At 45.2% G+C, this 71,824-nt stretch overlaps 3 protein-coding genes and 3 long non-coding RNA genes across 6 annotated transcripts; 3 read left to right on the top strand and 3 right to left on the bottom strand.

Moving 5' to 3' along the window:
• Positions 1–30,051: 30,051 nt before the first annotated feature.
• Positions 30,052–30,678, top strand: LOC103630422 (uncharacterized). Its single transcript, XR_002263279.2, has 2 exons — positions 30,052–30,257; positions 30,354–30,678. It is a non-coding gene; the product is annotated as an uncharacterized lncRNA (long non-coding RNA).
• An 888-nt stretch (positions 30,679–31,566) lies between these two features.
• Positions 31,567–31,942, bottom strand: LOC103630421 (uncharacterized). The gene is made up of 3 exons (XR_555048.2): positions 31,894–31,942; positions 31,744–31,824; positions 31,567–31,635 (listed from the first exon to the last, which is right to left on the bottom strand). It is a non-coding gene; the product is annotated as an uncharacterized lncRNA (long non-coding RNA).
• Positions 31,943–39,111: 7,169 nt separating this feature from the next.
• Positions 39,112–40,438, top strand: LOC103630420 (uncharacterized). The gene is made up of 6 exons (XR_555047.2): positions 39,112–39,149; positions 39,234–39,314; positions 39,704–39,828; positions 39,913–40,093; positions 40,182–40,307; positions 40,419–40,438. It is a non-coding gene; the product is annotated as an uncharacterized lncRNA (long non-coding RNA).
• Positions 40,439–41,633: 1,195 nt separating this feature from the next.
• Positions 41,634–42,334, bottom strand: LOC109940576 (uncharacterized). The gene is made up of 3 exons (XM_020540144.1): positions 42,276–42,334; positions 42,059–42,193; positions 41,634–41,987 (listed from the first exon to the last, which is right to left on the bottom strand). Exons 1-3 carry the CDS (start codon positions 42,315–42,317, stop codon positions 41,634–41,636), a joined length of 531 nt encoding a protein of 176 aa, XP_020395733.1. The 5' UTR covers positions 42,318–42,334.
• Positions 42,335–51,510: 9,176 nt separating this feature from the next.
• LOC103631548 (protein FAR1-RELATED SEQUENCE 9-like) lies at positions 51,511–52,267 on the bottom strand. The gene is made up of 3 exons (XM_008652432.3): positions 52,046–52,267; positions 51,697–51,964; positions 51,511–51,590 (listed from the first exon to the last, which is right to left on the bottom strand). The coding sequence occupies exons 1-3, from the start codon at positions 52,196–52,198 to the stop codon at positions 51,511–51,513; spliced, it is 501 nt and encodes a 166-aa protein (XP_008650654.2). The 5' UTR covers positions 52,199–52,267.
• A 16,242-nt stretch (positions 52,268–68,509) lies between these two features.
• LOC100384836 (uncharacterized) lies at positions 68,510–70,242 on the top strand. Its single transcript, NM_001177273.1, has 3 exons — positions 68,510–68,641; positions 68,797–68,999; positions 69,111–70,242. Exons 1-3 carry the CDS (start codon positions 68,534–68,536, stop codon positions 69,949–69,951), a joined length of 1,152 nt encoding a protein of 383 aa, NP_001170744.1. The 5' UTR covers positions 68,510–68,533; the 3' UTR covers positions 69,952–70,242.
• Positions 70,243–71,824: the final 1,582 nt, after the last annotated feature.

Below are 71,824 nucleotides of genomic sequence, written 5' to 3'. Positions count from 1 at the left end.
CATGCGAAACCCCAGAGGGTTTGGACTCGCCTCTACGAGAGCGCCCGCCAAGGCGAGGTCGCTAGGCGGGTTGAGGCTGAACCTAGATGACGTGGGATGGGAATCGGTCGGTACCTCTTGGTCGGCGAGCGGCGATAAAGTCACGTCGAGGACTAACTGCACCGTCGTCTCACGTACGAGGGTGACGTCCAGCAAGCTTTACGCGAGCGCGCTGGCGTCGTCCGCTTGCTCGAGATTGGCGCGTCGTGGGGAGACGGCGCTCGTCTTCGTCTCAAGCGCGAAGTCGATACCCGGTGCGCCCCTCGTTGGGGTGCCGGCGCTGTCGACTCGCTCGACAGCCGACGAGGTGCAGCCTCCTACTTGGCCTTGGTCGCCCTGCCTTCCCCTCCGTCGGCGGGGGAAAGGGCAGGGTGAGCTCGAAGGGTGTTCTTCCACCACGCGGGGAAGACGTCGTCGATTCCGCCGCCGGCGGGCGGGCTGTCGGCCGCCATTGTCGTTGTCGCGCGGCGGTGGAAGGAGTATCATGTCGTAGCTGCCGTCGAGGGACATGAACTCAAGACTCCCGAAACGGAGCACCGTCCCGGGTTGGAGAGGTTGCTGGAGACTGCCCATCTGGAGCTTGACGGGAAGCTGTTCGTCAGCATGCAGCAGGCCCCTACCTGGCGCGCCAACTGTCTTCGTTTCGAGACCGGGGGGTCCCTGGGCCGACGAGTGAATGTCGCCGCGTGCCCCAGCCTAGATGGGTCGAGCGCGAGGGCGAGCGCGAAGTGGGGAGAGCGAGGCGGCCGGAGACCGGCGTGAGAGAGGTGGGAATCCCGCGGCCTTCGTGTTCGTCCCGCGCCCAGGTCGGGTGCGCTTGCAGTAGGGGGTTACAAGCGTCCACGCGGGAGAGGGAGCGAGCGGCTTCAAGCGAGCGCCTGTCCCGTCCTCATCCCCGCGCGGCCAACCTTCTCTAAGAGGGCCCTGGTCCTTCCTTTTATAGGCGTAAGGAGAGGATCCAGGCGTACAATGGGGGGTGTAGCAGAGTGCTACGTGTCTAGCGGAGGAGAGCTAGCGCCCTAAGTACATGCCGTTGTGGCAGCCGGAGAGAATTTGGCACCCAGCTGGTGTGATGTCGTGGCCGTCGGAGGAGCGATGGAGCCTGGCGGAGGGACAGCTGTCGGAGCGGTTGAGTCCTTGCTGACGTCCTCTTGCTTCCGTAAGGGGGCTGAGAGCCACCGTCATCACAGAGTACGCGGGGCACCATCATTGCCTATCTGGCGGAGCTAGCCAGATGGGACGCCGGTCTTGTTCCCTGCGGCCCGAGTCAGCTCGGGGTAGGGTGATGATGGCGCCTCCTGTTGACGTGGCTGGTCTGCGCCCTAGGTTGGGCGATGTGGAAGCTCCTCCGAAGCCGAGGTCGAGTCTGTCTTCCGTGGTCGAGGTCGAGTCTGAGCCCCTGGGTCGGGCGAGGCGGAGTTCGTCGTCTCCTAGGGCTGAGCCCAAGTCCGAGCCCTGGGTCGGGCGGAGCGGAGTTCGCCGTCTTCCGGGACTTAGCCCGAGTCCGAGCCCTAGGTCGAGCGGAGCGGAGTTCGCCGTCTTCTGGGGCTGAGCCCGAGTCCGAGCCCTGGGTCGGGCGGAGCGGAGTTCGCCGTCTTCCGGGACTTAGCCCGAGTCCGAGCCCTGGGTCGGGCGAAGCGGAGCTTCCTATGGTGCCTTCGGTAGGGCCTGACTGTCTGTCAGTCTCACTCTGTCAAGCGGCACCGCAGTCGGAGTGGCGCAGGCGGCGCTGTCCTTCTGTCAGGCCGGTCAGTGGGGCAGCGAAGTGACGGCGGTCACTTCGGCTCTGCCAGCCGGGGGGCACGCGTCAGGATAAAGGTGTCAGGCCACCTTTGCATTAAATGCTTCTGCGATTTGGTCGGTCGGTGCGGCGATTTAGTCAGGGTTGCTTCTTAGCGAAGGCAGGGCCTCGGGCGAGCCGGAAATATGTTCGCCGCTAGAGGGGGGCCTCGGGCGAGACGGAAATCCTCCGGGGTCGGCTGCCCTTGTCCGAGGCTAGGCTCGGGCGAGGCGTGATCGAGTCGCTCGAATGGACTGATCCCTGGCTTAATCGCACCCATCAGGCCTTTGCAGCTTTATGCTGATGGGGGTTACCAGCTGAGAATTAGGAGCCTTGAGGGTACCCCTAATTATGGTCCCCGACAGATGCCAACACAAACCAAAGCAAATATATAAGTGCAAATTAAACTAGTTTACGTAAGGTAAGTGCAAAGGTTGCTTGGAATTAAACCAATTTGTACTTTCATTAGATATGCATGGATTGCTTTCTTTCTTTTAATATTTTGGACCATATTTGTACCACTTGTTTTGTTTTTGCAAATTCTTTTGGAAAATCTTTTCAAAGTCCTTTTGCAAATAGTCAAAGATATATGAATAAGATTGCAAGAAGCATTTTCAAGATTTGAAATTTTCTCCCCCTGTTTCAAATGTTTTTCCTTTGACTTAAACAAAACTCCCCCTCAATGAAATTCTCCTCTTATTGTTCAAGAGGGTTTTAGATACCAATTTTTGAAAGTGGTCATACCAATTTGAAATATGTCAAAAATAAGATACCAATTGAAAACTTCTTAAAAAAACTTTAAATTGGTGGTGGTGCGGTCCTTTTGCTTTCGGCTCATACTCTCTCCCCCTTTGGCATTAATCGCCAAAAACGGAGTCTTTAGAGCCTTTTTTACTTTCTCCCCAATGGTATGAGTAATAAAAGTGAAGATTATACCAACGTGGAGAGCGGTGCGGAGTGACAGCGAAGAGTGAATAATACCGATAGAGTTGAGTGGAAGCCTTTGTCTTCGCCGAAGACTCCATTTCCCTTTCAATCTATGACAGTAGAAATTCACTTGAAAACTCATTAGTCATAGGCATAAAAGAGATATGACCAAAGGTATATAAATGAGCTATGTGTGCTAAGTATCAATCAAAATCCCGAGAATCAAGAATGTTTAGCTCATTCCTAAGTTTGGTAAAGGTTTTCTCATCTAATGGTTTGGTAAAGATATCGGCTAATTGTTCTTTGGTGCTAACATAAGCAATCTCGATATCCCCCTTTGTTGGTGATCTCTCAAAAAGTGATACCAAATGACTATGTGCTTAGTGCGGCTGTGTTCAACGGGATTATCCACCATGCGGATTGCACTCTCATTGTCACATAGGAGAGGGACTTTGCTCAATTTGTAGCCATAGTCCTAAGGGTTTGCCGCATCCAAAACAATTGCACGCAACAATGACCTGTGGCAATATACTCAGCTTCGGTGGTAGAAAGAGCTACTGAGTTTTGTTTCTTTGAAGCCCAAGACACCAGGGATCTCCCCAGAAACTGACAAGTCCCTGATGTGCTCTTCCTATCAATTTTACACCCTGCCCAATCAGCATCTGAATAACCTATTAAATCAAAAGTGGATCCCTTGGGGTACCAAAGACCAAACTTAGGTGTATGAACTAAATATCTCAAGATTCTTTTCACGACCCTAAGGTGAACTTCCTTAGGATCGGCTTGGAATCTTGCACACATGCATACAGAAAGCATAATATCCGGTCGAGATGCACATAAATACAGTAAAGATCCTATCATCGATCGATATACCTTTTGATTTACGGATTTACCTCCCGTGTCGAGGTCGAGATGCCCATTTGTTCCCATGGGTGTCTTGATGGGCTTGGCATCCTTCATACCAAACTTGGTAAGTATGTCTTGTATGTACTTTGTTTGGCTGATGAAGGTGCCTTCCTGGAGTTGCTTGACTTGAAATCCTAGGAAATATTTCAACTCCCCCATCATAGACATCTCGAATTTTTGAATCATTATCCTACTAAACTCTTCACAAGTAGATTTGTTAGTAGACCCAAATATGATATCATCAACGTAAATTTGGCATACAAACAAATCATTTGCAATGGTTTTAGTAAAGAGTGTAGGATCGGCTTTACCGACTTTGAAGCCATTAGTGATAAGGAAATCTCTTAGGCATTCATACCATGCTCTTGGGGCTTGCTTGAGCCCATAAAGCAACTTAGAGAGTTTATATACATGGTTAGGGTACTCACTATCTTCAAAGCCGGGAGGTTGCTCAACATAGACCTCTTCCTTGATTGGTCCATTGAGGAAGGCACTTTTCACGTCCATTTGATAGAGCTTAAAGCCATGGTAAGTAGCATAGGCAAGTAATATGCGAATAGACTCAAGCCTAGCTACGGGTGCATAGGTTTCACCGAAATCCAAACCTTCGACTTGTGAATAGCCCTTGGCCACAAGTCGGGCTTTGTTCCTTGTCACCACACCATGCTCATCTTGCTTGTTGCGGAATACCCACTTGGTTCCTACAACATTTTGATTAGGACGTGGAACTAAATGCCATACATCATTCCTCGTGAAGTTCTTGAGCTCCTCTTGCATTGCCAACACCCAATCCGAATCTATTAATGCATCTTCCACCCTGTATGGCTCAATAGAAGACACAAAAGAGTAATGTTCACAAAAATGAGCGACACGAGATCGAGTTGTTACCCCCTTATGAATATCGCCGAGGATGGAGTTCACAGGGTGATCTCTTTGTATCGCTTGGTGGACTCTTGGGTGAGGCGGTCTTTGACCCTGTTCTTCTTGATCATCTTCCTTGTCTTGATCATTATCATCTCCCCCTTGACCATTGTCCTCTCTTGAGGTGGCTCATCTTCTTGATCTTCTTCTTCATTATCTTGAGCCTGATCCTCATCTTGGGTTGGTGGAGATGCTTGCATGGAAGATGACGGTTGATCTTGAGAATGAGTGGGCTCTTCGTATTCCTTAGGACACACATCCCCAATGGACATGTTCCTTAGCACGACACATGGAGCCTCTTCATCATCTAGCTCATCAAGATCAACTTGCTCTACTTAAGAGCCATTAGTTTCATCAAACACAATGTCACAAGAAATCTCAACTAATCCAGTGGATTTGTTGAAGACTCTATATGCCCTTGTGTTTGAGTCATAACTAAGTAAAAAACTTTCTACAACCTTAGGAGCAAATTTAGATTTTCTACCTCTTTTAACAAGAATAAAGCATTTGCTACCAAAGACTCTAAAATATGAAACATTGGGCATTTTACCGGTGAGGAGTTCATATGATGTCTTCTTGAGGATTCGGTGAAGGTAGAGCCGGTTGATGGAGTAGCAGGCGGTGTTAATCGCATCAGCCCAAAACCGGTTCGGAGTCTTGTACTCATCAAGCATGGTCCTCGCCATGTCCAATAGAGTTCTATTCTTCCTCTCCACTACACCATTTTGTTGAGGTGTGTAGGGAGAAGAGAACTCATGCTTGATGCCCTCTTCCTTAAGAAAGCCTTCAATTTGAGAGTTCTTGAACTACGTCCCATTGTTGCTTCTTATCTTCTTGATCCTTAGTCCAAACTCATTTTGAGCTCGTCTCAAGAATCCCTTTAAGGTCTTTTGGGTTTGTGATTTTTCTTGCAAAAAGAATACCCAAGTGAAGCGAGAATAATCATCCACAATTACAAGACAATACTTACTCACGCTGATGCTTATGTAAGCAATCGGGTCGAATAAATCCATGTGGAGTAGTTCAAGCGGCCTGTCGGTCGTCATGATGTTCTTGTGTGGATGATGAGTACTAACTTGCTTCCCTGCTTGACATGCGCTACAGACCCTGTCTTTCTCAAAATGAACATTTGTTAGTCCCAAAATGTGTTCTCCCTTTAGAAGCTTGTGAAGATTCTCCATCCCAACATGGGCTAGTCGGCGATGCCAGAGCCAACCCATGTTAGTATTAGCAATTAAGCAAGTATCGAGTTTAGCTCTATTAAAATCAACTAAGTATAGCTGACCCTCGAGTACTCCCTTAAATTCTATTGAATCATCACTTCTTCTAAAGATAGTAACACCTAAATCTATAAAAAGACATTTGTAGCCCATTTTGCATAATTGAGAAACTGAAAGCAAGTTATAATCTAAAGAATCTACAAGAAAAACATTGGAAATAGAATGGTCAGGAGATATAGCAATTTTACCAAGTCCTTTGACCAAACCTTGATTTCCATCCCCGAATGTGATAGCTCTTTGGGGATCTTCGTTTTTCTCGTAGGAGGAGAACCTCCTTTTCTCCCCTGTCATGTGGTTTGTGCACCCGCTATCAATGATCCAACTTGAGCCCCCGGATGCATAAACCTACGAAACAAGTTTAGGCCTTATTCTTAGGTACCCAAACGGTCTTGGGTCCTTTCACATTAGAAACAAGCACTTTGGGTACCCAAACACAAGTCTTAGAGCCCTTGTGTTTGCCCCCAACATATTTGGCAACTACTTTGCCTGATTTGTTAGTAAGCACATAAGATGCATCAAAAGTTTTAAATGAAACATTATGTTCATTTGATGCAATATGAGATCTCTTTTTAGGCAATTTAACATGGGTAGAATGCCTAGAACTAGATGTCTCATTCTTATACATAAAAGCATGATGAGAACCAGAATGAGACTTCCTAGAATGAATTCTCCTGATTTTGTGCTCAGGATAACCAGCAGGATATAAAATGTAACCCTCGTTATCTTGTGTCATGGGAGCCTTACCCTTAACAAAATTAGACAATCTTTTGGGGGCATTAAGTTTGACATTGTCTCCCTGTTGGAAACCAATGTCGTCCTTAATGCCAGGGCGTGTCCCATTATTGAGCATGCTTCTAGCAAATTTAAATTTTTCATTTTCTATCTCATGCTCATTAATTTTGGTAGTTAGTTGATCTATGTGATCATTTTGTTCTTTAATTAAAGCTAGGTGATCATGAATAGCATCAACATTAACATCTCTACATCTAGTACAAATAGAGACATGATCAACAGTAGATGTAGAGGGTTTGCATGCATTTAATTCATCAATCTTAGCATGTAGCATGGCATTCTCATTTCTAAGATTGGAAATAGAATCATTGCAAATATTTAAATCTTTAGCCTTAGAAATTAGTTTATCATTCTCAATCTTAAGGCTAGAAATTGATTCATTCAACTTGTCAATCTTAGCAATCAAACTAGCATTATCATTTTTAAGGTTGACAAGAGAATCATCACTAACATTTAATTTCTCAACCTTAGCAATTAATTTGGCATGTTCAATTCTAATGTTAGAGATGGTGTCATGGCAAATGCTAAGCTCACTAGTTAATTTTTCACATTTCTCTACTTTCTAAGCATAGACATTTTTACTTTAACATGCTTTTTATTTTCCTTAATAAGAAATTCCTCTTGGCTATCCAAGAGTTCATCCTTCTCATGAATGACACCTATCAATTCATTCAATTTTTCTTTTTGTTGCATGTTTAAGTTGGCAAAAAGAGCAAGCAAATCATCCTCATCTTCACTAGAGCTACCTTCATCACTGGATGTTGTATATTTAGTGGAGGCTCTAGATTTTACCTTCTTCTTTTTGCCGTCCTTTGCCATGAAGCACTTGTGGCCGACGTTGGGGAAGAGGAGGCCTTTGGTGACGACGATGTTGTCGGCGTCCTCATCGGAGGAGGAGTTGGTGGAGCTCTCATCGGAGTCCCATTCCCGACACACGTGGGCATCGCCGCCCTTATTCTTATAGTATCTCTTTTTTTCCTTCCTCTTTCCCTTCTTGTCGTCGCCCCTGTAACTGTCACTAGAAATAGGACATTTTGCAATAAAATGACCGGGCTTACCACATTTGTAGCACACTTTCTTGGAGCGGGGTTTGTAATCTTTCCCCTTCTTTGCTTGAGGATTTGGCAAAAGCTTTTGATTATTAGCATCATTTCCTCGTTGTCGAGCTTGGAGGCGTCGATGGGGAGCCTACTTGACGTAGACTCTTCCTTCTTCTCCTCCGTCGCTTTGAATGCGACGGGTTGCACCTCGGGTGTGGAGGTGCTGCCTTGCTCGACGATTTGTTTGGAGCCTTTGATCATCAATTAAAAGCTCACAAACTTTCCTATAACTTCCTCGGGAGACATTAGCTTATATCTAGGATCACCACGAATTATTTGAACTTGCGTAGGATTACGAAAAAACGAGTGATCTTAGAATAACCTTGATCATTTCATGGTCATCCCATTTTATGCTCCCGAGGTTGCGCACTTGATTCACCAAGGTCTTGAGCCGGTTGTATATAGCTTGTGGCTCCTCTCCTTGGTTGAGGATGAATCGACCGAGCTCCCCCTCGATCGTCTCCCGCTTGGTGATCTTGGTCACCTCATCTCCTTCGTGTGCGGTCTTGAGCACGTCCCAAATCTCCTTGGCGCTCTTCAACCCTTGCACCTTATTATACTCCTCTCGACATAGAGAGGCGAGGATTATAGTAGTGGCTTGGGAGTTGAAGTGCCGGATTTGGGCGACCTCGTCCGAGTCATAGCCCTCATCCCCCACGAATGGTACCTGCGCTCCAAAGCCAACAATGTCCCAAATGCTAGCGTGGAGTGAGGTTAGATGATGCCTCATTTTATCACTCCACATACAATAATCTTCACCGTAAAAAACCGGTGGTTTGCCTAATGGGATGGAAAGTAAAGGAGTGTGTTTAGAAATGTGAGGATAGCGTAGGGGGATCTTACTAAACTTCTTGCGCTCATGGCGCTTAGAAGTGACGGACGGAGTGTCGGAGCCGGAGGTGGATGGCGACGAGGAATCGGTCTCGTAGTAGACCACCTTCTTCATCTTTTTTTTCTTGTCGCCGCTCCGATGCGACTTGGCATGTGAAGGGGATCCCTTCATCTTGTTGCTAGACTCCCCCGATGGAGCCTTCCCGTGGCTTGTAGACTTGTCACTGTCGGTCTCGATCTCCTTCTTGGTGTGTTCTCCCGACATCACTTCGAGTGGTTAAACTCTAATGAAATACCGGGCTCTGATACCAATTGAAAGTCGCCTAGAGGGGGGTGGATAGGCGGAAACTGAAATTTATAACTTTAAACACAACTACAAGCCGGGGTTAGCGTTAGAAATAAATTTGAGTCCGAAAGAGAGGGTGAAAACAAATCACAAGCAAATGAAGAGAGTGATACGGTGATTTGTTTTACCGAGGTTCGGTTCTTGCAAACCTAATCCCCGTTGAGGTGGTCACAAAGACCGGGTCTCTTTCAATCCTTTCCCTCTCTCAAACGGACACCTAGACCGAGTGAGCTTCCTTCCTTGATTTCCCGGGTCACTTAGACCCCGCAAGGACCACCACACAATTGGTGTCTCTTGCTTCGCTTACAAGGCTTTGAGAGTAAGAATGAGAGAAAGAAGAAAAGTGATCCAAGCGACAAGAACTCAAATGAACACGAAAATCTCTCTCTCACAAGTCACTAAGTGTTTGGAGTGGTTTTGGACTTTGGAGAGGATTTGATCTCTTGTTTGTATTTTGGAGTGAAGTCTAGAGCTCTTGTATTGAATGCAATATGCTGGAAACTTGGATGACTTGAATGGTGGTGGTTGGGGTATTTATAGCCCCAACCACCGAAACAGTCGTTGGGGAGGGCTGCTGTCGATGGGCGCACCGGACAGTCCGGTGCACCACCAGACACTGTCTGGTGCGCCAGCCACGTCACCCAACCGTTAGGGTTCTGACAGTTTCGACCGTTGGAGCTCTGACAGCTTGGGGCACCGGACAGTCACTGTTCACTATCCGGTGCGCCTTCTGGCGCTACTCTGACTCTACGTGAACTGTCCGCGCACTGTAGCTTTTTGCAGGTGTCCGTTGGAGTGGACCGTTGCGCTGGAGCCGTTGCTCCGCTGGCACACCGGACAGTCCGGTGACCCACCGGACAGTCCGGTGAATTATAGCGGAGCGCGGCCTCAGAAACCCGAAGGTGAAGAGTTTGAAGTCGATCCACTCTGGTGTACCGGACAGTCCGGTGCGCCAGACGAGGGTTCTCTTCGGTTTCTTTTGCTCCTTTCTTTTGAACCCTAACTTTGATCTTTTTATTGGTTTGTGTTGAACCTTTGGCACATGTAGAATATATAATCTAGAGCAAACTAGTTAGTCCAATTATTTGTGTTGGGCAATTCAACCACCAAAATCATTTAGGAAAAGGTTTGACCCTATTTCCCTTTCACAAACTAAATAAGTTACTTTAATGAGTGAATTCCAATTTCTCTAAAATGAAGGGATCCAAATGCCCCATAAGGGAATTTATATCCGATCTGTATCTTAGTCCATCATTCAACCGATTCGTATCTAATCTATATCTGTATTCGCATACTAAAGTTTAGACATTAAAGATATCAATATTAATTCAGATCTTATCCAGCACAACTATAATATGCATATCCAATCTAAATCCGAAGATAAAATATGAAAACAAATATGAAACGAGTAATATCTGATCCAATTACATCCATACCCGTAAGGCACAACACAAAAGTTAACCCGGCCTAAAAGGCACGCGCGGGTGTAGATCTACCAATATAATAATAGATTTCTCTTCCAATCCGACAGATGTGAATCACTACTAGAAAATAGAGGTTTCTGTCGGAGCACATTAGTATCAGTTACTTTAGAGCCGATACTAACTCAAATATAAGTATCGGTTTTAACCACCATATCCTTATATAGAACAACGGTTGGTATCTCCAACTGGTGGGGACATATTTGGACCCTATGTCCTCTAGGCCATGGTCAGGTGGAACCTTAATCACTTGTGACTAATAGGGTGTTTGGTTTGAAGAATAAACTAGTACATCATCTTCTCATTCATCGTCTTTTTTTTGGTTTGTGGAATCGAATAAGTTGTTTCATCACCACTTCATTCCTCATAGTTAGTTAGTACTAACATGAGGATTGATGTCATCCCATCAAATTTGAGTAATAGACTCATGATGCACCATCTTATCTTGGATGTAGTAATTCTTCAAGCCAAACACCCCCTAAATTTGAAACTGTTGTTCTTCTATGCTTGAGTGTTGTAATGACTCAATGGATTCTTTCTAGATATGGTCATAGCGATCATGCTTAGCCCGTTTGCATCTTTAATTAGTTTAATGAGTTCATTTGTTTCATATATGTATTGAGTTTGTCTATTGTGGTCCTTAGTCCTGAGCATGCGCCATCCAACTCAACAAACCCGTCCAAAAAAACCCAACCCAGCAAATGTGACAAGCAGGCACGGACCATAGTTTTTCACCGACAACAATTCACGGACCATATTTTTTGATCCAAAATCCTACCCAACCCAAAAAACTTGACCCAAAGACAAAACATCTGACCCACCCAAAAAAACTAACCTGACGTGTCCAACATAGAGGCACGAGCCAACCTGTCCCAACTAATACTATATATGAGTCGATTATGGGCCATGTCAAACAATCTATGACTCGACCTTGACCTGATCGAACGTTTGAGCAGGTCTAGTGGTCGTTCTCTTATTTTGTTGATGCTCAGTGCTCCAGTGATACCTCCTAAATTTAGACTTGGAATGACATGTCTTTTTTGAGCAAGTATATAGAAAAGCCAGGGTGGAAATTGAGATTTCACAAAACTCGAAGGTTGTCGGTTTGTACTTTAGCTGGTATGTTTTTGTTTGCTACAATAATTCGAATTGATACTCCTTTAGCAAATTATGTTTTTGGCTAGCTGCACTGACTATGAGAATGTATCTTCCATATGTATGTGACTTTAATTATTTCTATTTTTTGATGAAATAGCTGCTAGACTCTGAATAGATGCATAATATATTATTTTTTTAGTTCTACCTTGTTTTATTTTATTTGATGCACTAAGTTTTGTAATTGTACTTTTATCATATTAAAATCGAACCAGTGCTTTATTAAATACTAGATCCACCACTACCAACTAGTACTAATGTTAAGTCATCGGTACCGATTTAAGACACCAACCAATACTCGTCTATCTCGAGCTAGCGTAAAAAAATAGAGAGGTATTTAGTACCTGTGAGCTAAGAACCGATACTAAAGGCTCCTTTAGTGCCCGTTAAGGGGTCTTTAGTGTCAGTTCTTTGTAGCAACTAGTACTAAAGGTCCCTTTTAGTTGAAGTGTCTAGTGATCTTTAGTATCGGTTCTTTATATTGATCGCTACTAAAGTACCCCTATAACTTTGGCCTTTTATATGTCTTTCTCATTCTATTCTTCCCGCGTCCTCCTCGGTGAGCCTATCGAGCCCTCTCCTCGCACCACCATTGACACTGTCGAGCCCACACACCCACACCCTCCCCACGTTTGGTTTGGCTTTTGGTTTTTATTTTTGCCCTCTAAAAGTAAAAGGCCAAACTAAAGGACTGAATCCAGAAAACAGTTTTTCTAAAAACCGACTTTCTCATAATGTAAAACTTAAAGTATTGTTGGGGCGAAGGCATAGCCGCCACCCTCCGCTCGAAGCCCTCGCTGATGCCGCTGGTCCGACGAAGACAAAACGGGCAGGGACACCCTTCGCCCGGTACGACGCCAGACGAAGGCCTGCGACGAGGTCCTCCCACCGTGCGGCCTCGTCCTGTTCAGAGGCCCACGATCCGGCCCATTGTAACGGGCCCTGCGCGGTCGCCGTGTGCTACGGGCCTCACCTGTAAAGGCATTCCTGTAATTACGGTCTGTAACCCTGCTTTATGGGAATATTCTGGGGATAACCTGGGTAGCTGAGGGCACATGCGTCCTTAACACAAGGCGCTGGGCGCTCAGGTACCTATAAATACCCCCTCACAGTGCCCGTGAGAGGCTAGATTAACAGAGTTGTTGCCTCCTAGCACGTAACCCTATTGTCACCACTGTTCACCCTTGTTGGCCTCCTTGCGTTAGGGAGCAAGTTCCAACATTTGGCGCCCACCGTTCGTGCTACGACAACACCACCCGCGATGGCACCCAAGAGAGCTAACCCGAAGGCTGACGAGGCTGCGAAGGCAGCACTGCTTGCCGCAAGAAAGGGCAAGGCCCTCGCCCTCACCCAATCCACCCACCAAGAGCCCACTGAAGACAATGTTCCCCGCACCTGCGAAGATGACACCTTCCGCACCTGTGAGCCCGAGGGACAATCGCAGCCGCCCCCAGGCTTCGCCCCACTGGAAGGCGCGGACCTCACCGAGGACGGTGAGGTCCTCGGCGTCTCAACAGAAGAACAGCTACAGCTGCGCGCCCTGCGTCTCAAGAACCGCAATCTCCAGAGGCAGAAAGAGATACTGGAGGCCAAGCGCCAGCGTGTGTCCGCACTAGCCAAGGTACGGCAAATGATACGCGACGAGGAGCAGAAGGCCCAAGACCTCGAGCGCGAGATCGCGCTAATGCAGCGCGAAGGCCACCTCGGCCTCCACCAAGAGCCACCCCTCCAGCAGCGCGCACAACCGGAAGACACGCGCGAAGGCCACCTCGGCCTACAGCATGGGCCACCCATGCAACACCGAGCACAGCCGGAGAACCCGCGTTTCCCCCAGTGCGACTACACCTTCCAGCACGCCGCGCCTTTCCAAGGGGTCAACTACCTCGACGAGCGAAGTCCCCTGGCGCCTCACCTGCAAGTGACGCCTTGGCCAGCTAACTTCCGAGCAGGGACCTATCCCAAGTACAAAGGCAGCACCGACCCGGCGCAATACATAATGAGTTATCAGGTCGCCGTTGCATCCGCCGGAGGGGACGATGCCACAATGGCGAAGTCTTTCATCATCGCCCTAGAGGGCCCAGCACTCACCTGGTTCACCAGGTTGCCTCCGTTGTCCATTGATTCATGGAGAAGTCTCAGGGACAAGTTCCTGCTCAACTTCCAAGGGTACCGCCCAGACACTGACGCCTTGGCCGAGCTCCCGCTTTGCAAACAGCTGGAAAAGGAGACCTTGCGGGAGTATTACCGCAAATTCTTAACACTCAAGTCACAGCTGCCCTCCATCGACGATCAGATCGCTATCCACTACGCCATCAGTGGACTTCGTGCCGGCGTCCTCTACAGTCATTGTATCAGAGATCCACCCAAGAACCTCCAGGAGCTATATCAGCTCTTTGAAAAATATGCCAAATCCGAAGAGCTCCACCAGCGCAAGGTTGAGTCACAGCGGAAACCCAAAGACGCCCCGCAGTCCAGCCGCACATGGACGAGGACTCCGCAGCCAGACTCCGGTCGAGACGGCCGCAGTCAGCAGCAAGTGCACAACATCGCCAACCAGCATCCCGTTGCTGACCCCCCTCGCCGCCAGGAATATCCCCCCCAGGGCCGCGGAAATGGAACTCGCGGCACGGGCCGAGGGCGCGCGCAGCCGCCGCGCCGATTCTACTGCCTTTTTCATGGCGAAGACTGCGCCCACCAAACCAAAGACTGCCCCGAAACGAAGGCCACCAGAGACAGAATGGCACGGGCGCAGCCAGCCGACAACCCCAGAATTGTCGCGCACAACTACCAGCAACCCCCTCCACCATATATCCACGCCCCCGCTCCGCATCCACCGCACCACGCTTACCAACACCATCAGGAAGTACAAATCGTACCTCCTCCACCCCCACCACCGCATCAGCAACACCAAAACATCCCCCATGCCCCAAAGCAGGAAGACTTCCCCGAGCAACCATATCGCGGAGTCATTCACATGATAACAGGGGGGTCCAGCACTGACTTCGACACCAAGCGGCAGAAGCGGGACCACTACCGCAGCATCAACCACGTCGCCGTCACTGGCCCAGTCGTGCAGACAAAGTGGTCCCACATACCGCTAACCTTCGACGCACGAGACGTCGACCTGCGCAGCGCCCCCCACATCGACGCTATGGTCATCAATTGCAGCGTGGCAGGCTGGGACTTACACAAAGTCCTAGTCGACAACGACAGTCAGGCGGACATCATCTTCCTTCACGCCTTCGACCGCATGGGTATAAGCCACAGCCTGCTAAAGCCTTCGGACAACCCGTTGTATGGCTTCGGCGGCAAGGGCACCTTTCCCGTTGGCAAAATAGAGTTGCCCCTCTCCTTCGGTGTAGCACCCAATGCCCGAAGTGAGCAAGTAACCTTCGACATTGTCGACATGGTATATCCATACAACGCCATCATGGGCCGGGGCTCCATCAATAAGTTCGAAGCTGCCATCCACGGACTGTACCTATGCATGAAGATACCAGGTCCATTAGGCGTCATCACAGTCTTCGGCAATCAACAAACTGTGCGCAACATAGAGCGGGACTTCGTGCCCAGTCAAAGAAATGTGCACTGTCTCACGGCCCAGCGCGAGGTCCCTGCGCCCGCCAGCCCAACCGATAAGCAGTACGACAAGGCACAGTTGCAGAGCCAAGACGGGACAAAGACTGTCCCCCTCGATCAGGCCACGCCCAAGCAGACAGTCACTATCAGCGAAGACCTTACCTCACAGGAAGAAGAGAAGCTTCTCTGCTGCCTCGCCAAGAATAAAGATGTCTTCGCCTGGTCCGCCCTCGACCTGGTCAGAGTCAGCCGATCCATAATTGAGCACGGCTTGGGAATTGACCCTTCGGTGCGACCAAAAAAGCAACGGCTTCGCAAAATGTCCGACGAAAAGACAGAGGCCGCCAAGGCGGAGGTGCACCGCCTCCTAGAGGCCAAATTCATCGAACCAGTGGCTTACCCCACGTGGCTCTCCAATGTTGTAATGGTGCAGAAAAAAAGTGGGAAATGGCGAATGTGCATAGACTTCACCAGTCTCAATAAGGCCTGCCCAAAGGACAATTTCCCGCTGCCACGGATCGACAAAATAGTCGATAGCGCGGCCGGATGCGAGGTCATGTCACTCCTCGACTGCTTCTCCGGCTATCACCAGATATACATGAAGGAGGAAGACAAGGCCAGCACCAGCTTCATAACACCCTTCGGCACTTATTGCTTCATCAGAATGCCGGAGGGACTCAAGAATGCCGGGTCCACCTTCTCCAGACTCACCAAAACAGTACTCGAAGGGCAGGTTGGCAGAAATATATTTACATATGTGGACGACATCGTCGTCGCCAGCAAGAATAAGGAGGACCATCTCGCCGACCTCGCCGAGACATTCGCGAGCATGCGAGACGCACGACTCCGCCTAAACCCGGAAAAGTGCGTCTTCGGCGTTCGCCGGGGCAAGATATTGGGCTACCTGGTATCACATCGCGGCATTGAGGCCAACCCAACCAAGATCCAGGCCATCATAAACATGACGCCTCCGCAGTCCGCCAGAGACGTCCAGCATCTGACAGGCAGATTGGCCGCTCTCAATAGGTTCATCTCTAGGTCCGTCGAGCGAAGTCTCCCCTTTCTCAAAACACTCTGCGGTGCAAAAGACTTCGCCTGGGGACCGGAGCAAGCAGCGACCTTCGCCTCGCTGAAACAGTACCTGTCGGAGCTAGCAATCCTCACGAGCCCCGACTCCTCGCTCCCCCTATTGCTCTATGTCGCGGCTTCGCCGCACGCGGTCAGCGCGGCACTAGTGCAAGAGCAGACGGTTGAGGGTGCGGTCAGACAGTGCCCTGTTTACTATGTCTCCGAAGTACTGACACCGTCCAAGTGCAACATGACAGAGCTGGAGAAGATCGCCTACGCAGTTGTTATGTCTTCGCGCAAGCTGCGCCATTACTTTGAAGCATTCAAGGTCCGAGTCACCTCAGACAGGGGACTTGGCGAACTATTCAGAAACCCGGAGGCATCGGTGAGGATTGCCAAGTGGGCAGCCGAATTATCCGGCTACCACATCAACTTCGAGCCCAGGACAGCCATCAAGTCACAGGTCCTGGCAGACTTCGTCGTCGACTGGACTGGGCCAATAACACAGCCAGACCCGTCCACAGAGAAGGTTTGGACTATCCACTGCGACGGCGCATGGTGCCATGCGGGGGCAGGCGTCGCTGCAGTCGTCACCTCACCAGCCGGAGTCAAACACAGATATGCAGCACGCCTCAGCTTCGCTCTGGAATCCGACAGATGCACAAACAATATAGCAGAGTATGAAGCGGTTATCCTCGGCCTCCGCAAGCTAAGGGCCCTCGGAGTCACCACATGTATCATTAAAACAGACTCCAAGATAGTTGCCGGCCAGGTCGAGAAAGACTATGCAGCAAAAGACCCCGCGCTCATGCAATACCTCGCAGCCATCCGAAGTCTCGAGAGACAGTTCAAGGGATTCACCTTGCAGCATGTGGATAGGGCCAAGAACGAGGAGGCCGATGCATTGGCCAAGGCTGCCACCAGGGGCGAGCCCTTGCCCTCCGACGTGTTCTTTCACACCATCGGCACGCCAGCCGTCCGAAGCCCCGAAGGGCTCCAAATAACTAATGATAGCGACGGTCACCGCATAGTCAACCTAATCATGACCGAAGACTGGCGGGCACCAATAACCCTGTTCCTACAGGGGTACTATCATCCAGCCGACGTCAGCGAGGCCAAGCGCCTCAGACATCGCAGCCGGGACTTCGCACTGATTGAGGGCCAACTCTACAAGAAAGGGGTCAGTCAGCCAATGCTTAAGTGCGTCACCGAAGCCGAAGGCATGCAGATTCTACGTGAAGTCCACAGTGGCACGTGCGGCTCGCACGCAGGGCCAAGGGCCCTGCCTGCCAAGGTGATCCGCCAAGGGTTTTACTGGCCCGCAATGATCTGCGCCGCAAACCGGGTCACAAGGTCCTGCGAAGCCTGCCAGAAGTTTTCTCCTCGGTCAGGCAGCCCCTCGCAATATACAAAGCTGATTGCCCATACATGGCCTCTCCAGCGCTGGGGCCTGGACATTGTCGGGCCCCTGCCCACCGCTCAGGGGAACCTCAAGTTCGCCTTCGTAGCCCTCGAATACTTCACCAAATGGATTGAAGCGAGGGCTGTTTCTACAATAACATCAAAGACTGCCCAAAAATTCTTCTGGCAAAACATTGTTTGCCGCTTCGGAGTACCGTCCGAGCTAACAGTTGACAACGGTAAGCAGTTTGACAGCCAAGATTTCAAGGATTTTTGCTTCTCCATCGGCACCAAGCTTGCCTTCGCTTCAGTCTATCACCCGCAGTCCAATGGGGTCGTGGAGCGCGCCAATGGGAAAATCTTCACAACTGTCAAGAAGATGCTCCTCGATGAAAAAAAAGGCAGATGGACCGACTTGTTACCGGAGGCAGTCTGGGCACTAAACACAACTGAGTGCAGGGCGACTGGGTTCACCCCTTTCCGCCTTCTATACGGGTCGGAGGCCATGACCCCGCAAGAAATAAAGCATGGGTCCCCGCGTACAGTTCCGTCAGCCGTCCCCGACGTGGACGAGCCAACTTCAAAGGATCTCATTGACGGAGAGCGGGTCTTCGCCCTGCAGGCCCTAAACAAATACCAAGCCCAGACCAAAGCATGGCGCGACCACGCAGTCATCCCGAGGGAGTTCCGCGAAGGGGACCTCGTACTCGTCCGAACAGCTCGGACGGAGTCCAGGGGCAAGCTGGAGCCCAAGTGGGAGGGCCCCTTTATAGTCAAGACAAAAGCTTCCCCCAGCGCCTACAGGCTCACAACGCCAAACGGCGAGGACCTGCAGCACTCCTGGAACATCGACAACCTTCGCAAATTTTTTGTTTGACTCATCGGGGCTGTTTCTGCCCTTGTAATTCGTCAAAAACAATCTTGTACCGGCCCGCACTCTTTTCCTCCCGGGGGGTGAGGTTTTTAACGAGGCGGAGCCATGTAATATATGTGTGAAAAATCCCCCGCAAAAACAGGCGTCGAAAAAAGACCGCGACGACGGTCTTCGACATTCGACCAATTCGAGGTCACCGCGAGGCTAAGCGCTAGCCACCCTCGCGTGCGACAAATCCACGCAGAAGTCGCCCAAGGGTGCAGCCGGACTAGCACAACAAGTGCGAAAAAACCAAAGTCTATCATGAAGACTATCCGCGCAGAAGTCGCCTAAGGGTGCAGCCGGACTAGCACAACAAGTGCGAAAAAACCGAAGACTATCGCGAAGACTATCCGCGCAAAAGTCGCCCAAGGGTGCAGCCGGACTAGCACAACAAGTGCGAAAAAACCGAAGTCTATCGCGAAGACTATCCGCGCAGAAGTCGCCCAAGGGTGCAGCCGGACTAGCACAACAAGTGCGAAAAAACCAAAGTCTATCGCGAAGACTATCCGCGCAGAAGTCGCCCAAGGGTGCAGCCGGACTAGCACAACAAGTGCGGAAAAACCGAAGTCTATCGCGAAGACTATCCGCGCAGAAGTCGCCTAAGGGTGCAGCCGGACTAGCACAACAAGTGCGCAAAAGACCGAAGCCACCGCGCAGAAGCCGCCTAAGGGCGCAGCCGAACTATAATCACACCAGCACAGCATAACAAAACATACTAGACAAAGTATACAACGCCTTCGCACACCTATACAAGCGAGGGCACACAACTTCATCATACAGGCCTCTACATACACAAGCGAGGGCACCACACTCTACATCGGCTCAACCTTAGGAATAATTCCCATCTCCCTATAATTAAATAACATTATCCTAAGCTCCTCACCTGCAAAAAGACTTCGCAGTTCCCCTTCACCCGTATTCACGGTGGCCGGCAAAGACAACAGTTCCTGCCGGCCAGTCCCACTCACACGAAGCCGAGCCCCCTCCGTCCCACTAACTCTACGCTTCGCAACCGCCCTTCGTCGTCGTCGCCCGGTGCTAGGACCTGGCATATCTCCTGCGCCCGCGACGTGCGGCGAAGCCTCCGCCGCAGCCACATCCAAGGCCGCAAAGTAGTCCAAGTCCTCCTCCGACGACTCCTCAGTCCACTCAACCGAGCTCCCAGAGTCAGCACAATCCAAAAACTCAGATGCAGACCCACCACATTCATTACCATCTTCCGCGGTCGAAGCCGCCAAAATTTTAGTAGTAGCGGTTGTGTGCGCAGGCCCAAAATCTTGAACCTGCGCAGCAACCAAAATTCATTAACATGTACAAATTTCCACAACCCTCTACACCTACTACGCCACCTGCGACGGCCCTGACGCTGCAGGAGCCTCCGCCAGTTGGCTCCGCCGTTGCTTCCGCTGTTATCTCCGCCGCCACCGCTGCGGGCTCTACGGCGCTCGGCGCAGCCGCCGCGGAGGCACCAGGTGCGACTTCGGCGACCTCTGGGGGCAGGCCTTCGCCGGCCGCAGCGGCTACGGAGGCACCCGACGCGTCTCTCGCAGTCTCCAGGGTCGGCCACAGGACGGGCCCAGGCACGGCCTCCGCCGGGGCTGGCTCCGGGTCAGATAGCATGTCATTCAACGCCCCGAAGTTGTCCACCCTCTCGCCACGCGCCGCCTAAGACAAAGCACACAAAAATTCACCACACACACAGTCAACCAACAAACGCCAAACAAACGAGCACATTACCTGAGCCCTCGCCGTCTCGGCCCGCTCCCTGACCACCTCGCGACCGTACGCACCCCACAGCCGGTCGTAGATGGCTCCGGCGGATTCCTTCACTACGGAGTCCTCAACCTTAAAGATATCTCGCTCGAAATCTTCATCGGCTTGGTCGAAGACCTCGAAGTGCCGACACCCTTCGCGGGAGAGCGCGTTCATTGGCCCCTCGCAGGTGACCAAGGAGGCATACGACATAAACCCCTCCACAACAGTGGGGAGCGCTTGCAATTCCTCCTGCACCCACTCCAGGCAGCGAAGTCCGGCCTCTCGGTCCGGCACTTCGAATTCACCGGTCCCCGCGCCCAGCCCACGGTATGTATCCATGAGCTGTTTGCGCGTCCGCTCTGCCTCTGCTCGCGCCACGGCCTCGGCCCTCTCCATGCGGCTCTCCAGGGCAGTGAGCCGCTCCTGCAGCTGCTCGGCGCGCTCCCTGGCAATATTGCCCTCCGCCCGCGCCAATTTGGCCTCCGCCTGCGCAGCCTTCTCCTTGGCGAGGGCATCGTTGGTCTCCCTCCTCTCCCCCGCCAGTTGGCGCCGGAGGTCAGCCTTCTCCTTCTCCAGTACGGCCACCTTGTCCGTCAGCTTACGGCACTTGCTGTCGGCGGCCGATTTTTCGCGGACGGCGTCGGCGTGTTGTGTCCGAAGTCTCTCGACTTCGGCAGACACAGCCGCCGTAAGGGCCCCCGACGCTGTACGGTCGGCGAAGTCAGCCACCTGCAGAAGCACAAGTAAGGCCGCGGCCCAAGATTAAAAAAAACAAAAAAACAAAAACACACCTCCTTCAGCCGGCGGGACGCCTGGCTCAGCGCCTCCGTCACCTCCGCCAACCGGCGGGACGCAGCGCCCGCCTCGTCCCTGACAGCCGCAAAGGCCGACGCCTCGCCCCCGGCGCTAAGAGCCCCGCCCTTCGCCTTCGGCACCTCGGCGGCCGTCGTGGTCGCCGCGACAGGCGCAACTATAGCAAGTTGGCCTTCGTCCGACCCTGCGGCATACCGACGAATAAATTATATCTACATATTAAAAAAACAAAGCAAAGCCAGCGAGTTACCAACAAGATAGTCGTCCACGCTAATGTTGGTGGCGAAGTCGGCGACGCGTTTGCCGGACAACGGCAACGCTTGGGCCGCCTTCGCGACCTCCGCCACTCCGCCGGAAGGCGGCACCACCTTCGCCGATTTGGCGCCCCCGGCACCTGCCGTTGCCTCCGGCACCCTGCTGGATGCAGGGGCGCCCGACTTCGCCGGCAGCGGCGGCTTGCCTCCGCTGGGGGCCGCAGCCTTCGCACCCAACCGCTGCCTCTTCGGCCTGGCTTCAACAAGCCGGATGGCCGCCTGCCGCTTTTGTGCAGCTCCCTGGCGATCCTTGTCCATCACTGCCGACACAACAGCAGCAATATTCCGCCCGTAAGGAAAAACTCTCCATTTACGAACCATGCGAGATGTAAAAGAGTCTTCGTCGGCCGCGGGGGGGATAGGAACATTCCTAGGCCAGCAGCCCCCGGTAACCTTCAGCATCCGAGCCGAAGACTCCCGGAGCTCGGGCGAAGACATCCTTTCCCCCGGGGCCGCGCATGTCCTCATCAACTCTCTAGCGAACCCATCGGAAACCCCAAGTCCTCCCATGGCAGTACCTAGTTTTCTCTTCTTAGAGGATGGGGCGGCCGCCGGCGCAGGGTCGTCTTTAGTCTCCACCACCGTTTTCTTCCCCCGACGGTCCGCGTCGTCTTGACCAGGATAGCCGTCATATGGCAGTTGGTTCAATTCGAAGACCCTATTCAGACGGTCATTCGACCCGCGGATCTCCCAGCTGCGCTGGCCCTCGGTCCTCGGCACATAACGCCCAACAATCCGCGCCGCCTCATCCTCAGCTTCACGCACGAAGGCGGCCGGATCACGGTTTCGCAGATTTAGCGCGAAGGCGGGACTCCGCACCATCTCTCCACCACGGAAAGGCATCTGGCGAGGGCATACTTCGCCCAGCGCCCAACCACGCGCCAAGGGCCATACCCCGTAAGCCACAAACTCTTCAACCAAGTCGCGCCCACTGCTCTGGCCGGCGGCACACCGAAGGGCCCCTTCGTCCACATCATCCTCCGCCACTTCAAAGGGCGGGTACGCCGAGTAAAAATAAGAGCACATCTCGGACACGGGAAGTCCCTCGTGGCCTTCGACGGTACCCTCAGCAACGTAAAACCAAAATTCATTCCAGTTGCCCCACTTGTTGCGGGCGCAAGGGACCAGCTCGATTACTGGCATCGTGGTCTTGCCGGTCTTCGGCGTGAATGTGCAGGACCCAAACTGAGCAACTTCGTCCCCGATCATCCTCTTCTGCCAGTGTAAACAATAATGCTTCGCAAAAACTTCGACCGATGGCTGTCCGCCGTACGAAGTCGTCGCCCAGACATACTTCGACAGGGCCACCACGGCATTCGGCGTCAGCTGATGTATTTGCACGTTGAACCTACGCAGGACTTCGCCAACAAACCGATGTGCAGGCAAGCGGAGACCGGCGGCGAAAAACGCCTCGAAAACAACCAACTCGCCCTCCGGCTCGGGGACTTTCTCCGTCCCCGGGGCACGGGCAACTCCGCCGCCGAAGTAGCCCAACCGCTGCATATCCTCCACGCGGGCCGACGACATTCGCGACACGCCGAAATCAACAGAGTCGCCGGCGCGCAACTCCTCCGGCATCAAACTGCTCAACGTCTCCTCCGACGAGGCGGCGGCCGGCGGCGAGGAACCGGCCGGCGGCGTAGCGGCAGCGGAAGAAGAGGAAGACGGCATCGCTACGTACCGTCGGCGGCGGCGGGCAGTCTGCTTCACTCGCGCCAGATCTCCGGCGAACAAGAGCACGGCGGGCAGACAAGCAGCAAGACGGCGGGCGGCTAGGGTTTTTCGCGGAGCGCGGAAAGTAAAGTTCAAAAGGCGCCGGCCCCGCCCCCTTTTATAGGCGGAGCGCGGCGCTTTGGGAAACCCGCAATCCAACAGTACCCGGTCAATCAACGGTCACATCAAAAACCCCCCGCGGAACCACTTCGAGCGAGGGCAGCGTCTCCGCCATCTAGCGACGTCTTCGGCACCAGGTGACTTTGTCGAACTGGTCCCTCGGAGGGCAAATGTTGGGGCGAAGGCATAGTCGCCACCCTCCGCTCGAAGCCCTCGCTGGTGCCACTGGTCCGACGAAGACAAAACGGACAGGGACACCCTTCGCCCGGTACGACGCCAGACGAAGGCCTGCGATGAGGTCCTCCCACCGTGCGGCCTCGTCCTGTTCAGAGGCCCACGTATGATCCGGCCCATTGTAACGGGCCCTGCGCGGTCGCCGTGTGCTACGGGCCTCACCTGTAAAGGCATTCCTGTAATTACGGTCTGTAACCCTGCTTTATGGGAATATTCTGGGGATAACCTGGGTAGCTGAGGGCACATGCGTCCTTAACACAAGGCGCTGGGCGCTCAGGTACCTATAAATACCCCCTCACAGTGCCCGTGAGAGGCTAGATTAACAGAGCTGTTGCCTCCTAGCACGTAACCCTATTGTCACCACTGTTCACCCTTGTTGGCCTCCTTGCGTTAGGGAGCAAGTTCCAACAAGTATCTTTCGATTTATTTTCAGCGGGTTTTGGTTAGAACTGTGAAAATATATTTGAAAAACTATTAGCGGCTTTTAGTGATGTCCGTCAAATAAATTTTAGGTTTTCAACAGCTCACAAACAGATTTTGTTTTTTCACGGGTCACATTTCACAGACCATCAGTTCCGGGGTAACCGGTCAGCGTGCTTCGCGCTAAGCATCGCCGAAGCGAACGCAACTTGTAGCTTCCGTTTTGACTCTCGCTGCTGGCTGCGTGGCATTCGTAGAACAAGTTTTTGGCACTTGCTACGGAGATGAAGACACGACATGGCAGGACAAGACACGTACCGTGACGTGCCGCACCGATTCCGCGCCGGATACGACATGGGCACTTGGGCAGGTCGCGTTGCGCCGGATCGTTGGGTGGTCGTGACGCGGAGCTTCCGACGCTGACGCGAGAGGGCGACCTGCCGACGAAACAACAGTTGACGTCGTAGCGGCCAGAGAATTCAGCTTCAGCGTCAGCTTCTGCCTGCCCCCACTGGCCACTCCCCCCACCGGGACGAGACGACTAGTGGTCTTCGCCGCGTCGACAAAGCCCGAGCAGGCACGCACGCAACGGTATCGGAACTCGGAAGTGGTCAGGGTGCGCAGAGAGACAGACACAAGTTTAGATGGCAAATCTGAAGCACGGCATGTGGAGACTGTGCACTGCAGGAACTGTCTGTGTCTGGTGCAAGGAGGATCCACCTGCTCTGCCTAGTTTTAGTATATATATATATATATATATATATATATATATATATATATATATATATATATATATATATATATGTATTTAGAGCCCTGGGCTCTATTTAGCTAGAGGAAGCCCTAGCCAAATATGAACGCACGTGCATTCACAGCCGACTGACCTTTCAGTTTTCATATAAATACTGACGTGATCCCGCGATTAGCTCCTTTGCTCCCGGCTCAGTTTCCATAACCGCAAAACCTCAACCCCGCCACGACTCCAGGAATCTCCGCCGATTCTTCCATCCCCGGCGACTCCGCTCCCCTTTCCGACGACTCTTCCAACCCCTCGTCGCTCGCTGTCGATCCAGTCGCAAACGGCATTTGAGCGGCGCGTCCTCGGGGTCCCCAATCCTCGCTCCAATATTCGCGCCGCTGCGTCCGGAGACCGGCGAAAACCCTACCTTCTCCGGCGACGCTTTTGCTCCTTCGCTCTCCGCCGACCCGACTGCTTCCACGTTCTCCGCCATCCTCAACATTCGCCGCCGTCAACGGGTACCGCTCCAATTGGTAGTCCATCCCCAAACATTTTCGGTGTGTTCTTCCCAACCCTAGCTCGCGCGCATTTCATTGGATCGGGTTCGACCGTCAACAAACTAGTTGCTTTTTGTTCATTTTGCATTGTGTGGATCACGGCTAGGGTTGAAATTATTTATGCAGTTGATGTATTACATTTACGCACATTTACACAGTTGGTTACGCACACTTACACAGTCGGTTACGCACATGTACACAGTTGGTTATGCACATTAGGTTACATGTTTATGCACATTAGTTAAAGTTTTTTGCATCATATTATGTTCAATTGGTAATTGGGTGGTCATCTAGTTGTTTTTGTGACTGCATACACTTATTTATTCCATTATTGTTATAGTTAATACATTGTGTGACAGCATGTATTGTTTTATTGGATCATATCCAGTTTTTTATTATTTTAAAACAGACATTATTTATTAAACTAGTTCACAGTTAATACAGATTGTTTATAGCAAGTTTTGTTTTGCTCAAACATATCAGTTTGCAGGCAAATTGTGTTTTATGTTTGCAACTGTATGCAATGGTATGCAACATATTCAGATTTTTATGAACGTATAACAGGACAGAACATATATGCTACTGTGTTTCATGTATGCATCTGTATGCAACATATTCAGTTTGTTATGCTGGTATATCAGGTCAGAATATGTATGCATCTGTGTTTAGTAAATGATCAGCCAACTAGTTGTTTTTCATAGAGTATATGTTTTATATAAAATTTCATATCTGTTTAGTGCATACATTTATGTATTTCAGATGATTACAGCTAATACATTATTTGGTTACAGCAAGGTATGTTATTCACTTATTTTTGAACAGTTCAGTACATGTTTTATCGAATCGTATACAGTTTTTTATTATTACAAAACAGACATTATTTATTACACTAGGTCACAGACAATACAGCTTGGTTATAGCAAGTTTTGTTTTGCTCAAACATATTCAGATTTTTTATGCAAATGTGTTTAGTAAATGAGCAGTCAACTAGTTGTTTTTCGTAGAGTATATTTTTTATTTAAAATTTCATATTTGTTTAGTGCATACATTAATGTATTTCAGAGCATTACAGCTAACACATTATTTGGTCACAGCAAGGGCTGTTTTTATTGAAACATATTCAGTTTTTCCTAATAATTGAAACAGTTCAGTATGTGTATGCAAATGTAAATAGAGAACAGTATATTCAGATGTTTTAAGTTTGGTATTTAAAACAATTAGGTTCATTGATTCAATCATACCACACCATAAATACATATGCATATATAACATTTTATTTTTTACAACATTGTATATTATGTATGCAGCTTTTAATTTAAAAAAATGAAGCAAGTCGACCGTCCTCCAAATAACCCCAAGCGTATAACAATCCAGTCAAGCCAGGAGTGCTTCAGTGTTGACATTCCCTCTGCAGAACAGCCTAATCCATGTCCAGAAGTTGAAAATCCTCCAAATGCTGACAGTCAAAATGTGACCAATGAAACAGTTCAGATTGATTCTGATGAAGATGACTTCATGCCAGCTCTGAAGAAGCGTAATGTTTCTGAAAGCCACACAAGAGTGTTAAGAAAAGTCGTGACAAAGAGGATTAAACATGAGGAGCTACCCCGACAGGTTAATGTTATGCATACCCAACAAACAATTTCATATTTGTAATGTTCTGATTATTTTTTTCATAATAACAAAATTATTTCATGTTGTATATTGTTTAACAAAGGCTTAATGTGAGGTGCAACCCTCAAGATGTCATTGCAAGCATTAACATTTTGAATGAAAGACAACGTGAGGCTATAAGACGTAAAGGTTTCTCTTCCATTCTTGATATGACAGTAGATGCGCTGTGCAGTAGATCACACCTCCAATGGTTGATGGACAAGCTAGACCCCAAGGATATGACAATACGTCCTGGTCCAGGAAAGGAACTCAAGATCACAAAGGACATTGTTCATCTTATTCTTGGCGTGCCAAATCATGGCGGTGGTAAACCTTTGGGTATTGATGAAGCAGTTGCAGCAAGCAACTTGAGGGCAGAGCTTGGTGTGGCCAAAGATGAGTTCAATGTGGCATTTCTACAGGATCGTTTAAGGAAAGGCGAGGATGATGACCTTTCAATCAGATGTTTCTTCCTCATTCTATTCAATCGTTTGCTGTTTCCAACTGCTAGCTGGGGCATCACATATCATGAGGTGCTTCTCACAGAAGAAATGCACCGTTTCCATGAGATCGACTGGTGCCAGTTGATTTTTAATGATCTATGTAAAGCTGCCAAGAAGTGGCACAACCGAATCACCACAAATGTCTCCACGACTATATATGGATGCTCCATTGTTGTCCTTGTAAGTATAGTGTTTTTCCGTATGCACATTTATTTCATTTTTGGTTGCTAACTGTTGGTAGTTATGTAACATGTTTTACGATGTTGGTTATGTCTACTTACATAGCTATTGAACATTGTAATTCTTTTTATGTAGTTGTATTACTTGGATCACCTGCATACAGCCGCTTCCCCCCAAAATAAGAGTGGCACACCTCGCATTAAATTTTTTGATAAGAATAGCATAAAAGCTTTGACCAAAGCTGACAAGAGGAAGGTACGCCATGGGGCTGAATCTTTCGGACACTGTGAAGTAAGTTATTCATATTTTCACAGTTGGTTATGCACAGTTACACAGTTGGTTACTCACAGTCACTACAATTTTATTTCTAGTTCCGAAGCTCGACGGAGACATGCTATGCAGTTGGACCTAAGATCGATCGCCAACCTGAGGCAAGTTATGATGTATTATATACATTGTTTATGATTATTTATGGAACAAATAGAATAGGAAGGTGGACATGGATTCTTATTAATTTTTGCTGAACAACCAGCCGGAGTGCAGGACCAATATTTTTGATGCACCGCGCCCTGCCCCCATGCCTCGGCCAACTTTTAACATCAAACTTCCATCTATCAAAGAGATGATGTCAAGTAAGATCAACGATCTCCCACATCGTCATCGATCTAAATTCACAGATATTCTTGCTGGATATGACTTGGAGGTTGACAAGTCATGCGTAGCCATAAAAGACAGCATTGACAAAATTATTGAGAAGCAATACGACATAGCAGACAAGTTTATAGAATTGATAGACGAGGTACTACGTGCCGAGTCTGAAAATTTGGAAAACGAGACTGATGAGCCACAGCAACCGGGGAATTCGGCTGATTCAGCAGGTATTCCTTATTCAGAACATTTTATCTTTCGACATGTGCATACGTTTTTTGTTATAAGTACAGTTAACAGCTTATGTTTTTGTCAAGTATACACAGCAACATTTGATTTATAATGCAAGTTTTGACATATATTATTTTCAATATAATTGTGTACAAGGACACACTGTTGATGCCACCCAGCCCACACCCGATATGCCATCCCAAGCTTCGCAGCTTGAGACCCAACTGGGTGGTACTCAGTTTGAAGAAATTCACGAAAGACAACAGCATATCCGTAGAGTGCTTGAGACGTGTCCCGACGAATCGGATGTGGTTTCAGATCAACAGGTAATTTGTCCAACTACAATACTATTTTTACTCATTATACGTACATGTATGCATACTTCTTTTTAGCAGTATGCGAACCACACTTTTTTGTCAACAGGATTTCTGTTTTGATGTTCGAAACATAAGTTTGAGGAACACAAATATCACACCTCAAACCACATCAGCTTGCACCTGCTTGCCCAAATTTGACGTGACACCGGAAAAAAATGTTTGTTAGCAGTCCATGTCTCATGTTATAATTCCATTTTACTATACATACAACACAGTTATACTAATTATATACCTTTGTGTAGAGAGGTGAAATGGCAACAGAGGAAATGGAACACAATGACAGTGGGCCAGTTTTTGACCAGACCCCAACTCCTCATGTCAGTATGATAACATACATATTACATAATGCATTTTATGATATTAAACTGATTTTTTTAATGTTCAACCACTTACAACCATGTTGCATTTCAGGATGATACACTCAAAGGTACTACAAACTCTGGATCTGATCCACCCCTTACAGAGCAAGAGTGTGTTCGTTCTCTGTGGGATTTAATTTGTTCCAAGGACATTGACCAAAGCAGGTACATGTTACCCAAATTACGAATACCGTATTTATAAGTTTGGTTCATTTATGAAATAAGAATCTATAACTTTGTTCATCATACAGGGTTGTTATTGATTACGGTGAATACAGTGCAAACTGTATGGATATTTATGAATCTTTCGCGGAGGGCAAATGTCTTGAGAATGTCTTCATGCAGTGTTTCATTGAGTGTGTCCGTGATGATTCTAAAAATCATTGTCGAACTCTGACATCTAACAGATTAATACTTGATGTCAACGTTGGGGTAGGTTCTTCTTCACAGTTATTGTAACTATACACATAATATACTTACACACTCTATTTTTTTATATAGGCTCTGTTAAATTTTGAAGAACAGGAACGTCACAGCAAGAATCCTCAGCCGTTTGATCAAAATGTCTTACAGAATTGCTTGCACAACACATTGCCTGCTTTGGCGAATCTGGATAAATGCAAGTCGGTAAGTCCCATTAACATTTTGTTCCCAGTTTCATCAGCTCATTAACTGTACATTTTAATTATCATGACATTATAACAGCAACATGTAACCTATATTTACTTTTCTCATCAACAGATATTGGTACCTATGCTTAGCAGGGGTCATTGGACACTGTATGTGATCAATCTACACCATCGGGTTGTACACATTTTAGATTCGAATCCCTATGGTATACAACTTGGTGGCACCGAATGGAAGGACTACCATTATGATCCAATTTATTTAGGTGGCAGGAAATTCCCATGGGCTAGGGTGATAATGAGTAGGCTGAGCAAAGCGTTACAACACGTTTGCCCCAACGCAGAATTTCCTAAGTTTGGTAATTTTCCATTGGATATGCCATCTAACTACCCAACAATGAGGACAGGGTCAAATGACTGTGGATTTTTTGTAATGAGTTACATGAAGTCTTATGATCACAATGCAGGTGTCATATCTTCTTTCAATCAACCAGTAAGTGACTGTGCTAACTGTTTCTATAATCCGGTTGGCATCAGTTGTACATGTTAGCTATAGACGTGTCTAATGCACGCTATGCTTTTATTGCAGGACAATTCCCGAGACCTACGTGCTCATGCCCTTCATCAACTCACATTCCATCGCATCAACAAGGCGTTGCCACTTCCATTAGATATCCAGAGATTTATGTTTGCGCGCAATTAGTGAACTATGTCAGAACTAAGCAATGGTGTGGGCAATGTACCGTACTGTGGTATTTTGGCCATTATTGTCAGTTAACAATTGTAGGAAGCTTCCTTATATGTGCTGTTTCAGAACAATTGTCATGCTACTTTGTCTTAGGGGTGTTACCCAGGTTCTTTCTGTGAACTTTAGTTGGCTGGATACTTATGGTTATGTTGCGAATATGTGAACATCAGATGTTTTCACTTCTGTGTGCTTTAAATATGATCTGTTTTTATGTTATGAAGATGTTATATGAATACCTCATTCATTAATATTACCATCTGTTCATATGCGAGTATCATCCAGGCTATATACGATGTTTCCTACTTCAAATTATGCAACATTAGTAAGCAATATACGCTCTATTTATCAGATTTCAACAACTTTATATCTTAGATTATTCGTATCAGATACAACAGACTACTCGCGCGCCTGACTCACTGCTGTCGTTATCAACAGTACTGGTATATAGTTTACAAATTATACGATCATCCCACAAGTTATCTACGATGTTTTGTAGTTCCAGTTACGCAACATTATTAAGCAATATACGCACCATTTATTAGATTTCAATATCCACCTCTATATAAATCAGTTGCCAAACATGCAAGGTTTATTGTAAAAAACAAATTAATCGTATCTCATACAACAGTCTAATCACTGTCTGACTCACTACTATCGAAATCATTTGCGTGTTTTTTTGATGTTGTTGTCTCATTCCAATCAGGAGCTTTACTGCCACCCTTGTTCCCAGATCCTGGAGGTCGTCCTCTCTTACGTCCAGCAAGGCTTGCCAACCTTTGTCTATTTTCCTCCATTGACAAACATGTCCTACTGTTGTGACCATCAGCAATTCCACACTTCTGACATTTCCTGGTCATTTTCTTTGTACCTTTTGCTCCCAATTTAATAACCCTTTCTTCACTCCCCTTTATTGTTCTTCCTTTGGGTTTTGAGTTATTTGGTCTTACCAAGCTTATCCCATCGACTGCAAATTCCAGTTTCTGCAATTCAAAAGTAAATACTTCTCAGCATATAATATTATGTAGTCCAACATACAGTATTATACCATTATTACCTTTCTGGCATGATCATTTTGTTCACTGACACCACTAACATTCATAATTGCGTGATCATGCAAATTAACCTGTAATTGACAACACATTTTGTTAAGCTCAATCATAACCCAATAACTCAAACGTATAAATCATGTATATGTATAACTGCAAATCAGTATAGTGGTTAAAGATATTACCTCTTCTAATGGACGTATTGGTATATGTATTTGATCATTGGCCACACCTTGTTCAAGTATATTAGATACGTCTTGAATTTCCTGAAAATTTGGATGAAAGATCAATATACATCATTTACAAATAAACATTCACAACAGTACGATCCAAACCTTGTTATTCCTTTCGTCAAATTCACCATCCTTTTCGTTGTCTCTATTGGCTTCATCATCGTCCTGAGATTTTATTGTTTCACACCTCATCAATATAATATGATTAATAATATGTTACAACATACATATTAAAACATTACATACATGTATACCATCTCCTCCACTAGTTCCACAAGTTTCCTCAACGTCTATATCTGTTTCCAAACGCGAAAGTACTTCGAGAAGCTCATCCATTACTGTTAGGGCTTTATCATTTCCTGCTTTGGATAAACTAGCATGACTGCATGATGCACTACTTCCATTGCCTTTTTAAGCAACATCTTCTGTCTATATGACTTAGTTTCTCCATCCTTCCCCTTCAAATTCCTATCATCTCTTGAAAACGGAACATCTTGCCTTGCAGAGGTGGTGTATCTTTGTAAAATATATTCTTTCGGTATCCGGTCAATCTGAAGATGCATAAACGCGCGTAGTACATGTACACAGAATAGCCCTATAAAACAATAACGATCATAAGATTTTGTACATATGTTTTCAATGTATATATTTACTATTTAGTACTCCATACCTGTATGTTCCCAATGTTTGCATTCACAAGTATACTTTCCTGCATCTTCATCAGCTGTGACTTTGAATTGGTGCTGTCCCCAAACAATTTTATTCGATCTAGTTGTATGTTGCACTACCCAATCATTTGCACCCCCTTCTTTGTCGTGCATTATCTTGAATGCGGTTGCATATTTCAAAGATTCCTGGAATCTACACATCACAGCCCTTGTGTATGCTCTTGCAACCCTTATCTCAAACATGTATAGCGTGTTCGTTTCCTTTTGACCCTGTGGCATATATAATGCAAATTAGTTTACACTTATATTAAGGTATCAATATACGACATAACAATTTTATCCTCACCATGCTTCCCACTGCTTCTTTTGACTCTTTCATCTTTCTACTGTGTAGAAGTTTCATCATTTGCTTGGCGAATTGATGAAGCGGAGTATTTGCATCGACATGTGCACTTTTGACAAGCCTGTTCATGCTTTCGCTACGCTGTGTAGACAACATTAGACCACAATAATGATTTTTGAAAAAAGCAGGCACCCAATCCTTACGTATTCCATATAGCTTATCCAGAGTACTGTTATCGTGCAGATCAAAATCTTCAAGTAGCATTGACCATGCAGTCTCAAACTCCAACTCAGTCAAAGGATGATGTATTATAGATTGAAACCGTGTCTTAAAGTCCATTTCCTCAAATCTTGTATACAACTCGTTTAGAAAAGGCATATACCTATTTTGCACATGCCATAGACATAAACGATGTATTGTGTGTGGGAAAACCCTCTCGAGGGCTACTGGCATTGCAGGATCTTGATCTGCAAACATATATGACAAAATTGTACGAATCTTATTCCATGTTATATAAAGAAAATAATATCTAATTTAAGCCATATTTGATGTATATACATTTAATTCATTATTATCAGTTGTACCTGTCAGCATCACTCGTGGCCCTTCGGTTCCCATGCATGTTTTGAAGGCGTTGAATACCCATTCAAATGTATCAACAGTTTCATCCCCCAACAATGCGAAAGCAAATATAGTGCAATGTAGGTGGTGATTTGAACCAACAAACATACCTAGTGGTTTTTCATACAGATTAGTCTTATGTGTTGTGTCAAATGTAACCGCATCACCAAAATCCATGTAATCCCCTTGCTGGCTTGCATGTGACCAAAATATGCTCAAAATCTTGCCTTCTTTATCCAATTGGAAGTCAGAGAAAAATTGTGGATTATCCTTTTTGCAGGATGCAAAAAAGGATAGTAGCTTTGCCACATCATTTGCATTTCTTTCTCGTTGCTTTGCCTTTTTCCTGAAATTATTGTGAAAATTTAGCATTAGGCGGAAACAACAATCAGCAAATATCAATTATGAATATCAATCGGAACATATCATAAACTTACAGGTTATACATGTCCTATGCTGTTATAGGCACACTCTCAGGACCACCGTGCATTTCTGATACATAATCCATAATACAATGTTGCGGGATTCAACTCTCTTGCATTGAACTTATGAACTCCATGTATTCAGGATCATGCGTCTTGTTGCATTGTAATTGATTCTTTTCGGTATCCTTTTTAAAAAATTCATGATTATGATCCAAGTGCAACAGATCAATACGCACTGATATAACTGTCTCTTTTGCATCATCATAATTTTTTTTAAGTTTCATACCAGCCTTGCATTGTGTCTGTTTCGAACTGGTACTACGTACCTTTGGGTTTGATATTCCCCTTACTGATCTTTTGCCTTCCATCGAGCAATTCAACCACTTACAATTTTTCCGTTCCCTATACTTTTTCAATGGAAATCCAACTTCATATGCATACCTACTATAAAACTTATATGCTTCATCCACCCCACTGAATGTCATACCAACTTTAGGTACTAATCTCGGATCAATTGTAACTTCCTGTGCAAAAAATATAAATTGTATCATCTATGGTACCCTACATATTTTTATGTTGTATGTAGATCATAACAATTTTCAGGCAATAGTTTCACAGTGTATGCACAATATAAATACTGAATGTCACACCATCTCTAGCTGCCTTCTACTGTATACAATTCAACGTACAATACTGAAAATTCAAATCAGTTCAATATTACTTACATGTCTCTGCAGAATCACTGGTGTGTCCTGTTCATGATCACCAATAGTACGCATAGTATTAAGGTGCTGCCCTCCTTGATTTACTGTCATCCTCGATGCCTCAAATATGGTCTGTTCATCAACCCCTGGGACCCTCAAAGCTGCTGGTGGAGTAATTGCGTCTACAGCAGTAGCTGTTTCTATATGCGTAATTCCATCTGACGCTAACTGGTACCCTCCTTGTTCTTCTTCCTGCACCATTGTTACGATATCCAAGCATTGATTTTGTCGATGAACAGACGTCAGCGTCGCATACTCACTTATGGACTTGTTTCCCCATGGCGCCGCCATCTTCCAGAGCAAATACGCCCTTCACCCAGCAGCGGACTATCAAATGATGTGTACTCTCCACTTTTTTGGAAGATTATGATTTTTTTTCCCTGTACCATGCGTATATCCAATATCGTGGACGCATATTTCACGGCACATATCCATTACCCGCTGAATTTTAGGATCGTGGCCGCGCTGATCGTGGGCGCTCTGATCGGGGGAGTAACAGTCATCTATGCAATTTTATACATAGATTTACGGTGTCGTAACTGTCTGTTTAAATGCGCTTCCCCATTTTACGGGTTACACGTCACCGATCCACGTACGAACACGTGGCCCACGTTGGTTTACGCATATTTGTACAAGCTATTATACTTGCATAACTGTAGTGCATTAAAGCGGGCCGCCTGGATCGATCCATTCGGTTCGACCACGCTCGGCTCGTCTGGCTGGGGCTCCGCGCACCTATATGAAGCCCAGGGCTTCCATTACCATCGCCCTATATATATATATATATATATATATATATATATATATATATAGTATTTAGAGCCCTGGGCTCTCTCTAACTACAGGAAGCCCCGACCAGAAACCGACCAGGTGCTCTGACCGGCGCGCACGCTTTACTGTTTGACTGTAATACATTGTTACGTCAATTATAAATACGAGTTATGCTCCTTTTTGTTACCGTTTACACTCTTTTGGTGTGCGCACGTCTCGCGGCATCCGGGCCCACGAAAAGATCGTGTTCCCGCAATCTGGGCAGTTTACGTATACCGGGCCCACGAATCAAGGAACCGAGCTTTCATTTTCTCAGCTCATCTCTCCCATAACTATCGCTCCCGCCGAACCCTAGCCAAATCCGCCGCCATATGCTGCTTCTCCTCCGCGCCCGGCGAACCCTAGACTAATCGCCGCCGTGAGCATTAAGATTCTCCCCCGCAGTTCCCCCGCCGTCGCATTCTCCTTCACCACCGCAGAGACCCGCCCTCGCCTTCTCCGCCGCATACACGCCGTGGCCTTGTTCTTCGTCTCCGGCAAGGGACCCGGAATCAAGGAGGCGGTTGTGCCGCCCCTGCGTTCTCCTACTCGTCAGAGACTAAGACCTCGATCTTCTCCACCGCGGCGGCCGAACGCCGAGTCCCCTACCCCGTCGCGAGGTCCGTCCCCAACGTCGAGTCCCCAACGCATTTGACACAGCCCCGCGTCGCATTGGGTTGTCCCCTGCAGAGGTGTCTCGAATTCAGCCGCCCTCCAGGCCCATCCACATTCCGGTAAGCCATCAACCTTTAACTCTTACAATCTGAATCGTAGATAGAGTTCACATTATTATTTTTCCAATTGCTTGATTTATCAAATACCAATTCATTATAAATTTATAGTTAAATGGAGACACAAATGTATACTATGCAATCTATCACACCTTTATGCAGTTTACAATACCTTGTTTATGCTGATTTGTTGACAGAAGTATGATCCATACATCAATACATTATGCCATAAAACCTATTGTTGTTCAAATTGGGACAGCTCACACGAAATAACCAGGTTATACATTAATTGGATGTCGCATATGAGCAGATTTTTTTTGATCAAGTTAGTCTCACAAGTTTATGCAATTTACAATATTGTGTTATGCTGCTTTGTTGATACAATTATGCAATGTATGGTCATGAACTGAACTGAATTGACTTGTGCTTATCTTTTTTTTATCCTTTACGTATTTTATGTATATGTGTTGTTTCATTTGGCAGGAACATCAGTGATGAAGAACGTAGACCGACCACCTTCCAATCCAAAACAGATCATAATCCAGTCTACTCAGGAGTGCTTCAGCGTTGACATACCCCGTACTCCGGCGGGGACTGTTAGACCCGAAACAAGGCATGCTGCTGATGAGGATGATGACTTTATGCCATTATCCAAGAAGCGTAACTTGGACGACAGCCCTGGGAAAGTTTTGAAGAAGGTAGTCACTAAGCGGAGGAAAGCAGTGCCCCCCGACAGGTTAGATATTTATGTCTATGGCAATATATCATTTTATGCGTGAAATCATGTTGTCTTGATGTCTGAGTTAAACATTGTGTTGCGATTATGCAGATGTAAATGTTTACAATATTCATTTTATATATTTTTTCCAGCAGAGGCTGAACGTCAGATGCAACCCCCAAGATGTGTTAGTAAGCATACAGATATTAAATGACAGACAACAACAAGCAATTGCACGTAGGGGATTTTCTAGTATTCTTGATATGAGACTGGACGCACTCGGCAGCAGATCACACTTAGCTTGGCTGATGGAAAAGCTCGACCACAATGACATGACAATTCGAGCTAGCCCTGGAAAGGAGCTGAAAATTACAAAGGATACGGTGCACCTAATTTTGGGTTTACCGAATGCTGGGGGAGGAACTGCATTGGGCATCGATGAAGTTGTTGCTGCCAACAATTTAAGAGCTGAACTTGGTCTATCGAAAGAAGATTTTGGGGTTACAGCTCTTCAAGATCGTTTGAGGAAAGGTTCTGACGATGATTTAAGCATCAGATGCTTTTTCTTGATATTGTTCAATAGGTTGTTGTTCCCTACTGCCAGCTGGGGAATAACAAACCATGAGGTTCTTTTAACCGAGGAGATGGATCGTTTCCACCAGATGGTCTGGTGCCAGCTTATTTTCAATGATTTATGCCAAGCTGCCAAGAAGTGGCATAATAGGAGCGTTACGAACGTTTCTACAACCATCTATGGATGTTCCATCGTTATTCTTGTAAGCATATCCTTTTTTTGTCTGTTACATGTACCCATAATCTTGTATGCAAAATCCATATACACGTAGTTTATGCTTTTGTTATGTCTTATAATGACTCATGTTATGCCTTTTGCAGCTGTATTATTTGGATCATTTGCATGACTCAGCGGCACCCCAGAACAAACGTGGAACACCACGAATAAATACTTTGATAGGAATATTATTCAAGCCCTGACAAGAGCTGACAAGGGCAAGATACGCAAAGGAGAAGAAGCATTTGGACATTGCTCGGTATTTTTTTATGTGTCAATCATTTATTTACATGCATATGATAACGTTCACATACCTTTATGCTCGTTTGTAAGCATATTTGTGATGTTGTTTTGCATTTTCCATTAAACATATGAATCTCATTTATCAATTTAATATGTTTGTGAAAGTTTTACTCTATCTTTCACGCCTTTTTTTAGTTCCGAAGCTCCTCAGAGACCTGCTACACAGCTGTACCACCCGTTCATGCACAATTCAAGGCATGATTCTATTTATATATTTGTTTGTCATAGAATTTCAACATAATATTCAGTGATATGTTATACATTTACTTAATAATTTTCAATTTACAACAGCATAAGACCAGGACCAACACTTTTGATGTTCCTCGTCCTGACCCATCTGGACAGCACTCAATTCACATCGAACTCCCGCTCATCAGGGATTTGATATCAAGCAAGCTGAATCAGCTTCCATCCCGCCACCGCATGGGTTTCATAGAGAAGCTGTCACATTTTGATGCGGAGGTTGGTAAGGCGTGTTCAGTTATTAAACAGACTCTTCAGCAGATTGTTGAGAAACAATTCAATCTATCTGATGTTTTTGGCGAGTTAATTGATGAGGTCCTCCGTGCCGAGGCGGGGTGACAACGAAGATGCTTATGATGTGCAGAAAACCACATCAAAATCAGATGATATTCTTTCCCAGACAGTTGGTTAGTCAGTTTAATGTATTTACGTCAATATAAAAAAGTTATGCAATCATTTATCGATATGGTTTTGATGCCATTATTTTAAACAATGTTTTCTTTGTTTACATGACACGTACAGAAGGATGTACGTGTCCGGCCCCCCCAACTGTACCCGATATGTCTACTCTAGTTTCTCAGCTGGATACGCAGTTTACAGACACACAGGTACATGAATTACTGTTAAGGCAACAGCATATTCGTGTACTATTAGAAAGTTGCCCCGATGAAGCTGATATTGATCCACTGGTTCATACAAATATAACGAAACAGAACAAAACACCTACAACCTCAGTGGTAATGTTTTTATTATTAATTGTATTTTTTCATTCTAGGGTTGTATTAATCGTTTTATGTAAATAGCATATAACCATTACAATTCTTTCAGGGTAAACATGGTGACGGTGGCAAGATCATGCCGACCAATACAAACGTCACTCCTAAAGCAACACCACACATGGATCCTGACGCACCGATATTTGATGCGACTCCGCAAATCAAGGTATGTCTAAACCCCCTCGTGGTTTTTCTATATTCTCATTAGCAGTTTACTAAATTTGTAATCCATTTATACCATCATTGTTAGTCTACTGGCGGCGTACAACAAGTGGCAGAAACAGACTTGCCTGACAGTGGTCCATGCTTTGATCAGACTCCATCTGAACATGTCAACTCAGTAATTTACATTTTCTTTGTAGTGTTCAACTGTTCACAGATTTTGTACAGCCATGCTTCACAGTCTAAATAGGTTATGCATCTTACAAATCAGTGTTATGCCCATTTACACATACATATATGCTAAGTAGATGTGCATGCAGTTTTTACATAACTGTTAGCTGCCTATGATAAATTACACATACATTTATGCAGTTTGCAAGAATATTTCTTTCTCTTGATCTGTATCAGTAATGTCAGCTCATTAATTTTATGCCAGTTTATGACACTTCATTCCACATACGTATATTCCACTTTATGTCAGCTCAGTAATTTCCATTTTCTTTATAGTTGTCAAAATTGTTCACAGAGTTTTATGTATATTTTCATATATATTTTTAGGTTTATGTTGAAACCGATCCAGCTACAAACACTCCACAGGTTGGCTAGGCTTCTCTTGATTCGGAGATGCAAACTGTGTTAGCTCTACACGAATATTTGTGTGGTCTGCAATCTGACACCGGCAGGTACGAAGTTCATACTAAATCTAAATCTGTTTATATGCTTGTAGATTTACGCGACCTCTCTAATTGATATAAAAAATTCACCAGGACCATAATAGATTATGGTGAATATTCAGCGACATGTTCTGACATATATGAATCTTTTGCCGATGGGAAGTGTCTCGACAATGTATTCATGCAGTGTTTCATCCAATGTGTTATTGATGATGCAAAAAATCAGCAGACTTCCATGAGTTCGAACAGTTTGGTTCTTGATGTTAATGTTGGGGTAAACTATTGTAACTTACATACACCATTTTCATATACAAATTAGATGAACCCAAGTACACTCACTCCATTTATATCGTTTATTGTAGTCAATACTCAACTTTGAGGAACAGGAACGACACAGTCGCAACCCTCAACCTTTTGATGAATCTGTACTCCACACACTTCTAGACAATTCATTGCCTGAGACAGATGAATTGGACCAATGCAAAGCGGTAACAATCGTATTTCATAATCCAAACATAATTCCTTTTAAATGGAACATATCACATTGTTATGCTTTTGTAAGTTACCCTGTTAATTTTATGCTTTTTTTACACGGTCAGATCATGGTCCCCATGGTAAGTAGGGGGCATTGGACATTGTATGTTGTCAGCAAGGTCAAGAAGTGCATTCATATTTTAGATTCCAACCCATATGGACCAACACTTGGTGGAACTACATGGAAGGACTATCATTTTGCACATTTGGGCTCAGGTGGCAGAAAGTTACCATGGGCTAAGGTTATTATGAGCAGATTAAACAAAGCAATACAACATGTACGGCCCAGTACATGCTTTCCCAAGTTTGGTAACTTCACAATTGACTTGTGCCCAAATTGTCCTAACATGGCAGCTGGATCAAATGACTGTGGGTTTTATGTCATGGGTTACATTCTATTTTATCAATGCGACGAAGGATCTTTGCGGTCAGACATAGAAGCAGTACGTACAAATTTACCATTTAATTCTATAGTTGGCCCATGGCAACATATGGAACAGAGGTATAACTAACTCAGTGTTTTTGTATTGCAGGGCAACACCAGTGAGATACGGTCTCTTGCGCTGCATTACATCACATTCCACCCGAAGAACAAAGCATTATCGCTGCTCCAAGACATCCAAAGATTCAAGGTCTAAAGGATGTAGTTTAGTTTGGTCATGTAATATATTTTGTATACAATGGTTCCCTAAACTTCAGATCAGGCATGTGTGTATATTATGGGCAAAGTCCGTAGACGTTTCTTAGTTATGTCAATGACAACTTTGGGATCAGCTTTTTTCTAAACTGGAATGTTGTTCCAAACTGTGTTTGAAAGTAATGTGTGTTTCTTGCATTTGATTCTGCCAGGTTCCTGTACAATATTGTTATGTCAATAACCTCGAAGTATGCATGTTTCTTGACCGAAGTTTACGATATAATTATTGACAGTCTTATGCATGTTTGTCCATACACTTATGATACAATAGTCATCAATATATGCCAATACATTATTATATACATTATCAGAGTTATATACTGCAAACAGGGTCATTTTTTGTACAGTCATGGTTCACAGGCTAACCATCTTATGCATTACACAACGCAGAGTTATGCAGGTTTTCACATACATGTATGCTAAGTATATGTACAGTCAGTTTGCTGCATAACTGTTAAAGCTTATGACAAATTACACAGACATTTATGCCAGTTTACAAGTATATTTATGATACGTTCTGGAAGTTGTCAAATGAACACAGGAATCACATTTACACAAGGAAATATTTGTATCTTATGGTCTTCTACTCTCTACCAGATGAATCATCATCTCCGACATCCACCATTCGTTTTTTCGACGTTGATGTCTCATTCCATTGCGGGGCTGCAGCTATGAGTTTGTTCCTTGAACCAGGAGGCCGTCCTCGCTTACGTCCAGATAGGTTAGCCAATCGAACCCTATTATCCTTGACAGTTAAACACGTACGGCTGTTGTGACCATCAGCTATGCCACATTTCTGGCATTTCCTGCTCATCTTCTTAGCTCCTTTCGCACCCAATTTTAAAACTTGTTGCTCACTACTTTTGATTGTTCTTCCCTTAGGCTTGGCCTTATCTGGTCTTGTTAAGTTTACACCTTCCATATGAAATTCCAGTTTCTACAAAACAAAGATATCAAGTCAGATTTTACATTCTCGTATGTCATCATATATTGTAGCAATGTTTTCACCTTTCTAGCTTCCACATCCATAGAACTACTCTCAACCAGCCGAATGTCAGTGTTATGTTCCAATGTTAATATCTGCATATTACATTGATCATCCTTAGTATTGCATTCATTTGTATTAGAGCCCATTAAAATTTCCTGTGAAATAAAACAAAGTCCAGTGAAGACACAAATCTTATAGAGCAGTATATGTAATACATTATAAAGATTTGTTCCATACCTCGTTCCCATCATCTAATTTGCGTAAGTTGTCTATAGCCATTTCTTCTGTTTCATACGCTTCGAACTATATCATCATTACAATCATGGATCATAATCGACAAGTAATTATGCAAAATTCATAACATCACGAGGTGCGTACCTGGATGTCATCGCAAACTGAAAGGGAAATAGGCTTTAAACCTTTTCCTAAATGATTTTGGTGGTTGAATGACCAACATAACTAATTGGACTAACTAGTTTGCTCTAGATCATATATTCTACAGGTGTCAAAGATTCAACATAAAACCAATAGAAAGAACAAGACAAGGGTCAAGAGAAAGGAGCAAAGAGGCAACCGAAGGCACTCCTGGTCTGGCGCACCGGACTGTCCGGTGTGCCACCGGACAGTGAACAGTACCTGTCCGGTGCACCAGGGGACTAAGACTCAAACTCGCCACCTTCGGGAATTTCCAGGGCGACTCGACTATAATTCACCGGACTGTCCGGTGTACACCGGACAGTGTCCGGTGCGCCAAGGGAGGTCGGCCTCAGGAACTCGGCAGCCTCGGGATTTCACGAAGACTGCTCCGCTAAAATTCACCGGACTGTCCGGTGTGCACCGGACTGTCCGGTGTGCACCGGACTGTCTGGTGTGCCAGCGGAGCAACGGTCATCTGCGCGCAACGGTCGACTCTGCAAAGTGTGCAGTTGAATTCAGAATGTCAGAGCAGAAGTCAGAGGGGCACCGGACTGTCCGGTGCTGCACCGGACTGTCCGGTGCCACATGAGGACAAAGCCTCCAACGGTCGACCAGCTCCAATCTCAACGGCTAGGATGACGTGGCTGGCGCACCGGACATGTCCGGTGTGCACCGGACTGTCCGGTGCGCCCATCGCCAGCAGCTTCTCCAACGGCTACAAAATTGGATGGTGGCTATAAATACCACCCCAACCGGCCACTTCAAGGTGTGGGAGTCCAAGCAACATTCCAAGTCATCTAGTTGACATACTCAAGCCCTCCCAACCACCTATATTCATTGATCCATCCTATACACAAGATTTAGTCCACTACAACCAACACAAGTGCCACAAAAGAGAGAGCAAGCAATTGAGAGCTACTCAATTGAGTTTAGCCCTAGCGCCTTGTGAGATTCATTGAGAGATAGTGTGTGCTACATCTTTGTGTTCATTTGCGCGTGGAGTTTTTGACTCCCATTCAAACTTCCTCCAAAGTGTTGGAGGCTTGTAAAAGCTAGCAAGAGACACCAAAGATTGTGGTGGTCCTTGTGGGATCGAGAGTGATCCTTGAGAAGAAGAAGAGCTCGCCGATCCTTGTGTGATCGGGAGAGAGGGAAAGGGTTGAAAAAGACTCGTCCTTAAGTGGACTCCTCAACGGGGACTAGGCCTTCGAGGGCCGAACCTCGGTAAAACAAATCACCCGTGTTCATTGTGCTTTTGCTTGTGATTTGTTTGCTTTCTCTTACTCTAAGTTCTCTTGCACTATTCTTTGCTCATATCATTTGGTGTTGCTTCAAGTTAAAATATCATTTAAGTGAAGCAACACTCCGCAAGAAAAGAACTTGAGTTAGTGCTCTTTTTCATCTAAGCTTTCTTGCTTTGTTATCATAGAATTATTAGTTGTATTGATTTATCACTTCCGCATTATTTGAAAGCTATACTCTTTACTAGCAAGAACTTAGTTTTTATACTTCAATAATTGTTCATCTTGTTCTAACCACTAATCAAAGGATCTAGTTGGGGGATAAAGTTTTAATTTTCAGGTTTCGCCTATCCACCCCCCCCCCCTCTAGGCGACTTTCAATTGGTATCAGAGCTAGGCACTTCATCTTGAGTCTAACAACTCGAAGTGATGGCTCGTAGAAGATCCCAAAAGAACAAGAAAACCCAGGAGAACAAGGAGGTAACTCTTGAGATATTACTTTCCGATTGTTCTAATTATGTTTCTTGGTCTACTAGAGTGATAAATGCCTTTAGAGCGGTAGACCCTCAATTAGAACAAATTTTAGACAAGAGTATTATTCCTCCTAACTATGCTAGGGAAAATGCCTCCGAAGAAGATTTAAGATGTATACGCTTAAACTATCTAGCTTATGACATCTTAAGTAAATCCCTTAGCAAAGAAGATTATCATGCCTTCATAATAAAATATGATAAACCCATTTGTGATGTGCATGATATTTGGATTAGAATTAAAAGCAAATTTAATAAATCCAAACATGATAGTTCATTTTATACTTCTACTTCCCTTGGTATTTGTGATACTAACCCTTGCAAGGAAGAAGAGGAGAATGAACGGTGGAGACCAAACGATGAATCCACCTCTCCAAAAGGTTTGTCTTCCCATTTTAATTCCCACATGTGTTGTGTGGCTAACACAAATGATAGTGGAAGCACAAATGAGGATGAGGAGGAAGAAAGAAGCTTTGTGCAACTCTACGCTCGCCTAAGCCAAGAAGATAAGGCGGTCATGCTCAAACTGCTAGAAAGAGCGAGAGAGCAAGGTGAAGCTCGTCAAAAGCTAGAAAGTATTCTCTCCATGAAGATGCAATGCTTTGACGAGTTGACTAAAGAACATGAGGAGCTAAAGTGCTCTCATGTTGATTTGGTCCAAAGGTATGAAACTATTTCAATTGAGCAAGATAACGCTTCACATTGTATCGCTCAATTAGTAAATAGGAATACCTTGCTCAAGGACCAAGTAGAAAAGCTAAAAATTGAAAATCTAGCTTTTCAAGAAAAATATGATATGCTCCTATGCTCTCATGAAAATCTTAGAGATGATCATATCATATTAAGCATTGCTCATGAGGTTGTGATAGAAAACTTAAAATCCCAACAACCTCACTCATGCACATGTATTCAAATTGATACTATATTATCATGTGCTAACGCTTGTTGTCCGTCGACAAGCAAATCTTTCCTTGAGCTTGAATTTGCAGGAACAAATGATGATTCACATCAAAAGCTCAAAGAAGAAAATGAGAGGCTAAAGATGAGCTTGACACAACTAAAAGGGAAATGCATTGCCCAACCTTCTCAAGATAACCGTGATCACATGGTGAAGAAGCTTGAGACGGGAACACCCGTGGCATGCACTACATCCCTTGAAGAAAATGTCAAGGATTTGAGGATTGCCATGAGGAGGGAACCAAATATGAAATTCAACACCTCCTCCAAAAGCCTCAACCACGCCTCCACAAAAGGTAACATCCAAGGTAATGACCAAGCCACACTTCACATTAAGAGGTGTAGTGAATGCTTTGAAGAGGGGCACTTGATTAGGTCATGCCCCTATATTAATGGCTTGATTGTTAACAAGGATGATAGACTTTGTTTTACTTGCACCAAGAAGGGACACTCACTTAGATCTTGTCCCCATTTAAAACAAAGAGGCATAGGGTTAGAAAAGAAAATTTTTACTAACCATGTAGCAAGCAACAAACAAGGAAGGAAGAAAGTTTCAAAACTTGGAAAACGCCTATGCTACACATGCCGGGAAAAGGGACATCAATGCAAGGATTGTCCCATTGGTAACAATTTCACTCCTAACTTGTCATTTGATTCATATATAACTAGGCAACCCAAGATTGCAACTTGTGCTAGAAAGGTAACAAGTTTACCAAGCGCTAGCACAAAGGACACTTGGGTTCCTAGATCTTTGTTTACTAACCTTAATGGACCCATCAAGCGATGGGTACCAAAATGTGCTTGACAAGATTTATAGGAGAAGGAGATGGTATGAACCTTTGGAGTGCTTGAGGGAGTCAATTCAATTCTTATCAACTCAAGCTATCAATCTTCAAATGATCTACATATTCAAGATTGACCCAAGGTTATTTTAAATTGTTATACCTTAAACTCATATCATCTCGAGGGAAGTTGTTGATGTTGTAGGAAATAAAGAATTATCCTATGCCGAAAAGTCAAAACCTACAATATGGAGGAATGCCAAAGGATGGTAACATCTATGCTTTTAAATGCAAGTGTCTTAACTTATCATTTCTCATGTGTCTTGTGTAGTCACATAGAAAAAGGAAGCACTTAAGATATTCTTAAATTTATGTCACCATTCTTTGAAGAAAATCCTCCCATATGGTAGATTGCATACTCATCATTTCCATCCCATGGCAATCTACATACTTTAAATTGTTGGAAGTATCACATGGCATGTTTTTCGCCTAGTTATTCTATTATTGCCATGATTCTAGATATAGAGAGATATTTCATGTTCTTAAGAGAATGAGGTGTCATGTAAGGAATTCAAATACTTAGGACATTTGTAAAAGGAAAAACTCTCTCTATAACTAGAATAGTGAGACTAATGTTTTTATCTAAGTAATTTAAGTAGTCTCAATTATGAGAATAAGTTTCTCTTTGGAAGCATGTAATCTAACATGAAAAGAAAAATCAATCCAATGTTTTATGATGTATTTCTACTTGCTCAAATTGGATATGATTCTTTCACATTTATCGCTTTCCAAATTATGATTTAGATTTATTCCTATAACCTCAAAGGATTATTTATGCTTGTTTTATGAGTTAAAATTGAGCATAACATCATCTATGGATAATCTAGTTCATGCTATGGAGTTTCCATGTTAATCTAACTTCTCATTCCTTACCAAAATGATTACAAAAAAATGGAAACTAGTGCTTGTGTTGCTACTAACATTTCTCTTAAGTTCAATTATGAAAATCTACAAGAGAGAAAGTACACAAGCCTCATGGGTTGAGCTACACCCAAAGGAAGAAAGGTAAAAGCAAAGGTATGGGAACTCATCTTCTCAAGTTTGGTTCCCGTCTCAATGGGTGTTTAATCTAAATTATCATACTCTACTCTTGAGAGGAATAGATTCTTTATTGGACCGAAATTAACTAAGTGTGCATTCAAATATCATTTTCTTAATGCTTATGTCCATTAGAATCTATTTAATGCCTTTGCGATATTTATATATATGTTATCATATTGATTTGCTTCCAAGTGATGATTAACTAACTTCAATATGATAAAGTAAAATCTCCAATGATTATTAAAATGCTTAAAAGGTACTCACTCATTTTTCTCAAATGAAATGCACTAATGTTAAGGTTTTTACTTCATGTCTGTGTGACTTGTGGATGATAAATTTTGTATGCTAATCATCCTTCACCATACACTCCCTTGCGCTATTAACATGTCTCTTGAGTATTTTCAATAAGTTTGGAAGGAAAAAGAGACAAATATAAAGGGAGGACACTCAAATGAAAAAGAAAGAACATCAAGGACAACAACACCTACTTGGACAATAAGGTTTTCACAACAATCAATGGTGTGGTTGTAAGCATTCTAAATCCTTTTTCATTATGAGGTTGCAAGGCTTAAGTTGTTTATTGCTAAACTTATGAGCCTTGATCAAAATGTATAATGCTTCTCCCTTTATGTTCTTAAAAGTGAATGCATCGAAATCAATTCTTTCAATTACTTGATGCATATCTTTAGGGGGAGTCCATTATTATATTTTGATTATGTTGAGACTATTACTTTGTCTTAGTAATTTCATATAGTCTCTTGCATGAGAATAATGTTTCTCATATAGTATGCTACTTCACATCAATCAAACTTGTTAAAATAATATCGCTTTTATCAAGGATTGTTGCTTTCATTTCTAAAAGTAGCATGCTTATTGGATTCTCCTATTTTTAAGCTTGATTGAAAGTTTAATGCCCTTGTTGCTCTCTTGATCGCATATTGGTTGATCATTAAACAACTTCGATTATCACTTATGTTTCTTAGTGCCTCATGTAATTTCAATTTGATCTCAATTGGTAATTTTAAATTGACATCTATCTTGATATGCACTAAGGAAAAAGGAGAATTCATGATTCATTTATGCAACTTGTGATCCATTTGATATATGCTAACAATAACTTGAAAAAGATCACTAGTTGTAGAACTCTCTCTTGTGCAAAGTATTTTCATATATTGTCATTGAGTATAAGTCTTAAGCAACTAAGACTAAGGACAAAGCACAATGAAGAGAGCGTCTCTATGTGAAGGTACAAAAGGGTAAAACCACTTCCTTTCATTCAAACTTGTACCTAAATCTTCCTTTTTCTATACTTTCTTTACATATCTTGTATAAAAGGAAGAGAAAGCATGTCCATGCATATCCCTGCTTCATATCTAGTTTAACTTCTCAAAAATTCATTCATGCTTTAATGCATCCTTGTTGAAACTAGATGAAGTAATTTAATTGTCAAAAGGGCTTAAAGCTTGACCTTGTAACGAGGATAAGCTGCCTTTGTCTCAAAGGTGGATGGTCCTTAAGCCTCTTTGAAATCCTTAAGGGAAAATGCTTAAAATATTTGTAACATGCTTTCAGTAGTGCATAAACTGTCATGAGCATCATGCTTATCCTATGACACAATGCACTTCACTTTCTCTATGATATAGACTTGTTCTCATTAACCTAATTATGTGCAATTGGCATTTTAGGCCAAAACATGTGTTCTTTCTCTCCATGCACATATTTAGGGGGAACAATCTATGTTGTATAGAACTATGATCATGCTTAATTTAATATATCTTCTGATCATATCTCTTTATGTCTACGACTAATGTGCTTTCAAGTGATCTCTCTAATTAAGTCGTAGATTGAAAGGGAAATGGAGTCTTCGGCGAAGTCAAGGCTTCCACTAAACTCTATCGGTATTATCTACCCTTCGCCATCACTCCACACTAGCTCTCCAATTATGGTATAATCTTCACTCATATATTTTTGCCAAAGGGAGAGAGAGAAAAGTTATCAATGGGCTCTGCTGACTCCGTTTTTGGCGATTCATGCCAAAGGGGGAGAGAGTATTAGCCCAAAGCAAAAGGACCGCACCACCGCCCAATTTCAAAAAACTTAGTCTTTCAAAGAGAAATTTTCAATTGGTATCCTATTATGTTCAAGAAGGGGGAGAAAGTAGTATTTCAAAAATGATATATCAAAACCCTCTTGAACACTAAGAGGTGGATCTCATTTAGGGGGAGTTTTGTTAAGCCAAAGGAAAAGCATTTGAAACAGGGGGAGAAAATTTCAAATCTTGAAAATGCTTTGTAAACTCTTATTCATTTACCTTTGACTATTCGCAAAAGAAATTTGAAAAGATTTACAAAAGATTTTGCAAAAACAAAACATGTGGTGCAAGTGTGGTCCAAAATGTTAAAAACAAAGAAAACCATTCATGCATATCTTATGAAATCAATATTAGTTTAATTCCAAGCAATCTTTGCACCTACCGTAGGCAAACTAGTTCAATTATGCTCTTATATTTTTGCTTTGGTTTGTGTTGGCATCAATCACCAAAAAGGGGGAGATTGAAAGGGAAATAGGCTTTAAACCTTTTCCTAAATGATTTTGGTGGTTGAATGACCAACATAACTAATTGGACTAACTAGTTTGCTCTAGATCATATATTCTACAGGTGTCAAAGATTCAACATAAAACCAATAGAAAGAACAAGACAAGGGTCAAGAGAAAGGAGCAAAGAGGCAACCGAAGGCACTCCTGGTCTGGCGCACCGGACTGTCCGGTGTGCCACCGGACAGTGAACAGTACCTGTCCGGTGCACCAGGGGACTAAGACTCAAACTCGCCACCTTCGGGAATTTCCAGGGCGACTCGGCTATAATTCACCGGACTGTCCGGTGTACACCGGACAGTGTCCGGTGCGCCAAGGGAGGTCGGCCTCAGGAACTCGGCAGCCTCGGGATTTCACGAAGACTGCTCCGCTAAAATTCACCGGACTGTCCGGTGTGCACCGGACTGTCCGGTGTGCACCGGACTGTCCGGTGTGCCAGCGGAGCAACGGTCATCTGCGCGCAACGGTCGACTCTGCAAAGTGTGCAGTTGAATTCAGAATGTCAGAGCAGAAGTCAGAGGGGCACCGGACTGTCCGGTGCTGCACCGGACTGTCCGGTGCCACATGAGGACAAAGCCTCCAACGGTCGACCAGCTCCAATCTCAACGGCTAGGATGACGTGGCTGGCGCACCGGACATGTCCAGTGTGCACCGGACTGTCTGGTGCGCCCATCGCCAGCAGCTTCTCCAACGGCTACAAAATTGGATGGTGGCTATAAATACCACCCCAACCGGCCACTTCAAGGTGTGGGAGTCCAAGCAACATTCCAAGTCATCTAGTTGACATACTCAAGCCCTCCCAACCACCTATATTCATTGATCCATCCTATACACAAGATTTAGTCCACTACAACCAACACAAGTGCCACAAAAGAGAGAGCAAGCAATTGAGAGCTACTCAATTGAGTTTAGCCCTAGCGCCTTGTGAGATTCATTGAGAGATAGTGTGTGCTACATCTTTGTGTTCATTTGCGCGTGGAGTTTTTGACTCCCATTCAAACTTCCTCCAAAGTGTTGGAGGCTTGTAAAAGCTAGCAAGAGACACCAAAGATTGTGGTGGTCCTTGTGGGATCGAGAGTGATCCTTGAGAAGAAGAAGAGCTCGCCGATCCTTGTGTGATCGGGAGAGAGGGAAAGGGTTGAAAAAGACCCGTCCTTAAGTGGACTCCTCAACGGGGACTAGGCCTTCGAGGGCCGAACCTCGGTAAAACAAATCACCCGTGTTCATTGTGCTTTTGCTTGTGATTTGTTTGCTTTCTCTTACTCTAAGTTCTCTTGCACTATTCTTTGCTCATATCATTTGGTGTTGCTTCAAGTTAAAATATCATTTAAGTGAAGCAACACTCCGCAAGAAAAGAACTTGAGTTAGTGCTCTTTTTCATCTAAGCTTTCTTGCTTTGTTATCATAGAATTATTAGTTGTATTGATTTATCACTTCCGCATTATTTGAAAGCTATACTCTTTACTAGCAAGAACTTAGTTTTTATACTTCAATAATTGTTCATCTTGTTCTAACCACTAATCAAAGGATCTAGTTGGGGGATAAAGTTTTAATTTTCAGGTTTCGCCTATCCACCCCCCCCCCCCTCTAGGCGACTTTCACAAACACTTGTGCCACAACTCTCACCGGTACCTATATCAGGCTCCACACGCATCAATAACCCTAATAATTCGTCCATCATCTCTAGGGCTTTATCATTCCCAGCTTTAGACAGACTCGCATGGTGTACTACTTTCATTGCTTTTTTAAGCAATATCTTCTGTCTATATGATCTAGTTTCTCCATCTTTTCCTTTCAAATTCCTATCGTCTCTTGAAAAAGCCACATCTTGATACGCGGAGTATGTGTATCATTGCAAAATATACTCACTTGGGATCCTTTCAATTTGTAGATGCATGAAAGCGCGTACAAGATGAACACAAAATAGACCTATAATTGATTAATCATACATTATGTCATATATTAATCGTAAACAGCTATGTATTCGTAATAATTTATAATTTTATATAGCAAAAAATCGTTTAGTATAACATACCTGTATGCTCCCAATGCTTGCACTCACATGAATACTTTCCGGCATCCACATCAGCCCTTATCTTGAATTGGTGTTGACCCCAAACAATTTTATTTGATCTTGTAGTATGTTTCACCACCCAATCATGTTCCTCACCCTCTGTATCACGGTCTATTCGGTATGCAGTTGCATATTTTACTGTCTCCTGAAACCTTGTCATCACAGCTCTAGTGTATGCCCTTGCAACTCTTATTTCAAACATATACAATGTAGTTGTATCCTTTTGACCCTGCAAATTACACAATATAGTATTAATATTGTTTTGTTTTTAATAGCATAAAACATATGTTTATTAATTTTTTTCACTTACCATGCATCCTAGTGCCTCTTTGGCCTCTTTCATCTTCCTACTATGCAGGAGCTTCATCATTTGCTTTGCAAATTGATGAAGCGGTGTGTTTGCATCCACGTGGGCACTCTTCACCAACTTGTTCATGCTCTCGCTTCGTTGTGTAGAGACCATAAGACCACAATAATCTCCTTTGAAAAATGCAGGTACCCAATCTTTGCGTATTTCATATAATCTGGCAAGGGTGTTGTTCTCGTGTAGTTGGAAATCATCAAGCATCATTTGCCAGGCAGCCTCGAACTCCATTTCATTCAATGGATGATGTATTATAGATTGGAACCTTGTTTTGAAATCCATGTCCTCAAATCTTGCATATAATTCATTCAAGTGGGGCATATACCTATTTTGCACATGCCACAAACACAATCGATGTATTGTGTTTGGGAATACTCTGCCAAGTGCAATTGGCATGGCAGGGTCTTGATCTGAAATATATAAATTTACATAACATTATGCAAGACAATATGATATCATATAGTACGTGACATAATAATTACGAGCCATTTTATTACAACATACCTGTCAGCATCACTCGTGGTCCGTCACATCCCATGCATGTTTTGAACGTATTGAAGACCCACTCGAATGTATCAACTGTCTCGTCTCCTAGTAAAGCAAACCCAAATATTGTGCATTGTAGGTGGTGGTTCGAGCCAACAAACATGCCTAATGGCTTATCATACATATTAGTCTTATGTGTAGTATCAAATGTAACTGCATCACCAAAATCAATGTACTCGGCTTGCTGGCTAGCATGGGACCAAAATATGCTTAAAATTTTCCCTTCTTTGTCCAGTTGAAAGTCTGAAAAAAATTGTGGATTATCTTTCTTGCATAATAAAAAAACATAACAGCTTTGACACATCATTTGCATTTCTCTCCCTTTGCCATGCTTTTTTCCTGTCAAAAAATGTAATGATTATGCACTATATCTAACTCAACACATTACGATTGTTTATGTAATATAAAATACAATTATTGTCAATGCATAAAACACTTACAGGTTACTCATGTCCTGCACGGTTATTGGAACGTTTTCTGGGCCACCATGCATTTCTGTAACAAAATCCATAATGCAATGTGGTGGAATCCTGCTTTCTTGCATCGCACTAAGGAACTCCATATATTCACGATCATGTGTTTTGTTGCATTGCAATTGCCCTTTTTCTGTATCTTTCTTCAAAAATTCATGATTATGCTCATAGTTTACCAGATCAATCCGAACAGAAATAACATTCTCTTTAGCATCATCGTAGATTTTTTTAAGTTTCATTCCAGCCTTGCACTGTGTTCGTTTCGAACATGTGTTACGTATCCTTGGATTTCCAGCTACCCTTTCAGCATTCTTTCCTTCCATTAAACAGTTCAACCATTTACAATTCTTCCGCTCCCTATATTTTTTCAACGGAAATCCTACCTCGTATGCATATTGACTATAAAAATTATACGCCTCGTCCACGTTACTAAATGTCATACCGACTTTAGGTATCAATCTTATATCAATATTGTCCGGCTGCGCACAGAAATTTAACATTTACGATTCAATAGCGACTAAATTTAACGTAATATGGGAGAACTTACGTGGCTTTGAAGAATATGAGGTGTGTCCTGTTCATGTGGCCCAATATGTCTCATGGGGATGTGCTTCTCTGCGCCGACCACGTCTGCTGTTTTTGTGTGCTCTTCGATATGTCCAGGTGCCCTCAATACCGCCGGAGGAGTAACAGAGACACCCTCTGTGTATGGGGCGATTGCAGACAAAACAGGATGCATGTCCATTGAAACAGACGTACCTGCTGGCTTATGCACAGATGTTACAGGCAGGATGTCATCGCCAGCGCTATAGGTGTACATTCGGGCCGCCCGGCCCGGCCCGGCCCAAGCCCGAAAAGGCCCGTATTGTTTGAATTTCGGGTCGGCCCGGCCCGTTTGAATTTCGGGCCGTGCCGGGCCGGCCCATGGGCCTAGCCCTCGCCCACGGCCCGGCCCGTAATTGCTTAAACGCGCCAGGCTCATTTCGGGCGGCCCGAAATTATAAAAGCCCGAAATTCAATTTTTGGCCCGAAATTCACATTAGGGCCCGAAATTCAATTTTTGGCCCGAAATTCAATTTTTGGCCCAAAATTCACATTAGAGCCCTAAATTCAAAAAATAATAAAACAAATAAAAGATAAGACAAATAAATTTGAACAAAATCAAACTTAATATTTGTATTAATTAAAGTTACCACAGCTATGCAATGACTACCTCATTTATAAATCATTTGTTAGAAGGAAAAAGAGTATAACCAGCTCTATACAAAGTTCGTAAGTTCAGTTTATTGTCTAATGTTCATAACAAAAGCAAAAATTACATCACACACTCTAATTCAAAGCTACAAAAAATATCTAACTAGCATTATCTCTAGCACTACACCAAAATAAGCAACTTCCGAGAGGCAAATAACTTCCTACGGTTTTTTTCGAAACCGTAGGAAACTAATAATTTCCGAGTGGCGACTAGTGCCTCTCGGAAGTTAAGTTCACTTCCGACGGCCGGCCAAGAGCCTCTCGGAAGTTAAGTTAACTTCCGACGGCCGGCCAAGAGCCTCTCGGAAGTTAAGTTAACTTCCGACGGCCTCTCGGAAGTTAACTTCCGACGGCTTTACACCGCGCCTCTCGGAAGTTATGTATTCAGCGTTGACCGATCCGGGTAAGGCTTAACTTCCGACGGTTTTACACCGCGCCTCTCGGAAGTTAACTAGTTTATGCTAACGGCGCGCGCCCGTCACACATTTTGGAACGCCCGCTACGCCGTCTAGCCGCCGCGCCTGCTCGCCTGCTCGCCGCCGCGCCCGCCGCGCCTGCTCGCCGCCCGCGCGCCACGCCGTCTCGCCGCCGCGCCACGCCTGCTCGCTGGCTCGCCGCCCGCCTGCTCGCCGCCGCACACCACCGCCGCCTGCCTGCTCGCCACCGCCGCCTGCCTGCTCGCCACTGCTCGCCACCGCCACCTGCTCGCCACCGCCGCTTGCCTGCTCGCCACTGCTCGCCGCGCGCCTGCCTGTACGCTCCACCGCCGCCCGCCCGGTGGCTCGCCGCGCGCCCGCCTGCTCGGCCGGCGCCCGCTCGCTCCACCGTCGTGCTCCACCGTCGTCTGCTCGTCCGCCGGCGTGCCCGTCTGCTCGGCCGCCTCCCCGTCGCCGGGTGCACAGCCGCCCCACATCCCGTTGTCTCAGGTAACTACTTCCGAGTATTTATATTATGTTTCTTATATTAAATATGCTAACTTCCGAGAGTTAACTGTTTTTAAACCGTAGAAAGTTATGTTAATACGGTTAATTAACTTAATAAGCAAGGTGGTGCATGTAATTGAATTATGTTAGTCTCTTGTTTGTTGTGTGTTAGTAATATTTTTTGCAAAATTGTCGTAGTGTTGTGAAACCTATGTGTCGCCCATTCCGGATAGGCACGAGTCACATGATATATACACATATGACTCGTATTGGTCCGAAATTGTCTCTTTTTGGACAGCCTGTTAGTGGATGATAGAGCTATGGATTTATGACGATGACGGGTCCGAACGAGATTTCGGTGACATAACCCTGTTGTTCTCTATTGCACCATTTATGGGCATGTAAATGGAGAACAACGGGGTTATGCTGCTGAAATTTCGTTCGGACTCGTTGCTCGTCATAAATCATTGCTCTACCGGTCACTCATGGGTGGGTTTAGGAACTATCTTTTCCTATAGATGTAGTGACACGATCGATATGCGTTTAGTACCGGAAAAAATTTATGAATCATGTGTTCTACTATTTTAGAATCAAATATGGTGGGCGAGGACCGTCGATGGATGTATGAAGGTTGGCGTATGAATGATCCCTCAGCAGATTGGATAAGAAAGACAGAGGATTTTATTGATCGTGCTTTTGCTATATCAAAAACCGGCACGGATGTGCGTTGTCCATGTAGTATGTGTCGGATTTGTAGATGTCAAGACAAGAGAACTCTGTCGGGGCACCTTTGCAAATATGGCTACATGCCTAACTATGAAGTATGGGTGTATCACGGCGAGGACTTTCCCCGCGAAAATTTGCCGGAAGCCAACAACACTGACGACGTGGAGTACGATAGAATGGACGAGATGCTTGAAGATTTAAGGGAGGATCCTGATTTGGTGTTTCCACCAAATCATGAGGAGCCGCCTCCTCCAGAGGTTAAAAAGTTCTTCGACCTCCTTAAGGCTGCAGAAGAGCCATTGCATGAACACACAACAGTTTCAATCCTCGCTTTCGTGACTCGACTTATGGCTATCAAGTCCAAGTTTGTGTTCTCGAACAATTGTTACAACGAGCTCTTGAGCTTAATCAGTGAAGTGTTTCCACCAAATCACAAGATGCCGAAAGACGTGTATCAGTGCAGGAAACTGCTCTCAGGTCTAGGTATGGACTATCAGAAAATCGATGTCTGTCCAGATAATTGTATGCTGTTCTGGAAGGATCATGAGAATGATAGTAAGTGTCTAAAGTGTGGCAAGTCGAGATATGTAGAGGTTAAAAACGATGATGGTGAAATGGTCATATCAACTGTAGCCCAAAAGCAACTACGTTATGTAGAGGTTAAAAGCTGGAAGCCACATGGGTAGTGTACAAAGTGAATCCTCGTGAACAGTTACACACCAAGGGTGAATGGTTCGAGGCGGAAGTTGAAGAAATTTACCAAGAAGATGAACTTCCGACCAATTTTAATATAGATACTGAGGTTTTGCCAGAATCATTAGTGGGAGATCCTGAAGATGTAGTAAGTCCCAAAAAACGGAAACGGAAGTCAAAGAAGAAAACATCGAATCGTAGAAAACAATTTGATCCTGATTTTGAATACGACTAAAAAGTAATTATATATTTATTGTTCATTTCAATACATTATGTTCATTTACATTATGTTCATTTCAATACATTATGTTCATTTACATTATGCTCAATTACTAATTTGATTTTGTTTTAATAACAGGATGTCTAAAAAGGTCAAGCAGCTCGCTAAGGGACTAGCGAGGAGAGCCTCAATTTTTGGGAGAAAGGAGGACTTAGTGTTCCAGGGCACTAGTTCAAGCTCGAGCAGGCGTAGAGCTTTGTTGGAGCATGTTCCAGAGTTGCAGGGTCAGGCAGTCGGCGTACAGAGGAATGAGGTAACCAATATATTTGTTTTGTAATGTAATATTTGTATGAGTTCGAATAACTAAATTATCAATTTTGATCTATAGGATGAGCCTGAAGATGAGGAAGAGACAGAGGAGTGGAGACAAGTGGAAGATGAGGAAGAGACAGGGTGGGGTGAATGGCCCAATGATGGAGGGTCGGGAGTTGGGGGAGCTAGTGGGTCAAGGGAAGGAGAAGCTGGTGTTTCAGGTGGAGGTTCTGGAAGCGGGGGAGTTGGAGGGTCTTCACGGGTCCGGAAGCCGCGGAAGACTAGTTGGGTCCCCCCTCCTAAAGAACCAGTTAACAAGGTTGAGATAATCCCGAGTGGAGATGGGTAAGAGCATATTTGCTTTGTTCTTATGTCTTACACATTGATGATAAATAATTATTTTTGAATTTGACAATTGTGCTTGTGTTGTTAGGGCTTGGCTGGATAGTAGTTTCACCGGCAAAGATCGTGTAAGGCAAGTAAATAAAGTGTTGGGCAATATCTGTCGTATGAGATGGCCTGGATTGGTGATTGAGAATGGTATTGAGGTCCCTGTCACAAGATGGGATCAATACGGCCTTGCGGTTAACGCGCAACATGGGAATGCGCAAGGTGCAGTTTGGCACGACTTCTGGGTATGTTTATCTATCTTCTTGCGAAGTTATCAGCTCAATGATTGATTCATATTATGGATTCTTGACTATGTTTCTTTTTCAGAAATATTATAAGTTGCCTGATGGAGATACTCATACCGAGCATGCACACTCCGTGTTCCATAAGAACGCGGCAGATGTTGTTGCGGATATGATGTACTATGTTCGAATCCAGGTGATTAATCAAGCTATGTTGAGTAGTGAAGGACGACGAGCAACCAGTAAGAGCGAGGCGTCACAATATGGACTTTCTATGACTGAGCAAGATTTTCTTCAGGTAATTGATGTTTTTGCTTATGTTGGAAAAAATTGATGTTTTTGCATATGATGTACTGTGTTCCTTGTATATGTTATAGTTACTTATAAATGAATTGTGTTTCCATAGCATTCGATTCCATGGATAGCCGCCAATGATGCTGCTTGGCGTGCCTTATGCCGTTATTGGGCTTCGGATAATTTCAAGGCAAAGTCTATACGACAAAGTTCCAATCGTGGAACCGAGTCATATCACAAGTATGGAGGTGATGATCACTTTCGTTTGGCAAAACGAATGGTAAGTACAGGAAACTAGCAGTGGTGTAGTTTTGTTGATTGTATATGACTTGATGTCATTTCTGATTATAATGTTTGTCAAATGTACGTACAGGAAGCTAGCAGTGGTGTAGTGCCCAGTGATGTTCAAATATACCTGAGGGGGCACAGAGGACCAGATCCTGCAAATCCAGATGTGTTGTGTAGCCAAAAGGCAACAGATCGTCTGGTGAGTGTTTTCAAATGCTTGGTAGATTTATGTGTTGTTCATATGAATTTATGTATGTGCCCAGTGATGTAAGATTGCATTGTTCTTTTGTATGGAGGCTGCATATGCTGAGGCGATGTCTAGTCAGCACGGATCGGACTACGACTGGAGGACCGCACCTATTGATCCTCAGGCTGTGTATGCAAGTGGTGGAAAACCCCATGGAAGGTGTGGACTCTACATACCTTATCTTGTTTCATCGGTTTAAGTACAATAGATTATTTTTTAATCTGTCGTGATGTTACTTGTTTGAAGGTACTCGATTTTTGATAACGTCATCGACTCGAGCCAGGTGACGGTTCAGAGGGGAGGTTCGTCGAGGTCTGCTGCTCGTAGCTCCCGTCGCTCTACTCAGGATACTGCAGAAGTTGAGCAACTACGAGAAGAGCTTAGGCAACATCAGGAGCGACAAAGGATTCAGGAGGAATACTTGAGGCAGCATGCTGCTCAACAAGAATACTATGCTACTCAGTTTCAACAACAGCAAGCACTGATACAAGTAAGTTCAAAAAGATCATTCATTTTAAGTTATGTATTGATTTAAGACACTGACATTAATGTGTTCGGAAATTTGGTAGCAACTAGCACAAGCCCAAGGGATACAGTTTCCGATGGCCCCCCCACCTCCACCTTCCATACATTTTCCTTGGCCTTCACCTCCACCTCCACCTACCGAACATCAGGTATGCAAATTTATCATAATTTACTTGTTACATTACGATGTAACTCCGTGAATGTCATTTGTATAGGTATATGAGACTCCTCCAGCTACCTTGCCGGCGCAGCAACAAGATGATGGGTTAGACTTTGTCAATACGCTCTTCGCGAGTGGAGGTAGCGAGCATCACTCTTCGATATTTCCTAATGTTGATCGACAATAGTGGGCTTCTATTCGATGTGTTTTGTGAGACTTCAAACTTATGTCTTGTGAGACTTCAAACTTATGTCTTGTGAGACTTGTGAATTCTTATGTCGAGGTGGATTTGACTTGTGTCTTGTGTTATTATTATGTATGTGAGATGTTATATGTGATATGTTGTGTATTGTGGCTGTTATATATATTTGTTGCTGTTATATATATTTGTTATGTATGCAATGTGTTGAATTGCCAAAAACAAATTGTATATTAAGTGCTGGTCAATTTAACTTCCGAGAGGCGTCGAAAACTCTCGGAAGTTAGTGGCTAACTTCCGACGGCCTCTCGGAAGTTATCCCACGGACGGCGTTAGTTCGTGATGGACGGTGTCAGCACCTAACTTCCGACGGCGTTAATCCCTCTCGGAAGTTAATCATTAACTTCCGAGAGGCTGATGTCCCTCTCGGAAGTTTCTTTAACTTCCGAGAGTCCGTCGGAAGTAAGCCTAACTTCCGACTAATTTGTTCCGACGGGCTAACTTCCGACGGTTCCGGCTAACTTCCGACGGTTTCAGTAACTTCCGAGAGTTTTGCGCTAACTTCCTACGGTTTAGCCCCTCGGAAGTTAAGTATTTTGGTGTAGTGTAGCTTTATGTTCTTTATCAAGTATATGAAAGTGTGAAATTAAGTGTGGTTTTAATAAATATATGGCCTTTTCGTGCCTCTATATGGGCCATTTCGTGCCTGCCTTAAACGGGTCGTGCCCGTGCCCGTCCATGGGCCGTGACCTCGGCCCAAACCCGGCCCGATATAACGGGCCGTGCCGGCCCGGCACTAAATTATTTCGGGCCGTGCCGTGCCTGGGCCGTGCTTTTTTTTCCGTGCTTCGGGCCGGCCCATCAGGCCCGGCCCAAATGTACACCTATAGCCAGCGCCGGTGGTGGACATATTCTCGCCGCCCATCGCCGGCCGGACCTCTCACTTCCGCCGCAGCTAACCGCCGCCAATAATTCAGATGGACGAGCGAACGTGGACGCGGCTGTAAAGTTGTATTAGTTTCCTGCCGTAACTGCGCCTTTATTTACGCGCACGAAAATCACGTCTTGCCTTATCCCAAATCCTGCCGTAAACGTTTGCATGGTTACGCTATCATGTATCACAACGTTATGCAGCCGTAAACGTCTAGCACATGCAGATATTCGTGCGCGCGATTCCTGGCATGCAAAGATTCCATTTATGCATGAGTTATGCTCATTTGTACACATATTTATGGTTGCGTAATTGCATGTCGCGTGTAAGCCGGAAAACGTGGTTATCCTTTGCATAAATGGCGCAGGCTGGCGTCCAGTGGGCCGAACGCGACCCATTCGGTCTCCCTGGCTGGGGCTTCGCCCACTAACGGAAGGCCAGAGCTTCCATTACCTCTTCCCTAAACCCTAAACCCTAAACCCTATATATATACTGAAGCGAGATAATAAGAGATCAAGGACTCGATCATAATGAACCAAAAGAAAAGATACAAAGCAAAGGGGGACATGAGGCATCAAGCACCGGTACGGTTCGCTGTTTCGAACGCTGGAGCAGCGATGCGAAGATGCACGGCGATCGGGCCCCGCTCCAACAGCCAAGGTAACTGGAGGCCGGACCGACAGCGATACAGGTTCTTTTTGGATGCCCGCCGGCCGCCGGCCGGGGCCCGGCGCACGCACAGGCGCAGGTGGGGGCACTGCACTGGGACGTAGTACGCAACAATGGCATGTGATTCCGTATGCGCTGTGTCTGCCTGGCCCTGCCCGCTTGGCCTGCCTATTGCTAGTCCTCCCGCATCATTGCGTGCAAACAAGTTGCCCTTTCGCAGGCGTGACATGTCTGGTCCTTTGATCGCGAGGACTAGCTACGTACGGCCTTCTCTGCTCCCCGGTTCCCGTTTCTTTTTTTGGGAAATTTGGATATATACCATTAAAAGATCACCACTTTAGATTCATACCATTACTATCTCACTTGCATGTGGGTCCACATGGGTCAATAACATGTGGGGTACATGGTATATATCTAAAGTTTGGATCTTTTAATGGTATAGATCCAATTATTCTTTTTTTTTTCTTCTTCTTCTTTCTTTGTTTTTGTTTGAGTTCAGCTCGGCTTTTGCTTTTAAGTAATTAGGCAATTTTTTAAACTGAAACCAGAATGAAAATTGCGATGACCTTAGAGACTAGTGTTTGGGGGTGTGTCTCTACCTAAGGTTCTCAAACTAATGCGTTCTAGCTCCTCTTAAGGGCTGATTTAGTGACAAAGGGATCCCAGGAGGATTGAAGGGGATTGTGAGGGAAATAAACTAATTTTCCCTTAATCCTCTCCAATCTCTTCGAGATCCCTGGTCACCAAATTAGCTCTAAGTGTGTTTCAGGTTAACGATGAAGCTTCGTCCAGTGAAACCTTCGCAGACCGAAGAAGGAATGTGCAGCCTCGTCACTGATTCTGGGATGAGGAGCTCCGAGAGAGTCGAAGAGTGACCGTGGTGCTACGAAGACAACGGACATTTGGATTTGGAATGTGCAGCCTCGTCACTAATTATTTTCCGTATGATCGGATGAGTTAAAGAAAAGACATCAAATGGTATTTTCCATTACGGAATGTAATTAGATTTCTATGGTTGGTACGTCTGTCTAACCTTGCTATTACACTTCTATTATGACTTTGTGTTTATCCAAAGTTCCAAACCTTTCAGGTACCACTTCGCTTTTTAGGTGGATTGTCTTGCAAATGGTATGTGAATCCATAGGTTCCAGAGACAATGAGCCTTCTAGCCAGGTAACATGACCACCTAAGTCGCTTCCCTTGAGTGCAAAAAAAATTCTATTCGCTTGCCCTTTATAACTTCTGCTGACTTGCCTCCCCTTTTCAGTTTACAGTATAAAAATCCTAATTATGTCCGTTGCTGGTTCGACGCAGCGTGTGCCGAGAATTTATACTGCCGAGCATAAGAAAGTATCTGAAATCAACAACCTGCATTCATTCAATCATGAGGTGTTTCATATCCAGCACTTTAGGCATGATCGGATTGATCTCAATCCATATTGATTGAGTGTGATTGAGCGGGTTTAAATTCTAAATAAGTCAAAATTGTTCATAATTTTTATTCGGAATTATACTAGACTTCCTGTTCAATGGGAACGGATGAGCCGGCCTAATAGGCCATTGTTGTAGCAGGGAGAAATGAGGCCGCGTCGGCCCGCTTGGACTGACTTAAACGGAGACGCGGCTGAAACAAACAGATGCACGCTAGCGCGCCGCAGCCTAGCTAAATGACAGTCTACATCGCCTTTTGTTTGTCCTTCATCCTTAACAAAACAACAACAAAAAATTTCTTCTAGTTTTCGCCTAGGCGCATCTTTAACCTGACGCGCCTCCCTTTTCAAAGTCTACATCGCCTTTTGTTTGTCCTGAGTTAAATTTATAACTTTTACTAGATCTATTTATAGATAAATAAATTAACATATGTGTGGATATTTCTATCTAGATTTAAATTTGAATAGAAATAGTCTTAGGTATGTTAGATAGGATATGAATAGATGTCAAACATAGACACGGTACAAATCTGGGCAATTTGTGGGAGAGGATGGAGGCCCATTTCCCAAAAAATCAAAGGATAAAATTTAACAGTGCCGCTATCTACATAATGTGGAACATTTAGAAAGAACGAAATTGAAGAATATTCCAACAAGGTTCGCTTTCTTCGCTTCAGGTGGCGGGGCGCGTTAAAGAAAACCTATCACTCTTTATGAGTGCAAACGGTTCTGTGAGATTCCGATACAAATGTTTTTCCCGGACCCCATCCTTGTGTATTTTCATCTCCGGAGCTTGCCAAGCTCCCTTTTATTGTACATTACTTTCCCCCTCTTAATGAAAGGCAGAGCTCCTGCAATTGCATTCAAAAAAGATATGATACAAGATGCTGAATATCTAGACACGTATATAGACCGATCCCAACATAGATTTAGATATGATTGGAAAATATCTATACTATTTAGAACCACAATAATACTTAATAAGTACACTATCAAAAAATATTTTGTTGCATACATAGTAACATTAATTTGAGATATTAGTTTATTTTTCTACAAGCTTGATCATGGCTAGAAACTTTGCACGTAGAACAAAACTGAAAATGGCCTACATTTTAGAACAAAGAGAGTACTTACAAACTGACACTTAGGGAATTTGGATTGATGCTCATCCCATCCCTAAATCTATATTTTTAACTTTGGTAAAAACATGCCCTTTCACCTAAGGGCTTGTTTTAATTCATATATACTCATCTTAATTCATGTGTTGAAAGAAACTACAATCGAAACAAAACTAAACTTTACCATATAATCCACTAGATTAAGGGTGTTTGGTCCTGATGTCAACTGTGAGAGAAATTGTTTCCTGTTGTATGTTGTGAAACGGTTTGGTGCCCCTTAACCGATCAAATAGGTAATTTCTTTGAAATTAGTTCGTTGCCGCCATTAGAAAAGTAGGGGGTCTACCAGCTTCGTGATTCGTTCCATCTTCACATATTTTACTAACTTCTAGTGGTCATTTAGTTGCATCATTTAATTGGTATGTTACTCTATAAAATACCTAAGTGAAAATTTGCATCGAGAGACATTGTTTAATTCTTAGTTTAATGATATTGTTGGAAAGAGTGCTTCGATCAAACTAGCTTTCCCGAGCCATTTACATGGTACAAGGGTGGCCACATGTCATCAAGGACCGGCCACCGCGAAAAGGAAGTGCTCATAGATGCCTGCTCACCTGCTCATGCTCAGGGTAGACTTGTTTAAACGGTGGGTCATATTCGAGTCGTGAGTTTTTTTGGTACGACCTTTGTTTACCTATGCCTAGCGTTGGATCGTATCAGATTGGTCCGTGACTTCCCATTGGACGTGTTGGGTCGGTTTTTAGGTTTTGAGCTTTTTTTTGAGTCAGAATGAGTGCTCATGTGTTCGATCCGTGAATTATTGCAGATTAAAGTCATGATCCGTATTTACTTGTTGTATTGATTGAATCCGACCAAATCAATTTTTTTAAACGGATTGATCAGGTCGGATTGATCGGGGCAGTGATCATGCTCAAGTGTAGCCGAGGGTAGTGCTGGGAATTGGGCCGAGCCGGGCCAGCCCGGCCCAAACCCATCGTGCTTCGTGCCAAACGGGTTCGGGCCAGGAAAGCCCAAACATTTTTTGGGCCGTGCCGTGCCAGCCCGAAGTGTAAAAATAGTGGCCCAGTCCGGCCCTAAACCACGCCGTGCCTTCGTTGGGCCGTGCCGGCCCAAGCCCGGCCCGTATATTTGACCATATAAAATCCAAATATTATAATCATATAAAATTCATATCTTACTAAATTAAAGATATTAAACAATTATAACATCATTTAACCACATAAACTCCAAATATAACAACAATATACAGTCGATATCTTATTAAATTAAAGAAATTAAATAGATTGGCCTCAATTGGGCCGTGCCGGCCCAAGCCGGCCCATCTATGCGTGCCGTGCTGGGGGCCCGACGGGTCGGAATTTGAGGCCCGGCCCAAGCCCGACTTCGGGCCGTGCTAGCCCGCCCTATATTATTTCGTGCTGGGCCGTGCTTTGGGCTCTTATTTTCGGGCCGTGCTCGTGCTGGCCCGAAAAACCCGGCCCAAATTCCCAGCACTAGCCGAGGGTCGACGCTTCTTTCTCATGCGCAACGCAACTCGCAATCCTGTGGCCCTGTTTGGTGTTTGCCGCAATCGTTGACTCGGCGTTTTCGATGCGGACGGATTGACTGCCCTAATCGCCGCAATACCGGCTGTGTGCCTGTGTGGTTGTGCTCGCTGTCTCTGTGTGTGTACTGGATCGATCTACGCTCCATCATTCCTCTACGCGTACGTATACGGTCGTTGCATGCAGGCAGACGGCCGGGACAGCCGAACATTCCCGGTGTCATTTCTCGTCCCTATAATTTTGAGAGATAACTAAAATAACATTGAAATAGTCGTGTTCTAACCCTTAACTCTTAACAAATAACAAATTTAAGAGATCGTCTTATCCCATCTCATCTTGTCATTGCAACCAAACGCATCGTCGGAAGGGGATGGATTGGCAGTGCAAGTCAACTAGCTAAACGGAAGTGCGCACGGATCGAGCAGGGCTCCTTCTCCTCAGCTTATATACGTACATGTGTGTGCCGCAAATCACACGCTCTGTCGCTCTGTACGTAAACTACGCGCGCGCACTTGCCAATCAGCCGTCGCTCTGAACAGGGCCAGAGAAGAAGACACCCACCGGCCGATGCCCTAGCTACTCTCGGAATCTTTTCCAGCGGTCGGAGTGTTGGTGGGCCAGGCACTGCACTAGAGATGGCAATGGGTACCCGCGACCCGATACCCGATGGGTATTTACTCCATTAGGGTATGTATGTGGGCTAAATATTCTACCCGTGGGTCTGTTATTGGGCAAAAATCTTCACCCAATGGGTAAACGGGTATTAGAACGTTCTGCCTTCACTCATACCCGTTAACCCGTGGGTATAAAATACCCAATATAAACTTATCCGAAGCATGCACTTGGACTTTAGTCATCCAACTTTTTTACTATTAAACAACAATTTAATGACCATATAATGGAACATGTAATACACTATGTAGTACTATCATAGTGTTACTACTTTATCCAATTATCTTTGGTGTGTTGAATGGATGGTTAAATGATGCTAGAAATTTTTGTAATGTTATTTATATGGATATACTTACCATTTGTATAGTATAATATTTTGATAGTTGTTTAATTTTTGTGGGTACGGGTGACCCGATGGGTGACCCATACCCACATGGGTATGGGTATGGGGGTAAATTCATACCCGCCAGTGTATATGGGTGACCCGGTGGGGTTATTTTTGTGTCGTGGGTATGGGTATGGGAGTAGTAATACCCGGTGGGTATTTACCCATTGCCATCCCTACACTGCACCCGTCGCGGACGCCTAGCTAGCTAGTACTACGTACGTACGTGACGCGTCTCTGGCTGCTCCAGTGCTCAGCCAGCCATATGCTCCTCGCGTCCCGTTGCCGTCGCAGCGGGGGGGGCCTCCACGACCGGCGTGCGAGCTCCGAAAGACCGAGGATAGCCTAGCGCACTAGTCTACACGCGCTATTCTGACGACGACGACGACGCGGCACAAAGGGGGCATGCAAAGTCAAGTCAACCACCCAGAGTAGGAGTACAGAGCAAATGTGCTGGAGGAGTTTCCATGCATTATGTACTACCCTAAGGGCATGTACAGCCTAAGTTTTTTGTTTGATTTTCTAAGTAGAAGAGACGAGTAAGAAACCACATCATATAACCTTGAGCTCCTACAATATTAATGCAGTTAAAAAAAGTATTTATAAAAATTCACAAAGAGCTTGTCTCTTGTTTTCTTTTCCACTTATCCCTCTAAAGACTCCTTAAAATACCCTTAATTAAAGAAAAAAAATATGTACATCTAAGATGAAAGACCCTCTTTTGTAGCCCCTCACATCCATGACTTAAAGGCCCCAAAAAACAGATTAAAATTTGTAACTTAATCCTTTAATTATTTATTTTTCTTTAATTATATGGATCACCAGGTGATAGATGTGAGGGCCGCAAAAGTGTTTCTTTATTTTTCTTCCTTAATTGATGGGGTTGTATATGCCCTAAAGTTACTGTACTTCCAATTCCAATAGACTCCATCAATTCTGCGCTGTCCAATCAAGTTTAAAGAAACGTCTTGCGGTTGCGGCTCTGCATTCTGTCTGGTCTGGTGCACCTTGCAGTAGTTTAGGCGGCATGGATGGTTTATGCTTCGTTTCGTGCGCCCCACATGCATGCGTTGCTTATTTGCATCGTCCTCTCCTCGTAGCGGAAGTCGTCGCCTATACGAACGGCGCTGTGCCAGCTGAGCTGAGCTCAGTAGTTTGATTTTTTTTTTTTCCGCCACTACAGCCTGTCGTCGACGACGACGCCGCCCAGTGTCAACCCAACTCCCGCTAACCGTTTTGTAACCAATGGAGGTATATGTGAGGATTACAATTTTTTTATTAGGATCATCAGTTGTTACATTTTTTTTATCATGATCGGTTTTCACTTATACCTTGCATTGCACTACCGAAATCAATCGCTTTGCCGAGTGCCTGAAGCACTCGGCGACGCCTTAAAAACACTCGGCAAAGGCTTTGCCGAGTGTGACACTCGGCAAAGAAGTCTCGGTAAAGACTGCATCGGCAAAAGCTTCTTTGCCGAGTGCTTTATCTCGGGCACTCGGCAAACCTCTTTTCCGAGTGCCAGAGAGCACTCGACAAAGAAAAGCGGCCGTTACGGCGCCGGGTAACGGAGACGGCGGCTTTGCCGAGTGTCCCTGGTACACTCGGCAAAGAAGCTGTCTTTGTCGAGTGTCTTCCAGGCAGCACTCGGCAAAGCCTCGGATTCCGGTAGTGTTGCTTCACCAATAAAATCACTCCACCAGACAATCAAAGTACAAAAAAGAAAAGAAACGGGTTAAACTTCCACTTAGGTTTACCGAAGATATATACCATCTTCTGGTCTTCACTTCTGGCAGTACGGTATGTACTACTGCGCGTCCCTGCCACGAAAAAACGAAAGCTGACAAAGAAACATGCTGCAGTTGCATTGGCCTCTATATTCAAAGAGCGTCGCAGTCACTCTATACTCTATACCAACGTGCAGCTGTGAGCTTGTCTCTCGCTCGCTCTCTATACCAACGAATTGGACCCAGTCAAACCCGCACAGTTTTGCATCCCGGCACTCGAAGATTCAGTGAATCATTACTACTCCCTCCATACGCACAGCGCCCCTATAACGTACTATATATCGAGCTGTAAACCGGCAAGCGAGTCTGCCGCCTATATAAACATGGCCGGGTCGACTACGGTTTAGAGCCGCGCGCACGCCTCCAGCAGATAGAGAAGCTTGGAATGGCGATCCAAATGGACAAGACGTCCATCATCGTTTGCTCGGTGATCGGGTCTCTAGGGTTGCTGAGTGCCATCCTGGGGTTCTCGGCAGAGGGGACAAAGCTCACTGTAAGCACGGCGGATCTAACAGCTGTCTCTTGTCTTTCCTTTTTCTCTCTCGATCAGTTAGCTAATGTCATTGATACTCACCACGCTCGCGCTCGCCTGCTTAACCGATGGATCGATGAACTCCGCGCGCTCACGCTCCACGCATATATATGCAGCCATATACCATACTGGTGTACGGCGACGACTGCCTCTACCCGCAGAACCCGGCGATCGGGCTCGGGATCTGCGCCGCCATCTTCCTGGTGGTGGCTCAGATCACCTTCTCGGCGGTGGGCGGCTGCTGCGGCTGCTGCAGGTCCCGCGCCATCCCTTCGGAGACCAAAAGGATCGTCAGCATCGTCTGCGCCGTTTTCTCATGGTCAGTAGTACATATATACTATAGGTTTTGCGAACATATATAGTATTATTATTATCTATGCGAACAAAATGATGGAACCGGCACACGTACGTGCTGCGCGCGCGCGAGCAGGATAGCGGCGGTGATCGCGTTCGCGCTGTTCATACAAGGTGCGGCGTGGAACGCCAACGTGGTGCGGGTGGAACAAGCGCCCTACTGCCCCTACCTCAAGGACGGCGTCTTCGCCGGCGCGGCCGTGCTCGCCCTCGCCGCCACAGCGCTAAGCATCACCTCCTTCATCATGCAGCGGACCCAGCCAGCTGCGGCGGCGACGGCGACGGCGACGGCATCGGCTGTGGGCACACCGAACATGCCAGGAGGGCAGTCGCCGTCCCCCGAGGTAGTAATGGGCCAGCCGCTGTTTCCGTCGGGCAAGGCGCATCAGAACGATTACCCCGTAAAACCCCAGGGATACGAGCACGAGCAGCAGCCTCATCAGGTGCAGCAGGTCCCTCCTCCTACCGACTCTCACCACCCACCACAAGGCTACGCACAGTCCGCTGCGCCAAACCACCAGCTCCCTCCGCGCCCAGCCCCAGCGGCAGCAGCCGCAGCACCGGCGGCGGTCGCAGCGGCAGCCGCAGCCTCGGCACCGAGCGTGCTGCAGCCGGCGCTCGGGACGGTCGCCATGGGCCAGCCGCTGCCGCTGCAGGTCCCGCCACAGTACTGCCTTCCTGTCCCGGCACCTCAGATCGGAGGCGTGGACATTCCTGCCGCTCTCCCCTCTGCTGCTGCTCCGGCGGCAGGGAGCGGGTCCACGCTATCGACGGCTATCCGCAACGAAGTAGTGAGACAAGGGATTAGAATGGCTGCGGAGGTGGTGAAAGATTCCCTCTTTCCTGAAAACGGGGGTAGCGTTCTTTCCATGATGACGGATTCCGCTGGAGGCGACGCTGTTCAGGTTACAAACTAATTAAGTAAGGATATGACGATGCGCTTATTGCTTAATGCTCTGTGCGTTATACCTTGCCTTTAGTTTGCTGTCTGTTCTTCCTCCTGTGTATCTGTCAGTAGCTTCGGCACTGTGAAGCATGTCCTGTGTCTGTATACCTACTTGCTGTCGTTTGAATCGTCCTAAACTCGAACTTCAAGTCACTTTTTTCATTGTACCTGTGTAATATGTAGCTTTTGCCTAGTATCCATCAGAATTGTGCAGCTACACTGTTTATATGATGATTATGCTTGTATTTATTTGGAGGCGACTACATCCTCTTTCATTTGCCTTTTAGTGTTCCTAGCCAAAATATTTTGCCGTCACCGTGTTATTGATGTCTACAGAAATGCAGCTAAACAGAACGTGTCGATTCCAAACTAACGTGGCTCAAATATGAAGTCTTCTATCAGTGACCTTGGGAGCAAATCGTGAAAAATGTATCTGCTTTTGATATCCTATTGTCTTACACTATCTGTTCTTTTTTATTTATCGTATTTTAGTTCACAAATAAAGTTTGTCACAACTGAAAATAAGCACAGTGCAGTGCAGTAGAAACTAGAAAGGTGTGTCTAGCAGGCTTGGCCTGTGTGATGGTTCCACAAATTGTTTGGAAATGCTTGAGGCTGCAATGGACGATGGGCCGCTGGTAGTCTTCTGACTTCTGAGGCCGTAGCAAACATGAGAGGCATCTGTAGTTTATTTCCTTTTTTGCCGTAATGCATCATCGGATTCCTCGCAATTTAATCTGGATGCATATGAAATATTGTGTTGACCTGATTACGTGCCAGAATTTTATGAATTATAACAGTTATTGTGCATTTTACTATGTGTTAATATTTTAATTTTAATACAAATATATTATATTATTTTGATGGGCTACATCGTGGTTCTCCATGTGTCTTCTTTCGCACGGGCACACGGGTGAGAGGCAAATCGGTTAAAACACGTGAAATTTAGTGTTAGAAATTGGTTAGAGTGGAGAAATAGAGGGACTAACCATTATCATGATATTGTTTGAAGAGGGAAAATTATGATTGGTGTATGTTGGATCTCTATTCTTACTAGTGGTGTTGTTTAGATTCACCTTAGATCCACCTATCTAAGAGTATATATAGATTGAATTCTCCCCCTAGCGCATACACCCATTAGCTATGGCTAGTAGAACTAACAGTTTCAAACACAACTCTTGGAATTCTACCGCTCCAGCAACATACCATAGGGCTATCTCCAGCATACCATGGAAATAGTTGTGCAAAACACTGTTTTGCAAGGTAGACTGCACTGTTTACAGAGTAAAGTTTGGAATATGAAGTGAGATTGACAACAAGATAAGTAAGCTGCTGGAGATAGCCTAACACACATCAATGAGTAGTGAAACAATCCCAAACACTGGGCTGCCCCATTGTTTTGTGGTTCTTATCTTACATATTATGGTATGAGATATTGACTTACACACATCCTTTATTGGTGGGTAAGAATGAATCTAACTAGGGATTTCACTTACACGATTGGTAGCAGTTTCTAGTGCAATCTATTGTGCATGTGCGTAAAAGGGGTGTTTGGTTTCAGGATTCACTCCATCCTGAATAAGGTGGCGCATCATGTATCCATTCCTTAAATTTGGTAGAATAACTGATAGTCGCCTAGAGGGGGGGTGAATAGGGCGAAACTGAAATTTACAAATATAAACACAACTACAAGCCGGGGTTAGCGTTAGTAATAAAGAAACGAGTCCGCGAGAGAGGATGGAAAACAAATCTCAAGCGAATAAGCAAGTGAGACACGGATATTTGTTTTACCGAGGTTCGGTTCTTGCAAACCTACTCCCCGTTGAGGAGGCCACAAAGGCCGG

Source organism: Zea mays, chromosome 6 (assembly GCF_902167145.1).
Source record: "Zea mays cultivar B73 chromosome 6, Zm-B73-REFERENCE-NAM-5.0, whole genome shotgun sequence".
Classification (NCBI taxonomy): domain Eukaryota; kingdom Viridiplantae; phylum Streptophyta; class Magnoliopsida; order Poales; family Poaceae; genus Zea; species Zea mays.
The sequence above is the reverse complement of the archived record's forward strand: the minus strand, read 5'-3'. Positions and strand labels throughout refer to the sequence as shown.

Coding starts and splice junctions, on each gene's coding strand:
- LOC109940576 (XM_020540144.1), bottom strand. CDS start 42,317: ATGGCTATAGACAACTTACGCAAATTAGATGATGGGAACGAG. Junction 42,194..42,275: donor AATTAGATGATGGGAACGAG/GTATGGAACAAA, acceptor TTTATTTCACAG/GAAATTTTAATGGGCTCTAA. Junction 41,988..42,058: donor TGGATGTGGAAGCTAGAAAG/GTGAAAACATTG, acceptor TTTGTTTTGTAG/AAACTGGAATTTCATATGGA.
- LOC103631548 (XM_008652432.3), bottom strand. CDS start 52,198: ATGGTCTCTACACAACGAAGCGAGAGCATGAACAAGTTGGTGAAGAGT. Junction 51,965..52,045: donor AAGAGGCACTAGGATGCATG/GTAAGTGAAAAA, acceptor TGTAATTTGCAG/GGTCAAAAGGATACAACTAC. Junction 51,591..51,696: donor CAAGCATTGGGAGCATACAG/GTATGTTATACT, acceptor AATCAATTATAG/GTCTATTTTGTGTTCATCTT.
- LOC100384836 (NM_001177273.1), top strand. CDS start 68,534: ATGGCGATCCAAATGGACAAGACGTCCATCATCGTTTGCTCGGTGATC. Junction 68,642..68,796: donor CAGAGGGGACAAAGCTCACT/GTAAGCACGGCG, acceptor ATATATATGCAG/CCATATACCATACTGGTGTA. Junction 69,000..69,110: donor GTCTGCGCCGTTTTCTCATG/GTCAGTAGTACA, acceptor GCGCGCGAGCAG/GATAGCGGCGGTGATCGCGT.